This window comes from Lactuca virosa, chromosome 8, assembly GCF_052849685.1.
Source record: "Lactuca virosa cultivar CGN04683 chromosome 8, Lactuca_virosa_CGN04683_v6, whole genome shotgun sequence".
In the NCBI taxonomy this organism is placed as follows: domain Eukaryota; kingdom Viridiplantae; phylum Streptophyta; class Magnoliopsida; order Asterales; family Asteraceae; genus Lactuca; species Lactuca virosa.
In genome coordinates, this window is record NC_136433.1 from 253,976,928 (window position 1) to 254,049,016 (window position 72,089).

At 35.9% G+C, this 72,089-nt stretch overlaps 1 protein-coding gene and 1 long non-coding RNA gene across 5 annotated transcripts; one reads left to right on the forward strand and one right to left on the reverse strand.

Annotated features, from left to right (window-relative positions):
- Window positions 1-40,603: 40,603 nt before the first annotated feature.
- Window positions 40,604-46,478, forward strand: LOC145133098 (protein EMBRYO SAC DEVELOPMENT ARREST 30-like). 3 transcript variants are annotated; one of them, XM_079068033.1, is made up of 12 exons: window positions 40,604-40,781; window positions 41,033-41,188; window positions 42,003-42,253; window positions 42,375-42,459; window positions 42,620-42,690; window positions 42,783-42,871; window positions 43,462-43,705; window positions 43,824-43,936; window positions 44,009-44,099; window positions 44,173-44,301; window positions 44,361-44,902; window positions 45,731-46,478. In XM_079068033.1, exons 3-12 carry the CDS (start codon window positions 42,086-42,088, stop codon window positions 46,122-46,124), a joined length of 1,926 nt encoding a protein of 641 aa, XP_078924159.1. In that variant the 5' UTR covers window positions 40,604-40,781; window positions 41,033-41,188; window positions 42,003-42,085; the 3' UTR covers window positions 46,125-46,478. The 3 variants fall into 3 exon arrangements, with proteins under 3 accessions (XP_078924159.1, XP_078924160.1, XP_078924161.1); XM_079068034.1 differs by lacking the exons at window positions 40,604-40,781; window positions 41,033-41,188 and having other exon boundaries at window positions 42,124-42,253; window positions 42,620-42,694; XM_079068035.1 differs by lacking the exons at window positions 40,604-40,781; window positions 41,033-41,188 and having other exon boundaries at window positions 42,124-42,253; window positions 42,809-42,871.
- A 13,476-nt stretch (window positions 46,479-59,954) lies between these two features.
- On the reverse strand, window positions 59,955-62,096 carry LOC145133106 (uncharacterized). 2 transcript variants are annotated; one of them, XR_013718405.1, is made up of 3 exons: window positions 61,581-62,096; window positions 61,075-61,261; window positions 59,955-60,816 (listed from the first exon to the last, which is right to left on the reverse strand). It is a non-coding gene; the product is annotated as an uncharacterized LOC145133106 (long non-coding RNA). The 2 variants fall into 2 exon arrangements; XR_013718404.1 differs by lacking the exon at window positions 59,955-60,816 and having other exon boundaries at window positions 60,860-61,261.
- Between the last annotated feature and the right edge of the window lie 9,993 nt (window positions 62,097-72,089).

Genomic DNA, 72,089 nt, shown 5'->3' on the forward strand with positions numbered 1-72,089 from the left:
CTGATTGTTTGTTGACTGGTTATATGTATTCTTATTTGTTATGTATATTTCGACATGGTTTATGTGTGGTTGGGTTGAGGCGGACTAGTGTAGACTGAAGGCCAAGAGACGCAGGGTGTCCCGGATAGACTGCAGGCCCGAGAGGCGTACCAGTCAGGCCGCATGCCTGGAGAACGTTCCAAATAGGCTGAAGGATCAGTGAGGCGTACTAGTCATGCTAAAGGTTCTGTGAGCGTACCAGATAGATTGTGGGCCGATGGAGCGTTCCAGTTAAGCTGAAGGCTCTGTATGCATGTTGTCTGTATCATGCTTATGTTACGTGTTAGTACTTTGGGGATCTCACTAAGTGTTGGCTTACAATTTTGGGTTATTTTTCAAGTACTTGGGATGATCGTGAGAAGGCGAAGGTGTGACCGTACACATCCTCATGTTTTTGAGTTATGATTGGGAGGCTATAATTGTAAATAATTTGTGAAATTGGTTGGTTTTAAAAAGTTTAAACTTATCATGATTTTATGGATGTTACAGTTTTGTTTTGTTTTATTTATTTATTTATCATGTTTGATTATAATGGTGGTTTCAGCTTGGTGATGTCGGATATGGTGGTGTTTGCACAAGAATGGAGGCTGGAATAGTGGAGGTCGATTTAAGGCTCATTGGTGGCTCGATGGTGTGATAGTGGCCGTTACAGCCTAATATACACTCAAACACCATAATTGATGATCTGTATAAAGTTGCATGTCTAAGTGATTCAACTCAAGCAAACATTTTCATTGTCCATCGATTACACTTAAAGAAAGCACCGTGGGAGAAGGATTAAATGGTACTTCGTTGTTGTTTACTTTTTCTCCTCAAAATGTGTTGCTTCTTCATATGGATTACACGGTGATTATGTCAATCGGCGTTGCACTAAGTCTATAAACATTACATGCACACAAGTATATAGATGCCTAAATTCGTCAATATTGTGGTGTTCAACTATAAAAACTCCTTAAATATGGCATGGTCTCTCAATATAAAGGCTTTAGTTTGCATGTTAAGCCTAACATTTAATGTTTTTTTGTGTAATTTGTTGTATCTTTATCTGTTGTAGTTTTTTTTTATCTTAATAAATCTTTGGTTGTTCAAAAATAAAAGTTTTATGTTTATATCTAGGGAGTTTAGATAGAAATCAAATTAGACTTTAGAACCCAAAAATTCAGAACATATGTATAAGTATATCATCATGATAATTTACAGAAAATGGTATGAAATTAAAATTTCTTATCCATTTACTTATATGTAAATAATCGTATATGTTATGTGTTCAATTAATGATTGTATGTTAAGTATCATCACTATTTGGTTGAATATTAAAACATAGTTGCATGTTTTGTATAATATATAATAACATTACATAAAGTCGAAAATCCTTAGGGCATATTATAATTTCATATTTGGTCCAAGGGTAAATAAATAAGTCATTTAAAATTTTTAACAAGTTTAAAGTTATATTTAATGACAAAAGGACCAACCATGTAACGTTTAGAAACCACAAGGACCATCGGTGTAGCATTTTCTAAATATATCCTGAAAATGCTAATTTTTAGAAACCACAGGGGAGTCGCGATATATTGTCTTGAGCAAATATGCTGTCACGTCAATTTTTATGTTGGCATGTTATTTTTTTTTTACTACCATCTCGCGCTAGCATCTTTTCCTTAAGACATCTAAATATTACTATTTAACATTACTCTTTACTGATTCAACTACAAGCTAAAATAAATTTCGTATACCCTTAGCAACAAATCGTTTTCGTTATATCAACTTCAACCTATAATATAAGTCAATTGTCATATTAAAACAATTGGTATTATTTGAAGTACCATGGAAGTTATCGAAATCAGGGGATGCCTCGAGAGAGAAAAGGAAGGGAATATGAGCCACAAGTCGGTAGACATGATGTACACGTGTCAAAAAAATATGAGACTAATAGAGGAAAAAAAGGACCGACCGGATAAGCTGTTAACAATTTTCAATGGTACGGTCGGCCGCTACGATAATGACACGTATCTGGTAGACGAACCTGCTTGATGCATGTATGACGTGCAAAAGATTGCTATTATTATTATTATTATTATTTTTTTTTTTTTTTTTTCAAAAACTAAGGTGCTAAGGCGAAAGCTTAAATATGAAGGGTCTCGTATTATTTGGAGAGAATATTACTTATCAAGTAAATTAACTTTTCGATATGTTTACATCTGGGTAACTATTTTTTTTTTATACATCTAGGTAACAAATTTGTTGGAAGTGTTCACATATGACCATTATGACCTGCTATAGCAGGTTAAATCTTAGATGTGAACGTTTTCAACAAGTTCGTTACCTAGATGTGTACAAAAAAATAGTTACCCAAATATGAATAAAACGAAAAGTAAAAATTAAATTACACGAATGGTCCCTGTGGTTTGGGGGAATTTGTGTTTTTGGTTCATAACTTATTTTTTTAACTTGGATGGTCCCTACTGATTATTTTTGTTGCGCGTTTGGTTCCTGTCTTACCTAAAAAGACTATTGTGCCCTTATTAATTTATTTTTTAAGTAATTTTCTTATTTATGTATTTATTTTTTACATATTTAAAAAAATTAATTTTCCTTGGATGATCCGTACTATTTATTTTTTAATTAATTTATTTTTTGAACTCGGATAGTCCCTACTGTTTAATTTTGTTACGAGCTTGGTCTCTGTCTTACCTAAAAAGACTATTATGTCCTTATTAATTTATTTTTTTAATTAATTTTCTTGTTTGTACTTATGCTTTATATATTTAAGAAAATTTAGTAGACCGCACATATCTGTATCTCCTCACCATCCCATCTCTCATCCTTCTCAACTTCTATTTATTTTCCATCTTTAGTGATAGCGACGTCTTCATCATCCCTTATTTTTTCGGTCCTTCAACTCCGTCGAATCAACACCACAACCCACTAAAGATGAAGAGAGTAGGTTATGGTGTTGGTTCGCCAGAGTTGAAGTACATAAACAGTAGGGATCATCCGAGGAAAATTAATTTTTTTAAATATGTAAAAAATAAATACATAAATAAGAAAATTAATTAAAAAATAAATTAATAAGGGCACAATAGTTTTTTTAGGAAATACAGAGACCAAACGCGCAACAAACATAAACAGTAGGGACCATCCAAGTTAAAAAAACTAAGTTAGGGATCAAAAACACAAATTCTCCCAAACCACAGGAACCATTCGTGTAATTTAATTTTTACTTTTTGTTTTGTTCATATTTGGGTAACTATTTTTTTTGTACACATCTAGGTAACGAACTTGTTGAAAGTGTTCACATCTAGGATTTAACCTGCTATAGCAGGTCATAATGGTCATATGTGAACACTTTCAACAAGTTTGTTACCTAGATGTGTACAAAAAAAAGATAGTTACCCAGATGTGAACATACCAAAAAGTTAATTACTTTAATAAGTCATATTCCCTTATTTGTATAGAAATATTTGTAGTTGTAAGATTTTTAAAATTATAAATTATAAAACATAAAATAAGATCAAACAGAAAAGGTTGAAAGTTTCTAAAACTCATATTTTCGATCATTTTTTAAATTAAAAACTTTCTATTTAAAATAAAACTTTAAACATATCTTTTATATTAAAGACTCTATTTAATATAAAACATTTAAGCTCGTGTTTTCGATCAAATCCTTTACTTTAATTCAGATTTTTTTATTAAAATAAAAAATCATAGAACTCTCAAAAACTTGCTGCAGAAGTCGGAACATAAATCTAATAAGGCATCAACCAATACATGAATAAAATCTGAAAATCAGTTATATACGTTTGGTTCTTTGTTCATATTTTTTGAAGCATTAATTTGGTTTGATCTTCAAGTCATTGGTTTGTAAGATGTTGGCTTTTTGTATTTTAAATTTAACTCAACGCTATTTTAAGCTTATCTTAACAAATTATAATTAAATAGATATACAATTTACAATTTGGTTATGTGGTCCAATTCGTTTACATCTTGTGCACACCTTTTGATCATAATCAAGAAAATTTACATGTTGATGGAGTAGGTCGGACCAAAAATTTGTTTTTGTCCACATAATTTTGGTGGGTATGTCGGTGTTTTAAATATTTTTTTTGCTTAGAACCAAGATAACTTTTTTTAATTATTTAATTAAAAATATTTGCTTTTATACGTATTATCTATAATAACTTTTTTTAACGATCATGTGATGCCCTTAATTGGTGCAAGTTTGGAATCAATATCCAGTTATAAATTCGTGTCGATTGCTCTCATCTAGTTTTGATAATGACAAATTGAAAATTTGGTTTACATCTATTACTAACAATTTTGTATTTTGTAGGGAATCTATTCCGTAAGATATTGATTTTTAAGAAAAGCTCAAAGAGATAAGGTATCGAGAAGACGGGAACCATGTCACAAATCCTTTTTATTTTTTATTTTTTTTTATCTTACTTTGTATATTATTTGAATTGAATGTTATCCTAAGATCGAAGCTTGTGGGATTCGATCATGAAATCCACTCTAACTTTTTTCTTACTTACATTGTGTTAGGGTCAGATTTTCGTTTCGACTCCAACTTGTTAATTTATTAATAGTTATAATATTGTGTGTGATATCCAAATATCTTTCTAGTAAAAGAGATTAGTCTGGTACTAAGGTGTTTATCCAACCACAAGAGGTGACTTCTAATGGATCACTCCAACATGTAAAATGAAAAGTGTAGTATTAATTTGTGTTTGTAGAAATTAACCCCCTTAGGGTTTTGCATTATCATTCATCAATATATATAATACAAAGAGTAACATATTTACATAAAGGACCCCTAAACTATATAATTGTATAGACTTGTACTGAATATATAAATAATACAATTAACACTCCCCCTCAGTTTGAGCGGGAGGTTCTCGAATGCTTAAACTGTATCGAAAATCCGAAAATAATTGTGTAGATAGTCCTTTAGTAAAGATATCTGCAAACTGATGAGCCAAGGGAACATGCAACACAAACACCTGACCAATGGCAACACGTTCCCTAACAAAATGCAAATCTATTTCCACATGTTTGGTTCTTTGGTGCTGAACCGGGTTAGAAGCTAAGTACATGGCACTCACATTATCACAAAAAACAACTGTAAACCGAGATAAAGGGCAAGAAAGTTCAAGAAGGAGATTTCGGAGCCAAGCAGTTTCGCCAACTACATTGGCTACCCCCGATACTTAGCTTCGGCACTAGACCGAGAGACGACGTGTTGGCGTATGGAGGACCATGAAATGAGATTATCATCAAGATAAACACAAAACCCAAAAGTAGACCGGCGTGTCAAGGGACAACCAGCCCAATCAGCATCAGAATAGGAGACCAAACGATCAACATGAGATGGACGTATGAACATACCATGATGAAGAGTGCCCTGAAGATAACGTAGAATTCTCTTAAGAGCTAAGAAGTATGGTTCACGAGGATCATGCATGAAGAGACATACATATTGAACCGCATAAGCAATATCTGGACGAGTAAAGGTCAAATATTGTGAAGCCCCAACAAGACTACGATAGAGGGCAGGGTCAGAAACCGGTTTTCTGGAAGAAGAAAGCTTCGGTTGTGTCTGTAGGAGTGCTACATGGATTGCAGGAAGTCATATCAGCACAAGATAGAATTTCCTTAGCAAACGCAGTTTGAGAAAGAAGCAAACTGTCTGTGGAACGAGTAGCAGTGATGCAGAGAAAGAAGGATAAAGGACCTAAGTCAGTCATCGCAAACTCAGAGGAGAGACGAGAAATGACTCTCTTGATAAGAGATGTGCTGGAAGCGGTGAGGATGATATCATCGACGTAGAGAAGGAGATAGATAGTCTCAGTGTCACTATGAAATGTGAAAAGAGAACTATCTGAACGACTACTAGTAAATCCTAGGGAAGATATGTATGCAGCAAATCGATGATACCAGGCATGCGGGGCCTATCTGAAACCACATAAGGCTTTGCGGAGACGACAAACGTAATCAGGGTATTGAGGATGAACATAGCCAGGAGGTTGTTTCATGTAAACCTCTTCATTTAATTCCCCATGAAGAAAGGCATTTTTGATATCAAGCTGATAAATGGGCCAATGACGAGAGACTGCAATATTGAGAACGGTGCGGATGGTGGCTGATTTTATAACTGGACTAAAGGTGTCATCGAAATTCAGACAAGGTTGTTGCGAAAACTTGAAAATCTGCATTCAGGGGCTCCTACTCGTCGAGTGCAAGAACCTACTCGACGAGTAGGATGAATTATCACATGGCCTCGTCGAGTCCCCCCATGGACTCGGCGAGTTCATGCTGCAGAGTCTAGATTTTTGAGCTTTTTCAACAAGTTTGCATCAAGTATCAAGAAAACAAGCCTAGGCTCTGATACCACTGTTGGGTTTTGAGCATTCTAACACTCCTATGGTGTACATGCAACCCTAGAAACCTTGGATCTATGTTTTCTCTAAATACATGCAAATTTGATTTTCCAAGGTTTACTTCCTATCTAGAATGTTATGGGGAACTTGTAATACAAAACTCAAGTAGAATAACATACCTTTTAGTAGCTTGGATTCCTTGATGACTTTGTGAGCCTAGTACCCTAAATGTGATGCCTCAAATGCTTCACACAACACCACAATTCTTGGAATAACCTTGAGAGAAGTTCACTATACTCAAAAATCGGCTAGCCCTCTTACTTGCTTGTAGTAGTGCCAATTTTGCTAGTCTAGGGGTCTTTATATAGTTGTGGCACAAGTAGGATAACACCATGTAAACCCTAATTGTCATGGCTTTCCATATTCCATGATCCATGGGTTTGTAACCTCCATGGAATATCCATGGAGCACCTTATGGGTTTTAACCCAATCCATACAAACCATGGATCATTAGCCCACTATACAAGAATAGATTATTTACACAATCAACCTCATATATTTAATTAGTCTCCTTTTGATCACTTAATTAATTCCAGATTAATTCTTTGATCAATACTAATTAAATAATATTATTAATATATTAGTACTTGTAATATATTAATAAACCTTAAGTGTCCTTTCTCTCATTTTGTTCTATCCAAGTATTGCAATGCCATGCAACCCAAATGGACCATGCCGGGTCGGGTCAAGTACATACCAAATATAGTTATGGACTTAGACACTATATCCAACAGTCTCCCACTTGGATAAGTCTAATAACTATAATTGCAGATATGACTTCAGAATCCGACTAGCAATCGTAGCTCTTTCAAAGTCTCTTGGAACTAAGATGATGATGATGATACGCCATTTAAGATAAGTGATCATATAATCCTCTACTCTCAAGATATCAGTCGGAAAAATACATGGGACAATGTCTTACTTATTGTCCAGCAGTTGTTTCTCGATCTCTGATCCGTTTGACATAGAATTAAATTGAACACATCAATTAGGTTCTGACCGGGCCCGGTACATAGGTCAAAACAAAATCATCGAGGGGCCCAGATATCGCTTCTAATCCTAGAAGGAACAGATAAACTTCGAATCATATGCTTGTACTGACTACTTATTGAATTATGCACAAAAGCACGTTTTATAACATCGAGTTACCAAAGCGTTTTCGTACAATCAATGTATAACCAACTCATAGCCAACAACTCATATCTCTAGGTTTGAAGATTTTTATGATATTACCGTGTCACGATCACTCGAGATAAATTCCATGAAGTGATACAAGTGAGCGTGGGTTGAGTCCAATACTCAGAACTTATGAGCACTCATGAATGTTGCAGCAACCATTGCTATGTCTAATACACCTTAGACAATCTACACACCCAATTCACGACAGTCTTAATTCAATACCTACTTCCAAAGTATGACTGACTGTGGAGAGTTTGAATAATATAATTATCCTGGAAGTCAAAACATGCAAAATTGAAACAATAGTAAACGATTAACATAAGATAGTAACACTTTATTCATAAATAAACAACAACTTTTATTTAATCATCAAATGTCAATTACATTTTACAAGTTTCAAAAACTATCTAATTATTAAAACTAATATCATCCTTCAGCCCGATGCGCCTTGCATGCTGTAAATGCTTAACCCTACTCAGTCCCTTCGTGAGGGGATCTGCTGGGTTCTCATCTTATGATACCCTCTTAGCCACGAGGAGTCCTTCTTCTATTGATGTCTAATGAAATGGTATTTTCTGTCAATGTGTATGGATCTCCCGTGATCCCTTGGTTCCTTAGCTAAGGCAACCGCACTTTCGTTGTCACAGAAAATTTCCATTGGCTCTTTTATAGCTGGTACAACTCCAAGGTCTCCAATGAAGTTCTTTAGCCATACCCCCTCCTTTGTTGCCTCGTTTGCTGCTATATACTCTGATTCGCAAGTTGAATTAGCTACCGTCTCCTGCTTGGAACTTTTCCAAGTAATTGCTCCTCCATTTAGGATAAAGACCCAGCCTGACTGAGAGCGGAAATTATCCCTATCAGTCTGAAAGCTAGCATCGCTATATCCTACCACTCTCAAGTCATCACTGCCACCAAGGGTAAGGACCCAGTCCTTAGTCCTTCGCAGATACTTGAGAATGTTCTTTACCGCGGTCCAGTGAGCCTTGCCAGGGTTCCCTTGATATCTACTGACCATGCTCAAAGCAAAGGCCACTTCAGGGCGAGTACAGGTCATAGCATACATGATTGAGCCCACAGCGGAAGCATATGGTACATGACTCATCTCAGCTATCTCAGCCTTTGTACTCGGACTCTGAGTCTTACTTAGTTTGGCGTTACTCTGGATCGGTAATTCCCCTTTCTTGGAATCCTGCATACTGAACCTTTTCAGTACCTTATCCAAGTAAGTACTCTAACTAAGTCCAATTAGTCTCTTACTCCTGTCTCTCAATATCCTTATCCCTAGGATATAGGCAGCTTCCCCAAGGTCCTTCATAGCGAAACACTTCCCAAGCCAGGACTTAACCTCCTGCAAGGTTGGGATGTCATTTCCTATAAGTAGTATGTCATCCACATACTACACCAAAAAGCTAACTATACTCCCACTAGCCCTAACATATACACAGGACTCATCCTCACTCCTCGAAAAACCAAACTCTTTGACTTTCTCATCGAAGCAAAGATTCCATCTGCGAGGTTCTTGTTTCAATCCATAGATGGATTTCTCAAGCTTACATACCTTATTAGGGCACTCTGTATTGACAAAACCCTATGGCTGACTCATGTAAACATCCTCAGCCAACTTTCCATTAAGGAAAGCGGTTTTGACATCTATTTGCCATATTTCATAGTCATGAAATGCAGCAATGGCTAACATAACCCTAATAGACTTAATCTTTGCTACTGGTGAAAAGGTCTCATCATAATCAACTCCCGGAGTTTGAGAATAGCCCTTTGCAACCAGTCGCGCCTTATAAGTGTGTACATTACCGTCCATGTCGGTCTTCTTCTTGAAGATCCATTTGCACCCGACTGTCTTACGACCTGGTACATTGTCAACCAAGTTCCAAACTTGATTGTCATACATGGACTGTATCTCGTTGTCCATAGCCTCTTTCCATTTAGCAGCCTCAAGGCCTGCCATGGCTTCCGTGTAGCTGTTAGGTTCATCCAGACTTACCAGTGTACTATCACTGATAAGCGTATCACCTTCCGCAGTAATATGAAAACCATAGTAATGCTCAGGTGCATTCCTAACTCTCGTGGAACTCCTCAGAGGTATGGGCTCTTCTATCGGATCAACAGGAGTTTCCTCTTCAGGTTGGTCGCTAGTGTTTGAGGTTCCTTCATCGCTTGACTCTTGAAGCTCTTCAAAGTCAATTTGCCTCCCACTGTCTCCTTGGCTTATGAACTCTCTCTCACGAAAGACTCCTCTTCTAGCTACAAAGACCACATTCTCACTAGGTCTGTAGAAGAGATAACCAAAGGATCTTTGTGGATAGCCGATGAAAATACACCTCTCACTTTGAGGTTCGAGCTTATCATGAGACTCACGCCTCGCAACCCCAAATCTTGATGTGGTCCAAATTGGGAACTTTCCCAGTCCACATCTCATGAGGTGTTTTGGCAACCTTTTTAGTAGGGACTAGATTCAGGATATGGGCGGCAGTCTCTAAGGCATACCCCCAAAATGACATTGGTAACGAAGCTCGACTCATCATGGAACAAACCATGTCCAACAAGGTTCGATTGCGCCTCTCAGCCACACCATTCAGCTGTGGTGTCCTAGGAGGTGTTAATTGTGAGACAATCCCACATTCCTTAAGATAGTCAAGGAACTCGATACTAAGATACTCTCCTCCCCGATTGGATCAGAGCATCTTGATGTTCCTGGCCAGTTGATTCTCCACTTCCTGCTTAAACTCTTTCAATTTCTCAAAGGTTTCTGACGTATGCTTGATTAAATAGATATGTCCATATCTACTATAATCATCAGTAAAAGTCACATAATACCGATTAGCATCCATTGTGGCAGTTTTGAAGGGTCCACACACATCAGTGTGTATGAGGTCCAACAAACCCTCACCCCTCTCACAAGAACCAGTGAAGGGTGACTTTGTCATTTTTCCAAGTAAACAAGATTCACAACTATCATCCGACTTTAGGTCAAATGATTCCAAAACTCCGGCCTTTTGGAGTTGTCCCATGCGCTTCTTGTTAACATGTCCAAGACGACAATGCCACAAGTATGCTTTGTCTAAGCTATTTGAAGAATCAATACACAACACATTATTTCCTAGATTATCTACAACATTCACAGCTTCATATACACCATCACAAGGTAATGCTTTAAAGTAAAATACATCATTGTAATAAACATTAATAGCACCATTATCATTATCAAATGAAAAGGAAAAACCTTGTTTGTACAAGCCATGAAAGGAAATAATATTTCTCGCCATTTCAGACGAGTAATAACATTTATTCAAATCTAACATTAACCCATTATTAAGCAATAAAGAATAAACTCCTATCTTGGTAACAGGTGATGCTTTCCTATTCCCCATGATTAAGTTTATCTTCCCGTGCTCCACTTTCTCATTTCTTCTTAGGCCCTGCAAATCAGTACAAATGTGAATACCACAACCTGTATCAAGCACCCAAGAGTTAGTATGTAATGAGTTTTTAGACAATATAGTGTAAATACCTGCATGGGTGGGTTTAACTTTCCCATCCTTTACATCCTGCAAGTATTTGGGGCAGCTTCGCTTCCAGTGCCCCTTCTCCTGGCAGTAGAAGCATTGTGCTTCCTTTGGGTTTGAAGAAGGAGGAATGGAACCTTTCTTGGTTCCACTTGAAGAGGAGCCATCAAGAGACTTTCCCTTGGTACCCTTCGAAGGGGTCTTTCTCTTCTTCCCCTTTCCCTGCCCAATTGCCAAGACAGGAGCAGTAGTAGGAGTAGGAATAATAGCTGATTCACTTTTAAGTCCACTTTCAGCGGTCCTTAAAAGTCCTTGAAGCTTACTTAGTGTGACTTCCTCCTTGTTCATATGATAAGTCATACAAAACTGATCATAACTTGGAGGTAAGGAATGGAGAATGATGTCAATCGCCATGTCCTCAGGAAAGTCGACATTAAGCTTCAGTAATCGGTCCACGAACCTTTGCATTTTCTGCAAGTGATCGATGAGGGGTTCTCCCTCTTTCATCCTAGCTGTTATCATGGAGGAAATGATTTCATACCTCTCCCGACGAGCACTCTGATGGTACCTATCCATCAGATCCTGGTGCATCTCAAAAGGGTAGAAATCTTCATAGGATTTCTGGAGTTCTTCTGTCATTGTGGCCAACATGATGCACGACACCTTAGTGGCATCTTTCTCGTGGGTAGTGTACTCAGCAATCTCCTCAGGAGTAGCAGTTGACTCATCGATAACCTTTAGCTCCTTATCGAGGACATACTCTTTGCCCTCATAGCGAGTAATCATTCTGATGTTCCTAATCCATTCATTGAAATTGGAACCATCAAAAGTGACTTTCCCACACAAGTTCATTAGGGAAAAGGAGCCTGTTGGGTTTGAGCTAGTAACAGTGTTGGAAGACATCTGAAAAAGAAGAAAGACAAGTTTTATTAGATAAAGAGTCCTTAATAAGTCACTCAGATGAAGTATTAAGGCTAGGACCCAACAAACTATTTATAGTTAGAAGAGGGATGCCGTAATCCAAGCTATAAAATATTTGAAGGTAGGTAAATGACGATTTACCAATTTCCACCACGAAAACGAAATAGATTATTAAGTTTTATTGGATTTGAAATTCCTAGTTCTTTTGAGATACATTGAACTTTCAATGGCATGTTTGAATCTCGATTGTGCCCTCTAAGGTTTGTGACTGGGATGCCGAGGATCACAAACAAGGTGTGAATAACCATGCAAATTGACTTGGTACCCTTAACGTTTATCACCTAGTCGATGTGCCGGTTAACCACACGCGCTCCACCGATCTATGATAAAATTAAGTTACCCTTTGCGACTCTTACTAGTCCTTGTTAGTGTGTCGGTTAACCACACGCGCTCCACTAACGACTTGGTAAGATACAAAGTGTAATTTCATGGGTTAGCACCTATTTCACATTTTCCTAAAGTAACTAAGATTGGGAATTATTAAAGTGTAGTTACTTTATAATTTCATTATACTTTTAATGAGGATTTAAAGTCCTTGTCCTACCCGTTCGGATAATGACCCTCCACCAGTCAAGGAAGCGGTGGGTGAGAGTGGACACCCATTAAGCTGCCATTTTATAGGCAACGACCTTATACCCCCTTATAGACCGGCTTCGTGAATGGGGCCTACTAACGGTAAGACTGACTTATTCTTATACATATCTATATATTTAAACTTTTAATATAATAATAGTATAAGGGTTGAATTTTAAACTTTTAAAATTCTAAGGTTCAATTTGGAAATTAAAGTATTAGGGTGTAAGACTTTACAAATTTCAAAACTTGAGGGCAAGTATTGAAACTATTCAAGACCTTTCATTTCATAACTTATGAGTTTAATGGTTCATTAAAATGAAGACTCTTCATTTTATGTAACCTCTTATTCTTTAATGACACTTTTAAAGAAGTGACTTTTGGTTATCCATAACTTGAGGACAAGTTATGGATTCCACCATTAGCCATTAAGATCAAGAATCACACTTACAAGTAAGTTACACATAATTCCTATGATAATCTAAAACTTATAAGAACATGAACATTCATATCAAATTTTCAAGAATCATATTAACACATATAAAACATGGAATTTTGATATTAGCCATTGTAAATGGATTAGCATAAGCATTACACCAGCTAAAACAAGTTTTAAAACACCAAAACAGTTTAGGGTAATGTTTCTAGTCCATTTCCAGTAGCAAAACTCAAAAATCTGCATTCAGGGGCTCCTACTCGTCGAGTGCAAGAACCTACTCGACGAGTAGGATGAATTATCACATGGACTCGTCGAGTCCTCCCATGGACTCGACGAGTTCATGCTGCAGAGTCCAGATTTTTGAGCTTTTTCAACAAGTTTGCATCAAGTATCAAGAAAACAAGCCTAGGCTCTGATACCACTGTTGGGTTTTGAGCATTCTAACACTCCTATGGTGTACATGCAACCCTAGAAACCTTGGATCTATGTTTTCTCTAAATACATGCAAATTTGATTTTCCAATGTTTACTTCCTATCTAGAATGTTATGGGGAACTTGTAATACAAAACTCAAGTAGAATAACATACCTTTTAGTAGCTTGGATTCCTTGATGACTTTGTGAGCCTAGCACCCCAAATGTGATGCCTCAAATGCTTCACACAATACCATAATTCTTGGAATAACCTTGAGAGAAGTTCACTATACTCAAAAATCAGCTAGCCCTCTTACTTGCTTGTAGTAGTGCCAATTTTGCTAGTCTAGGGGTCTTAAGTAGTTGTGGCACAAGTAGGATAACACCATGTAAACCCTAATTGTCATGGCTTTCCATATTCCATGATCAATGGGTTTGTAACCTCCATGGACTATCCATGGAGCACCTTATGGGTTTTAACCCAATCCATAGAAACCATGGATCATTAGCCCACTATACAAGAATAGATTATTTACACAATCAACCCCATATATTTAAATAGTCTCCTTTTGATCACTTAACTAATTCCAGATTAATTCTTTGATCAATACTAATTAAATAATATTATTAATATATTAGTACTTATAATATATTAATAAACCTTAAGTGTCCTTTCTCTCATTTTGTTTTATCCAAGTATTACAATGTCATGCAACCCAAATGGACCATGCCGGGTCGGGTCAAGTACATACCAAATATAGTTATGGACTTAGACATTATATCCAACACCATCGACAACCAACGATGTTGGCATTTGGAGGACGAGGAACAAGATCCCATGTGTGATTGTCAGTGAGACCTGACATTTCCGCATCCATAGAAAGCTTCCAATACGGATCACTCATAGCCTGAGCAGTGGATCGAGGAATAGGTGAGAAGTCTGAGGTGGCGGAGAGGTTAAAAATGGTACGTTGTTTGAGGGAACCTGTCCTAGAGCGGGTGGTCATGGGATGACCAGTGGGGGGAAGAGGAGGGGAAGGAGAAGGAAAAGGAGAAGGAGTAGGAGCAACCACTTGTTCAGTAGGAAAAGAAACCGAAGGACATGAGAGAGTAGGTAAGGGATCATCAGCAGGAGTAAACTGATAGTAATCAGTCTCGGAAGGTTCGGGATGAAAATCACGATAAGGGAAGTGATCTTCATCAAATATGATGTGACGTGAGATGATGACACGTTGCATAATGAGATCGAGACATTTATATCCTTTATGATCTGGAGCAGGACCAAGATAAACGCAAGCAGTGGATCTAGGTGAGAGTTTATGGGAAGAAATGGAAGATATGTTGGGGTAACATAGGCAACCGAAGAAACGAAGGTGGTCATATTTCGGAAAAAAAAAACCGAATAGAACTTCGAAGGGTGTCTTAAGGGAGAGAGTGGTAGTCGAGAGAAGATTGACAGTATGAACAGCTGTAAGAAGTGCTTCGGTCCAAAACTTGGGAGCTAGAGAGGCTTGGAAAAGAAATGTGTGAACTATATTGTTAATAGTGCGAATGGAGCGTTCAGCTTTTCCATTTTGTTGTGACGTGTAGGGACATGAGAAATGAATGGTAACACCATTAGATTGAAGATACGTAAGGAGAAGGTGATTATTGAACTCACGCCCATTGTCACACTGAAAATTGGATGTCAGTTTTAAATTGATTTTTGACATAGATTTGAAAGTTGCAAACAATAGAATACACCTCAGATTTAGCACGAAGAGGAAAAACCCACAAAAAATGTGAAAAATCATCAAGAAATACGATATAGTATTTAAAACCACTCAAGCTAGTAATAGGAGATGTCCATAAGTCAGAATGAAAAAGTTCAAACACACGAGTAGTTTTAGAACTAGAAGAAGAGAAAGATAAACGACAATGTTTTCCAAGTTAACAAGCATGACAAAGTGGAGCTTTATTACTACTAGTAAAAATAAATCGGCGAGACTTCAAAAATTGTAGGATAGAGGATCCGGGATGTCCTAGACGTCGATGTCAAGTGGGAAGAGAGACGGACGTGAGAGCTCTATCTGTAGGAGACGAAATAGAAGAAGGAGTGCATGGGTACAAATCACCAACACTATCGCATCGTTGAAGAAGAGCACCGGAATCAAGATCCTTTACAGAAAATCCAAAAGGGTCAAAAGAAACAGAAACCCAATTATCAGTAGTAAAGTGACGAACATAAACTAAATTTTTAATCATTTGATTTGATACAAGAACATTTTGAAGAGAGAATTTATTATGAGAATAAGGGAGAAAAGTTTGGCCGATATGAGATACCGGAATAATAACACCATTACCAACCATTATGGACTTAGAAGTACACGGTGTAAGGGAGAGCATGTTACCTTGATTAAAATTCATGTGCGAGCTAGCTCCTGTGTCCATGTAATATTGATTGTCCGGAGGAGGTTGAATTGACATGGCTTGAAACACTGATGCAAGAATCGTGGGTTGTTGAGAATTTTGTTGGATCGATCCTTGAGTTGAAAATGGGCTGATTGGCTGCTGATGGATCCCAACAAAATTGGGCCTGAACTGGTGCTGAATGGGTTGCCCATAAAGTGCAGCATGTTGCTGGATCGGCGAGAAGGGCTGTTGGGGCACATGGAATTGGGTCGGTTGGGCCTGTTGGACTGTATGTGCTGGAGCAGCTGGGTAATTAGCGTGACCATCTATAGCCGAAGAAGGTGGCCCATCAGGTGTAGTATTATGCGCCAAAAGTAATGGGTAGTGACCAATGGCATTTTGTTGACCATAAAAATAATATGGATGCTGATTGGGAGCATGTAAAGTTGGATAGGACCCATAATTCCTGTAAATTGAGAGTTCTGACTTGTATTTGTACCTGCAACATGGTTAGTAGTAATAGCAAAACTAGAATTTCCCCATCCTTTGGAAGCATTCCGATTATTATTACGATTCTTATTCCATTTATTTTTTGATTTCCCGGGTTGTGTTGACACAGAATAAAGAGCTGTAGTAGTTGTGGAGTTTAAATCAAGCATCATGTCATTGTGTTCTTCACGGTTCTCATGTAGTAGCAACATGTTTTTGGCTTCCATAAATGATGTAAATGGTTTAGTGTTGGTTTCAACATCAACAATACTTTGATAGGAGGACGGGAGACCACGTAGAATTTGCATCACAAGTTCTACTTCAGATATTTCAGCATCAACATCATGAAGAGCATCAGCAAGATGCTTGAGATTGTGACAGTACTCATGGATGGAGGATGCACCTTTTTTGTGTTACGAAACTGCTCTTGAAGTTGAAGCATTCGAGGCATCTTGTTATTGAGAAAATACTCCTATAAGTTATCCCACATGTCTTTGGCAGTGCATGTATCGGTGGTGATGACTAGTAAGACAGATGGTCACAAGTGGAGTAAAACCATGATTTAACTCGAGAGTCAACAGATGCCCAATCTTCATCATCTTCTCCTGTTGGTTTTGATTTTCCAGTTATATGACCAAGAACTTTAGCACCCATACAAATGTCCTTAAATATGCGACACCACAACTTGTATTTGGAACCATCTGAGGTGAGTTTGGAACTAAACTGATTACAGACATTTGTGACAACATAGACCAACTATTGTGAAGTGGGAGTAGTAGTGCTAGACGATGCAGAGGTGGTCATAGTGAAGGGAAATTGAAAGAACAAATAGAAAAAGAACGTACGAATAAAGAGAATACTAACAGTAGGTTGAAGAAATTTAGCAAAACTAAAACACTAACCCACAAGAAGAGAATGCAGCGAATTGATTGGAGGATCGACAAGAATAGATAGCAGGGGCAGAAGATAGGATGAGCAACAATAGTATCGATCAAGGAAGATGCCAGGTTGGTCAATCAGTGCTTGAGAAGCAGTACCAGCAGGAAAAATAATTTCGACCCTTATGTTTCATGCGCCGTATATCTCTAGGCTTGATACCATGTTTGTAGAAATTAACCCCCTTAGGACCCCTAAACTATATAATTGTATAGACCTTGTAACGCCCCGTTTATTTAAATAAATTAATAAATGTAAGTCCCGGACTAATTTGTGAAGAATTTTGATGATTGGGGGTTGTTTAGTAAGTTACAGAGTTGTTTTGAGAAGAATTATAGAAGCAAGGGTATGTTTGGTAATTATTAGAATAAAATTGAGAAGATTTTATGGGCCAGGGGCTAAAGTGTAAGTTTGGGCTTGATTTGAACGGAATTTAAGAGGGCAGGGTCGAATTGGTAAATTATGGACTAAGTTCGAAAATAAATCTGGAAGTGAGGGGCCGTTTGTGTCATTATGGAGTGTAATTTATGTGAACCGGGTATTTAACCTTCAGGTTCCGTTCAACCCTAACCCTAGAGTTATTTCCTTCAGCCGCCATGCGAGACTTCTCATCTGCCACCCTCCTTTTCTTCGTCCGTTTTCCGATCATACAAGTCCGGCGCCGCCACCCTTATTCCTCCATACAACCGCTGCCTCCGTAAGACCATGGCGAACCACCGAGACCGGTCGAACGAAGCAACAATGGTTAGAGTTTGGAGAAGATGTCGTTGTTGTGGAACCGTAAACCACCAGAAGCGCCGCTCCTTCGCCGTCTAAGCGTCACAAAAGCCCCACTATCGGAGAAGTCGTGTACACTGAAGAACCGCCGAGACCGAGGAATACCGGTTACGTTCGTCGCTGTGCGATTCGTGAGCAACAGGAAGCTCTTGTGGCTGAGGTGGGGAATGTTCGGTCTTCAGATCGTGGTTGCGTCCCGATTCCGAGCAAAGAAGTGTCAGGGAGTGTTGCTGCTTGTCGGGGAACCGGAAAGAAGCCGCCGCCGCCACCGAGAGGTGGTTGCTGCCAACCCAAAAACTATTCTGACGCCGCCTTGAGCCACCATGTGGGTGGCTGGATTGTAGTATGCAATCTGAAGTATAGGAGTGTGTGTTTTGTCTAGCCGGAAAGTCGGGAATAGCCACCGCAACCACGAGCCACCGCCGGCCACCACTAGGGTGGCTGTGTGTGTGTGTTAGAATAGTTAGGGTGTATGTTTATTTGTGGATTAAAAGCTTGTAATTGTAATTAGCAAAAGATGTAATGAAAAGAACCATAACCACCACCGTAAGGTGGTGGTCGCCGTCGTGAGCCGCCATTGACCACCACTACCCGAGGTGGTAGTGGGTGGTGCCCCACTAGCAAAACCTTAATGGACCTAGCAAAACCCTAATGGGCTTAAAGATTAATTTTGGGCCTAATTGGGCTATTATTGGGTTAAAAACCCTAATTAGGGTTCTAGAAAATCCTAATTTTGGATAATTGGGTTTGGACTTATCGGGACCCGCATTTTGGACCATTGGAGTGAAGATACGACTCAAGCCCGATTTCATCGTATGTTTGGACTTAATGGATTAAGTCCTTAATGGATTAATTCCTTAATGGGTTAAGTAGGAACACTTAACCCTAATCGTCATTTTATGTGAAAAACCCTAATTGGGTTTTTGGGTTCTTATTGGGAACATATTATGGACTAACGAAATTATTGGGCCTTAGGATAAGACTCGTTAGAGGGACTTGGGCCCAATTTGAAAATTTGGGCCATAAGTGGACAATATTTGGGCCTTGAGGATTATTAGCTATCGGGCCATCAGAATGCCAATTGTTTGGACTAGAATAATTGGTTGGACCTTAAATAAGTCCATGTAGAGGTTTGGACCCAATTTGGAAAATTAGGCCATATGTTGGGCTTTGGCCCATTACTTGGCTTATGGGCCTTTGGAGTGTGATTTAGATCTTGGGCTTAGAACTCAATTATTAATTGGGTATTGTTTGATGTTGACAGTTCGGGAATCTGTCAACGAGCAGCTGGAGTTTTATTCGCGGGACTTCAGCAGTGTCAGGTGAGTCTTCTCACCATACCCATGGGTCTAAGGCACCAAGGCAGGCCCATTATGTGATTATGTTATATGTGTTGGCCATTATGTGATTTGATATGATATGTGATTTGTTATGATATGTGATTGTGTGTTTTTGCATGGAAGACCTGGGGGGAGCCAGTGGCATTGGATATAAGACCATGTGGGGTAGCCCATGGCATTCCTATGTAAAGACCATGTGGGGGAGCCCATGGCATTGGATGTAAGACCATGTGGGGTAGCCCATGGCAGTCCTAGGTAAAGACCATGTGGGGTAGCCCATGACATTCTTACAGGTTTTATGTATGCATGGCCTATGTGGTATGTGTATAGCTTTAATTAGCTAATTTTATGATAGTTGGTATACTTGTTATGTGAGGTGTGATATGTATATATACGTGATATGCGGTAGAGATAGCCTTTGTGGCTGATGGTAGAGACAACCTTTATAGCTGATGGTAGAGATAGCCTTGTGGCTGATGGTAGAGGTAGCCCTTGTGGCTAACGGTAGAGATAGCCTTTACAGCTAATACGATATGTGTTATGTGGATTGTGTGTGTGGGGTATGCTCTGGGGGACTCACTAAGCTTCGTGCTTACGGTTTACAATTTTGGTTTCAGGTACCATCGATTTGGAAAGTAGGGCTCGGATTGATCGCAATGCACACACCTATGATTCTGCAATGAATGATTTTGGGACGAACTCTGATAAATGTTTTACTTAATGAGGATTTGACATGTTTGGAATAAATGGTATTAATGTTTTAGCTATATTAAAAATGAAATTTTTACCCCTGATTTTTGGGACGTTACAAGTTGGTATCAGAGCCTTGGTTTGAGGGATTCGTACATATTTTCGGGTATGTCTGAACTTAAACTGAGGATCTGTAAAGTTTTCAAAAAGAAAAATGTTTTCAAGGAAGGAACTTTCTAAAATAAGAAAAAGGTGTGGTACATGCAATCAGCCGAGCTCAAGTAAGTTTCCCCAGAATACCCACATTTGTTACGTGTTATGATTGGATTATGAATCTTTGAATCGCATGCTAGTTAGGGCTAGGAGAGATGCCTTTATATGTCATATGAGCTGGTAGACTTGCATCCTAGTGTTGAGTAGTCAACGATAGATTTGGCCTGATATGTGGTGCTTATAGCCTTGGGAATATTTGATGCCATACTGGAATGAGAATGATTATTGGTATTAGTAACTGCTACGTGTATGCTTTTAAAATTGTATATGGTTAGGATCTTATAGCCTTAGAATAATTGATTTGGCCTTATTTCCTGTTCCTTGTCTGGTTGTGGTCCTAGGGTAGAGTCTATTATTCGACAGTCTATTAGATCCTATTTTGTGTATAATATGCACGCATAAGGCAACCGACAACGAGGATGGATGGATGTGGATAACACGAGTTGTGATATGTGGGCTGAATGTTCCATCTTAGTTCTTTGGATCGGAGTACGATTGCACGAATGTTGCTCGCTTTGTGCTTTGTGGAACTCTTGAGTGATGGGAGTCAGCCACTAAGTGGATATGACGATATCCAGGAGGTGGATGGCTGGCATCATGGGGAGTTCTTCAGAAGCTGATGGCAGGGTGAGGTTGGGAACCTAGGAAAGCCTAGGATGTGCTCCAGTGAGTTAGTAGGGCGGTTCAGTGAGGTTGGGAACCTAGGGGAGCCTAGGAGGTACTGCGGTGGATATTGTGTTGTTGTTTAGCGAATATTTGGTGCATCGGCAGGGTAGGTGACTTAGAGGATTCGGGAGGATTGCTGAGGAAAGTATGGATAGGTGTTGAAGGTAGTATTGGCCCGTACTACTGAAAGCACAGGATCCATACTCGAATTAGTGAGAGTCTTGGAAAATCTAAGAAGCTGATAGGAAGGGGTATTCTTGGTTATGCTCTGATAGTGGGGATAGCTGCTTTGCAAGATGAGGATGAGCACACATGAGGAAGGACCAGGGTTTGGTCCCGGCTCCGGTGGTGAGCCAGGTAGCGGAAGGACTGTCAGGATTTTAAGTTCGCCTTGGATCTCTTGTATCAGGCGGAAAGGATTAATTGTGCGATCTATTGCACTTTTGGGATTAGAGACTATGTCTTGGGGATGGTTAGTAGCCCGGTTTAGAGCAGGGGTTGCTCCAACTATTGTAGTCCAGCCGTTAACGATTGAGCTGGTGAGTGAGCCAGGGTGCGAGACCCTGAATGATATGATATATAGAGCTTGAGAGCAGGAATTGATTTGGAGCACATTGGGAAGAGGGGATCAGATCATGTGCATACATTGGAGGGTCCTAAAAAGGGACCCAAGAGTTCGAGTCGGCTTTTGAGAGGCCAGCAGGGCCGGATTCATTATAGTTCTTGCGGGAAACTGCACGAGGGAGTTTTCGTTTCGAGGGTTTTAGTAAGTGTATCTCTGGGTTTGTTACCCTGCTTGTGTTTGGATTATACCTTCAAACATTGTTATATGCCATTTGTATACCGTGAGTTACGGGGTGGTTAGTGAGGGTTGTTTCCCTCTTTTCTGGTTTGGAGCGTTCAATGTTATCTGGGTCTATGGTCGAGATCGGTTCAGGGACATGATGCTGAAGGTCTACGGACAGGATTGGTGACTTAGCCATTATGCTCAGGTCGACTTTTGGTAGCGCCAGGGAAGTGCTCTACTGTTGAGACTTGGGTCTGTACATCGGTTAATTGGACTTCAATATATAAGTGTGACATCATTTCAAGGTGTCTGAGATTATTAGTCTCGCTGGGATTCGGGAGGTGTTTGTATAATCTCTAGGAGTTGTGTGGTCTTTGGGGTTTGGGCCGGTAATAGAACACTCACACGGACCAGAAACAGGTTGTCAGCAGTTGGTTAGTAAAGAGTAAGAAGGATCGGGAATCCTTCAAATCTCATGCATTGCGAAGACTTAGTTGAATCTAAGTGGGGGAGAATCGCGCAGGTATTCAGGACAGGGACAGGTATGATACCGGGATGGGTTTCTCATCCTCATCGAGGGAAAAAGGGCGGCCCAAGTGGCTATTTGGTTTGAGGGTTGTGCGGGTTTGGAGTTCGGTAAAACTCCCCAGCGTGTGAACCGCGTCTTCTTGGGGGCTTGATAGCAGAATTTGGGGAAGCAGGTTGGGGCTCCAGTCATGAATCGAGTTCAGTCCGGGTGATTGGTCGAGTGTGTGATTGACTTTGCGTGCGTTTTGAATCGATAGATTAGGGGTAAGGTATTGGACTACGGTTGTGTTGGGGTGAAAGTGTTGTAAGACTACGGGGGAGCCGTAGCATTCGCTAATGGTTAGTCAGGATGAAAGTGTTGTAAGACTACGGGGGAGCCATAGCATTCACTAATGGTCAGTTGGTATGAAAGTGTTGTAAGACTACGGGGGAGCCGTAGCATTCACTCATGGTCAGTAGGGTGAAAGTGTTGTAAGACTACGGGGGAGCCGTAGCATTCACTAGCGATCAGGTAGTATGGAAAGTGTTGTAAGACTACGGGGGTAGCCGTAGCATTCACTAGCGATCAGGTGGTATGGGAAGTGTTGTAAGTCTGCGGGTGTATCCGTAGCATTCACCAGGTTAGCAGATAGTACTAGAGTGATGCAAGTCTGTGGGTGTAGTCGCAACATTCACTGGGTTGGTAGGTAGCATGAGCGCGTTGTTAGGACGTGGAAGGGCCAGTAGTAACCACCAGTTCGGGTGTAGCAGTGAGGACATGAAAATCCACAGATGGGTTTATGGGTTTCCCGGAGGGATTAGACCTGGTTAAGCCAATGATAAGACCGTAGGAACGTCACTACAGTTATGAGACCAAGGAAGCAATGGACTGCTTAAGGTTGCTTGTGATGTAAGGCTACCATTGGTCATGTAGCAATCGCTTTTAGCTGTGGATTTGGTAACGACTGGATCTGACGTTTTGACCCGATCAGTTAGGTCAAAAGGTTATTAGGGCCTCAGTGGCCTGATAACTAGTGGCAACTAGTTCCAGAGAAGGATTTCATTCGGAAGTTATGTGAGGCGACTAAGTGGGAGTCCTTTTAGCTCGGCGACCGGGCCGAAACCCGGTATTTCAGATGACTGACGAACGAATTGAGACCAGGAAGGCCTCGATAGGTTTTGGGAAGCAGCCATGTTCCAGCGTGCTGTTTCAGGCAATTCAGTGTTTCAGGCAGATCAGTGCTTCGGATAGTTGCAGTGTTGCAAGCTGTAACGACATTGTGGGATTTCATGTATGGTTAGAGTCACGGATAGCTTGAGTTATGCTAACTCACTCACAACGGGATTATCTGAGCCTGGGTCAAGTATAAGTGATTAGCAGGGATAATTAGGTCTGTGGTTCTGTTTCTAGTGGGAACCTCAGGCTATCAGGAGTTGAGTAGTCAGTGGAGAGGCAAGTGGACTGGATTCAGCTATAATGATTCAGTATGAGTGGTCTGTCACGGATTCAGACCATCTCGAGACAGCAGATTTCCGACGGAGTAGAGGTGATCTTGTTGCGAGGAATTCGTTCACCCGTGGATTTTAGGGCTTTGCGAAGATTGGTCACGGCTACCCTGGGAAGGCTAGGGTGTGCCCAAGATGGTAACCGTGTTACTAGAGTGGTTGGGCGTGTAAGGAATGGTAAGAAATGATTTCGAGGACGAAATCTAATTTAAGTGGGGAAGAGTTGTAACGCCCCGTTTATTTAAAGAAATTAATAAATGCAAGTCCCGGACTAATTTGTGAAGAATTTTGATGGTTGGGGGTTGTTTAGTAAGTTACGGAGTTGTTTTGAGAAGAATTATAGAAGCAAGGGTATGTTTGGTAATTATTGGATTAAAATTGAGAAGATTTTATGGGCCAGGGGCTAAAGTGTAAGTTTTGGGCTTGATTTGAACGGAATTTAAGAGGGCAGGGTCGAATTGGTAAATTATGGACTAAGTTCGAAAATAAATCTGGAAGTGAGGGGCCGTTTGTTTCATTATGGAGTGTAGTTTATGTGAACCGGGTATTTAACCTTCAGGTTCCGTTCAACCCTAACCCTAGCGTTATTTCCTTCAGCCGCCATGCGAGACTTCTCATCTGCCACCCCCCTTTTCTTCGTTCGTTTTTCGATCATACAAGTCCGGCGCCGCCACCCTTATTCCTCCATACAACCGTTGCCTCCGTAAGACCATGGCGAACCACCGAGACCGGTCGAACGAAGCAGTAATGGTTAGAGTTTGGAGAAGCTACCGTCGTTGTGGAACCGTAAACCACCAGAAGCGCCGCTCCTTCGCCGTCTAAGCGTCACACAAGCCCCACTATCGGAGAAGTCGTGTACACTGGAGAACCGCCGAGACCGAGGAATACCGGTTGCGTTCGTCGCTGTGAGATTCGTGAGCAACAGGAAGCTCTTGTGGCTGAGTTGGGGAATGTTCGGTTTTCAGATCGTGGTTGCGTCCCGATTCTGAGCAAAGAAGTGTCGGGGAGTGTTGCTGCTTTTCGGGGAACCGGAAAGAAGCCGCGCCGCCACCGAGAGGTGGTGGCTGCCAACCCAAAAACTATTCTGACGCCGCCTTGAGCCACCAGGTGGGTGGCTGGATTGTAGTATGCAATCTGAAGTATAGCCACCGCCACCACGAGCCACCGCTGGCCACCACTAGGGTGGCTGTGTATGTGTGTTAGAATAGTTAGGGTGTGTGTTTATTTGTGGATTAAAAGCTTGTAATTGTAATTAGGAAAAGATGTAATGAAAAGAACCATAACCACCACCGTAAGGTGGTGGTCGCCGTCGTGAGCCGCCATTGACCACCACTACCCGAGGTGGTAGTGGGTGGTGCCCCACTAGCAAAACCCTAATGGACCTAGCAAAACCCTAATGGGCTTAAAGATTAATTTTGGGCCTAATTGGGCTATTATTGGGTTAAAAACCCTAATTAGGGTTCTAGAAAACCCTAATTTTGGATAATTGGGTTTGGACTTATCGGGACCCGCATTTTGGACCATTGGAGTGAAGATACGACTCAAGCCCGATTTCATCGTATGTTTGGACTTAATGGATTAAGTCCTTAATGGATAATTCCTTAATGGGTTAAGTAGGAACACTTAACCCTAATCGTCATTTTATGTGAAAAACCCTAATTGGGTTTTTGGGTTCTTATTAGGAACATATTATGGACTAAGGAAATTATTGGGCCTTAGGATAAGACACGTTAGAGGGGCTTGGGCCCAATTTGGAAAATTGGGCCATAAGTGGACCATATTTGGGCTTTGAGGATTATTAGTTATTGGGCCATCAGAATGCCGATTATTTGGACTAGAATAATTGGTTGGACCTTAAAATAAGTCCATGTAGAGGTTTGGACCCAATTTGGAAAATTAGGCCATATGTTGGGCTTTGGCCCATTACTTGGCTTATGGGCCTTTGGAGTGTGATTTGGATCTTGGGCTTAGAACTCAATTATTAATTGAGTATTGTTTGATGTTGACAGTTCGGGAATCTGTCAACCAGCAGCTGAAGTTTTATTCGCGGGACTTCAGCAGTGTCAGGTGAGTCTTCTCACCATACCCATGGGTCTAAGGCACCAAGGCCGGCTCATTATGTGATTATGTTATATGTGTTGGCCATTATGTGATTTGATATGATATGTGATTTGTTATGATATGTGATTGTGTGTTTTTGCATGGAAGACCCCGGGGGAGCCCGTGACATTGGATATAAGACCATGTGTCACACCCCCGAACCAGACGATAGAAACGTCCGGGGGCTTGATGTGACTTTCAACATTGTAGTATCATTACAGAGTATATAATTGAAACATAACATCATCATCATCACACATGTAATATAACAACATTCATTGTTTACATCGAGTATTGTATTTGAATATTACATGCCAAAATAGTCAGATTATGATGAAACAAAATATAACACAATATCCATTAGTTTGTTTTTTTGATCCTGCTTCAACGGTTTCCTGGGAATACAAGTTAATTTAAAAAGGTCAACATAAAAATGTTGGTGAGTTCATAAGCATGTTTGTGAAAATGATTTGTATAACTTTGAAACCACCAGAAAATCCTATATTTTCTGAAAACTGTTTAGTATGTTTGTGACAGATCTTGTATTAATGCATGTATGTTATTTTATATTTGACTAAAAGGGTAAAGAGAATGTATAGAGAATGTTCCCAGACAACCCGATGTTGTCCGTAAAAGAGAAGGGTCTTCCGTAAACTTCATAACGTTAATTCCTCTAAGCGAGCCGTCATAACCATACTAAATAATGACAATTTCGCCTGTATTGGCGTTGTTGGACGCCAGTTTTGATTTTGATTATAAGGTTTTCGTCACCCTAGACTGAGTTAGTCTAACTGTAGCGAACAGCTCAGGTGTGGGGTGTCATCCCCGTATAGATCTATACACAAATCCCCGCTCTCCCTCCAAGAGACTCTGGTTATAACTACAGGCTACGATCGTACACTTAATAGGTGTCAACCGATAAAAACTCACTAGATCCTTAATCGAGTTTACGCAAAGAAAAAGGTATAAACTCATTCCAGGCCCAATGATCCATGTAAGTGAACCACTAAGGCATCGCTAAACATGTAAATCATTTCAAGGCCCAAATGGAATGAGATTATATAACATGGGCCCGAAATATATGTGAAAGGACAACTGAGGCCCATTTCACATGTAAGGTATTTACAGGCCCAAATAGCACGCAAAATAGTATCCAAGGTCCGTCGCACATGTTAATGGGTCAATGAGGCCCAATAAACATATAAATAGTATACAGGACCTATCACACATATAAATGGGCCACTAAGGCCCAATAACCTAGAAAATGATCAAATTAATCCGTTTGTTAGTTTATCGTTGGTTTTGGTTCAAGTATTCACTAAAATAGCATAAAAGCCCACGTTTTGTAAAAATGACGTTCTTGGCCCAATAAGCCAAAAGTTTACAATTAAGGCTCAATTTTTGTAAGAATAACACTTTAGTCTCCATTTTGTTCAAAACTTGTGTTGATGACTAGTTTGTGGTAAAAATAACATTTTAAACCCATTTTTGTCAAAAATATTATTTTTGGCTTGATTTTTGTGAATATACATATTTTTTCTGGTTTTGGGCTTTTCCGACCTAGTTTTTGGAAAATTTGTAGAAAATCATCGTAAGTCAAAATTTGGATCCGTAAATTCTGGAAGTTTGGAAATTTTGTCTACTTTGTTCACAATTTTTCTCATAATTTTTGATGGCCTCAAACTAGTGTGAAATTTCTCACCTTCACAGGTTGGTCCGAAATTATTTCAAATATGATAGGTAGTTTTGTAAAATTCGCCAAAAATTGTAGAAAAATCGTATGAAAACGTGAGAGTAGTCATTTTAAAGGTATAAATCTGAAATTTATCCATGTAAAACAGTTTTGAAAAATATTTCCATTAAGAGGGTCAAAACAGTTCGAGATTGGGCTAAAACTTTCCTATCAAAAGCTGATTTTTGAGTATAAGTTATAGATCTTTGAGCACAACACTCATTTTTGCTATTTTAAGTGTATAATTCCCAGATCTACAAGTTTATATGTAATATATGTGATAAAACATACTTTTCTCAAGGTTCTTATGAAGATCCAAGTGATAAACTTCAAGTTCTTAACATATTTTTAGATTAATGAAGAAATCAACACATAATCACCAAATAATTCATGGAAAACACACATAGTCATGCATATACACATAGATCTACACAAAGCAACTTGTATTCTCCCCTAAAATCATATGAAAACCGAAAACAAGGGGTATGAACTCACCTTAGGGTGATGGATCGGTTTTGGTGAAGAAGTGGAAGAAGATTTTTGACCCTAGCAAGCTTTCTTGAGTAGATCTTGAACTTAGATGGTTCTAAGAACATGATCCACAAATACATGGATGTAAGAGGAGATCTTTGAAGAGATCAAGAATTTAAATCATAGATCTAAATAGGAACTTACCCAAGATTGATGATCTTTAGTGAAGATCTTCTTGAAACACCTAGAGATCTCGAAAATTTGGATGGAAGGAAGGAGGATGTCCTTGAGTGTTTGAGAGAGTTTTCTTGAAAGATTTTTGAGAGAATGAGGGTGGTGTGAGGGAGCTTGGCCGAGATTAAATAAGTGAAGAGAGAGGAGAGGATGTTTCCTAGATATTTGGTGGGTATTAGTCTCCTAGGAACATGGTGGGTTTGTGCATGGATATCCCCCATGCACTAATGAGGTGGCAAGTGCACAATTCATCTTGTTTTTTTTTGTTAAAATAATGTTGGGCCGAGATTTTGGGCTTAGAAGGTAGGAATGGAATAGTTTGAGCCCATTAAACTTTAGTTAGGATTTTTGGAGCCTAATCATAAAATTTTCGGCCCATTGGGCCTTTAGGGCATCTCACGACCCAATAGTATAAAAGAATGGGTTCTAAGGTCCATTAAGGTTAATTGGAGTTGTTATGGCCCAATAAGGCCCATTAGGGTTAGAATAAATCATTCTAGGCCCAACTGGTCCAAAATGTTATAGATTTGATGAATTGATGATTTATTGGTCCCTTAGGCCCAATAAGAGAGTCCTAGTCCATAAAGAACTTGAACCGGGATTTCTAAGGTTTCCAATCCCTTAGTTGAACATATGAGATGTATTTGAACGAGAATAGAGCATGATATTCACTTAGATTACAAGCCTTACAATAGATGATGGTTTCATGAGAATAGAATTTCCTAGCAAAAATGCCAGTTGTGACACCATGTGGGGTAGCCCATGACATTCCTAGGTAAAGACCATGTGGGGGAGCCCATGTCATTGGATGTTAGACCATGTGGGGTAGCCCATGGCAGTCCTAGGTAAAAACCATGTGGGGTAGCCCATGACATTCTTACAAGTTTTATGTATGCATGGCCCATGTGGTATGTGTATAGCTTTAATTAGCTAATTTTATGATAGTTGGTATACTTGCTATGTAGAGGTGTGATATGTATGTATGCGTGATATGCGGTAGAGATAACCTTTGTGGCTGATGGTAGAGACAACCTTTATGGCTAATGGTAAAGACAACCTTTATTGCTGATGGTAGAGATAGCCTTGTGGCTGATGGTAGAGATAACCTTTATAGCTAATACGATATGTGTTATGTGGATTGTGTATGTGGGGTATGCTCTGGGGGACTCACTAAGCTTCGTGCTTACGATTTACAGTTTTGGTTTCAGGTACCATCGATTTGGAAAAGGAGGGCTCAGATTGATCGCAATGCACACACCTATGATTCCGCAATGAATGATTTTGGGACGAACTCTGATAAATGTTTTACTTAATGAGGATTTGACATGTTTGGAATAAATGGTATTAATGTTTTAGCTATATTAAAAATGAAATTTTTACCCCTGATTTTTGGGACGTTACATACCTGTACTGAACATATAAATAATACAATTAACAATTTGGATGAACCACAACTACTTCATAAGGGAACATGGGGAGTCACAAGATATAAAGTCGATACAAAATAATCCCCAAACTATAATTATTTTCTCAAGACAATGTTTACAGTCAAATCAACCACAAAAGTATGTTTGTAAACAATAAAGCAAACACCGGTGGTGGTATTTAGTGTTGTTCACTTTAACTTGGCTGTTCTATTTTTCAGTTTACCATTACACCGATCCACTAAAAGAACTCTTTATGGTAGAGAACAAATCATATTACAAAAGTCGTTCTCGTAATAAACTCTCAAATTTTCTGTATCAAGATATAGATCATTCATTTGCAACTACTTACAACCGAACCCTCTTAGATAATAATATTCATCTTCATATTCTAGATAAACTAGATTATGACCCGTGTTTAATGCATGAAACATAAATCCTACCTAATAAATAAGGATCTTTTTGCCATATGTCCTCTCCTCCTTCAATTTGCCACGTGTCTTTTTCTAACAATTTTGAATTACTATATTTTCCACTTGTCATTTTTTGGTGTTTTTTATTTTCATTAAAAATGCCATCTCATTATATTCATCAAAGTGCCAACTGTAAATTCTTGCTGTTTCTAAATATAAGATGTTATTCTGAGCACGTTTACACTCTCCATTTTAAATTCGATCTGATTAGGCTAAAATCAAGCGTTGATTTTTTATGAATGCTTTCCAAAATCATAGGTTTTTCGAAATCGTATGTGTTTTCTACTTTATTATTCGCATGTAGTTTTGTTGGTTGTGGTTTGATCTAATGTTTTTGGGTCTCTCTGTATTCCTCATTTCTACTTCATTTTACTTTGGTCTAATTTCAAAGCCCTAATAATGCTCCTTACTCAAAATCAAGACCAGAGACACAAAAAAACATCCCTATCATGTTTACAAATCGATGACGCTTAAAATCGATTATGCTTTCACTTGAAATCGATTATTTGTTACGTTTTGCATGCCTATTGATTGATATGATGATCTACAATGTGTTGATTAATGCAGGTGATTGTTCCTATAAAGAGGTTTCCGAGATACTAAAATGCACAATTGAGGGATTATCGAGTGAAGAAGGGAATAAGAGGCTTCAAAAATTTACTCCCATTGTATCAACAAACTAATTTGTTGTTTTTTGGTAAGCTGATAATGATTCGTCCCTTCAATTTTGCCCCTTTCCATATATGTAGGCTTTTGATATTAATACGAATCCTTAAATCTCTGTTAATTTCAATTCTTAAATTTGAATTCTGCCTATAAGTTATAGATAAAATCTCAACAAAGAAATCATCAATCGTGTTTCTCTTCTCTGTTTCTCAATTGCCTATAAGTATATTCTCTCCCCATTCATGGCATGTCGTCTCGTCCAATAAATATGCGTAGAAGAAATAGGTTTCCGCCTTCCCAGATTCAGTATTAGGTAGGATTTTGACAACATGAAATTTTCTTGATTAATTTATTTATAATTTCGACAACATGACATTTTCTTGTGTGCTCAGGTTTGTAAGGGAAGGATATTATAAGAATGTGTTCTTCCTAGAGTCTAAAGCGACACAGGTGGGAGTAATCCTAAGGAATGGTCGATTGAGTTGAAGAAAAAGAGTCACAAATACAATTTGCTTCTGTATTACCATTTGCATCATCTCTGTAGGTTTTTCTAATACTATTACATGACAAATTATTGTGTTTATAGGAGCATAATACATCGTTATAAATGGTTGGGAGTTTTAATTGTGGTCCTTATTGGAGATGAAACCACCATGTTTTGAGAGCGTTTTGATTGGATAAATTATTAGCATGAAATTCATTGTTTCTCCTATTAGGTATAATCCAATAATGAACTGGGTTTTTAATTAATTAGGTCGGTAAGTTTTTATTTAAGGTTTATGTTAAGTGTCTTCTTACAATATCTTGTGTTATAATGTGAATTTTTATTTTATCAACCAATCATTTATTCTTTACATTGAGGATTTGATTGTGAGTTTTTATCTTTCCTATGCATTTAGGTTCCAAGACCGAAAATGAGATAATGAAGAGTGACATTCGTGGCAGTGAACTGAAAAAAGATATGATTTGCACACCAACCATTTGTTAATATGTCTCTATGAAATTGAATTGTTTGATTTCAAATTTGTTTTCTCTTGCTTTATTGCTCGTGTATATGCGGTGTAATTTCCATATTCTCACATGACAAGTCAATTAACCTACAATCTATGTTTTTACTGAAGATCAATATTGTAGAAAAAATTTCCTGGATTTTAATTAACTTAGTTTTTATGTGTTTTACACAATTGTTCAGTCTAATCATGGAGCTTATTTGTTAAGTTAACTTTTATGTTTTGTCTTTTGGATTTTGAGTTTTACTCTTGGCCTTTCTCCAAAACGAATTGGATACTGAAGTCAAGAAATCAAGGTAACTGCATAGGGAAAGAAAGAACAAGAGAGAAAATCTAAGGTACTTTAGCTACTGTCTACTACTATCTTTACTTTCATGGCTTAAATGCAATTAATGTATGCTGCTATTTTTTTTTGTTTTTTTAACATGCATAAATGAAATGTTCTTCCTTTGTGTATAACAAGTTCTGATAAAGATAGACTTAAAGGTGCAAAATATCAAAACATAAATTAATTTGCGATTGTTATTCATGTTGAAGGAAATTATGCTATTTGTTGAAGACAAATATTATTCAAGATGCAGATCTCGAATTACGACGATATTATATAAAAAACCAAACAAAGCATTGTGATATGAATGATATTGTCTTTATTATCGTGATTTTTAAAAATCAAGCAAATCACTTAATATAAATTGAATTGCTTATTTATTTATTATTTCTTTTGTATTTTTTTTTTCAAAAGTTTACTTTAAAAACTACTTAATTTTTAACTTAATTTTCAATATCGTTATTTAATATATGTCAATATTATTTTTATTAATATAGATTGAATTACTTATTTATTCGTCATATTATTTGTATTTTATGTAAAAATTAGTACTTTAAATTTTTTTTAAGGTTTACACATTGATATTATTTTTTAATAAACCCGTGTAGTACACGGGTTTGACACCTAGTTAAATACATATCACATTAATAAGTGGCATTATCTTAGATGAAATTTTAATAAAAATGTTAGTTAGATTCATTTTTAAAGTTTTTAAACCAAACTTATTAAATACAAATATTTAATATTTATATTAGAGCAATTTGGTTTTTTGATACAATAATTTTTAACATAAATGAACCACGTGATCTTTGTTTTATCACAACATGATACGACTATTTGGTTAAAACATGTTGTGCAGTAGCTTTATGAATTGATTTTATTCGGTGTACCAACCCCCATGAATGCTCATATTGCTCTTTTCATATTGGCCTTGTAAAACCAAAAGCAACAATAAGTTGTTATATGTACCATCATCGTTAAATTCTGCAAAGAAATTCGATAAACATTACAATTAAAATGCATTTTCATAACCATAAACATCAAATTCAGACATTGTAATTTGGTCAATTTTTAAAATATTTTTTTCTTATAAGAATTAAAATATGATTTTTCAGGCTACACCTAATCACATATACCTATCTTCCGATTAAAGAAATTATTACAAAAAAACTTGTTATGAACAAAAATATAATATTAGCTTCATAATTTGCCAAATGCTAACACTAATAAATAATAATGAACTTTCACAGATCTTGCATTTTGGTCACTGCATCCAACTAACAAATGAAATTCAGTTTAGAGGATTGATTCAAGAAGTGCATCCATGACTTATTGTAGCTGAATTTGGAGAAATGCTAAGACCTACTGGCATATGAGGGAACGATTTATGAGGCTATAGTTGGTTTTTGGAGGGCAATACAAATTCAAAATCGTTAGCACATATCTTTCATACCTGCTTCATTTATCAAATTAAGATCAAACTTGTCAAAATCAAAGTACAAAAAAACCCAGATATGTAACCTATCAATCAAACAACATATTTTTCACAGAAATAAATATCACAAATCTATAATTTACATTTTATATAATATTCTTAAATTATATCTTACATTTTCATCTTTAATGGTCACCAACACCTTTTTCTGTCTTATTATTGTGACACACATCTATATCGAAAAAAAGAAAGAACTATAGATAATGAATGTTAACAGAGTGATCCTTCATTGAAAACGCAACAAAATCCTTCATAAGGCTGCTAGGGTTCTTCTATAGACCGCTAGAAGGTCTTTATAGTGACAACCGGTGTGACATCTATGAGAACGCACCATTTAAAGTAACAGTTTTGATTAATGTAAGTGAAAAGTCATTTAGAATGCTTACTAGTTGTGATTGTTTCCCCTTGGATGTGAACATTAACATTCTTGTAGAGAAAATGGAACTTCAAATGAATCAACAAACATGACAACACAAAAAGAAGCCTAAATTGACATATAACCAAATTTCCAATAAATTTCAAAAATTTAAGGTTTCGCTGAACATTTTTTTCAATTTATCAAAATTTTATTTTATTGCAACCCTATATGACCAATCAAGAATCTAAAGTAAGTGAAAGAAGTAATTGTTCATTTAAAGCCAGTAAAAAAAATACAATATTGTGAAATTGCTTATAATTTACATGTTTGCTTATTGTCCTGGAGGTACCCGACCACTTGAACATGTACTATTATTTGATTAATTAGTGCATAAATTACATTATAGAATATGAAATTTAACAATTGTTCAAATTCATTTACACTTGATTTAACAATAGAAAATGGACAAATTTATAATCATAAAAGTATGCTTAATTCAACAAATTTGTTATCAAAATTAATGGAAAACTGAGCTTCTTGAAGAAACAAATCAAATATACAAAAATGATATAAATAAAAAACAAAGAATGGAACAAAGAACATTTGAAGATCATATCAGAAATGTATGACCAATAAGACCTTTTTTGGCACTTTTCAATATAGCCATGATTAATCTTTTCCCATCTTCAAGATGATAAGTAAAAGTGAGTAGAGAAAACAAATTTGTAATCATAAACTATGCTTAATTCAACAAATTAGTTATCAAAGTTAATGGAAAGTATTTTTTTGTCGAAATAATCAATTATTAAGTATGTAGGATATTACCCTAAGGGATTTAGAGTTTTGCATCATGTTCAAGCTTCAACTAATGCTTATCACTTGCAACTAAAATTCTATGCAATTTAAACTTAATTATAGTAAATCTAATCATTAACATTATAAAAAAAAGGGTAAAGTTAAGAATAAATACATATAGTTATTGAGTTAGATAGTTGGAAATCGAGCAATTGTAATTTAACATGTATAAGACCGATTATTACTTTTAAAAACTGGAAGTATTTATTATATTAATAAGATTTAAATGCAATGTGACTGTTTTACCCTTGGTGAATTTTGGTATCATCGATGTACACTGAGAAAGATATAGAATAATTAAGAAGATATATCATGTTGATTTGCAAACATATAGGATGGTCAGTGCATAAATTACGGATTTAAATTTGAGGATAATTTGAATTTTGAATTTTGAATTTTATTTTAGGGATAGAGGAAATTGGTGGAGGTTTGAACGGAAACATTGATAGACAACGTGTTTGACCAAGGTCAAGATGAAGTAAGCAAATTGATCTAATGGTGGAAAAGGTATAAGTGAAACACAATAAAAAATCTTTATTGCTTTAGATAATGAAATAAAGTTTCTCTTTTAGACATATAGTTCAATATTCTATTTTGTAAATGTAAATGTCTTAGTCTTCGCCTCTCTCTAGCGTCATTGTAATGAGTTTTATTATTTAAATCTGTAAAATTGTAGAATATCATTAATATCTAAAATATAATAATATTTCAACGATAAATGTTTACTAATAAATCTATCAATAAATTCACAAGGAGTTATAAATAATTGTTTTAGAACGGTTAAAAGATTTATAAAAGTTTACAATTTTATAAAAAGTGGTAGTTTTCTAATATTTATTTTGAAGTTGTAATGAATAACATTGTAACAATATTGACAAATTCACATTCAAACGAAATAATAGAGTAAAAAAATGATTAAAATTCTAAATTCATATGAGTTTAAACCCGAAAGACAAATAGATGAATAATTCAACATTTCATAAAACCCAAAACGTATTCAAATGAACAAAATTATAACCCAAAAACGAATAATATGAAACAAAGTCATCAAAAACCAAACCCAAAAACCAAATAGTATGTAAACATAATATGAAATCAATAGTACTTAAATCACCCAACTACTCAAACAAAATCATGAAAATCATATATTATTTTTCTTGCTTTGGAATTAATAGTTTTGGCTTGCCTTCTCCAGAAAGTACGATCTGCCATTGATGTTCATGGTTGTTTGGTTGAGGACACTGTTGCCAGATTATCAACATCGTAAATATCTTCCAGGTTGCATTTTAATTCTTCATGTCCATACTTTTTTAAAGGATGTCCACTTAGTTAATGGACTTGTTGCAATACTTTTATCAAGATTCAAAGCGAGTGTGATGTTATAACCAGTAAACGAAACAACATCCTAAATATAGAAAATAAATTCATATGTCAATCTAAAAGTTAATAATATTTTAAAGTATTTAGAATATTAGATTTAGTTATATCATATTTAAAACCTTCAAATTTAATGTGTCTTGAGATCCGAATTCTACTGATAAAACGTTAAACAAATCGGATTTTGGCACCTACATTTGTAGTACATAGAAATATGTTAGTTGATCAACTGAAATATAAAAAACGAAATTTAATAAGTGTAGTGTTTGTGGTATTCTTCGTAAAAGAATGTTACATGTTCGATGTTAATTTTTTTTTCAATTTAGCAATGAGTGTATTATCAGCAGTGAAGTTTGAGATTGCATAACCATCAACTTTGTTTTTCAAATTATAATGTGAAATTTGAATTTTGAACGCCAACTTTCTATCCAAAAGTACATTCAAAGCAGATAGATAAATCTCTATATTACCCTCCTAAAAAATGAACGTTTATTAAAATAGATAGATAAAAAGTACAAATTAGTTTTGTGTAAATGAAGTTAATATTGATAAACTCATTAAAATTTTGAAGCAACTCTTGTGTGGTATTTTCCAGAAGTTTCTTTGCGTCACGATCAAATAATGTAAGCGACACCACACCGGTAAAGTCTTGTACTCTAATGGTGATTTTGAAACTAAAACCATTGATATAAACAAATTATGTAATATAAAATTAGAAAATTTAACCGAAGATTATAATAATATATATAAAAGAATTATTGAAAATCTTGGAACAATAGATATGTCTTTGTTCATGCAACTTGAAGTGTAACAATAAAAAACTTCTTTATCTTGCTTTTAGTTCGTTCCACCAATTTTGCCATCATGCATTAAAACGACTTTTATGGTTTTCTCTTGAAATTTACTACAAGCCAAATAGTACCATTCCACATAAGTATATATATGCTTAATCGTACCGACAATCAATGTCTTTTTTCTGAGAAATATTGATATAAGTTTAAATTATATAATAAAAAAACTAAAACGAAATATGAGGGTAAAAATAATCCAAAAACTATTTGACATAATGTATATTTCATAAATGAAAGTTAAGTATACAAACCTCAACTACTTGTTGGAGATGAACAATAGTATGAAAATCAAACTCATGAAGAAAATTGTCATTTTCCAAGTAGAGGACGGAGGACGAAGAGTTGCTACAATTAGCATATGTGCTTTCTGACCGGCTCTGGCAAGAAATCTTAACAATAAAGAAGATATTATTTTTGTTGCTTTAAAATAGGAGTAAAACAATAATAATATGCAAACAAATTGGGATCGTATATATAAGGTGTTTTTGAATATTGAAATCGTTATCTTCCAAAAAAATTGGGATCCTAAGATATAATCTTGGAGGTTTTTGGCTATTTATCTGGAAAAAAAGAAAGATATCAGTTATATTGATTCTAAATTTCAAATTAATTGACTTGCTTATTTAATGAATTTTAAAATTAAACCATTATCCTCAAATTGATTCATTTTATGTGGGATATACTAAGAGATAAATATTAATTTTGACTCTCAAATATTTTGCTGATTTAATGAGATTAGATTAGATTTTATAGGTTAATAACTTAAATTATTAATATGCTTATTTAATGAGTTTTTTTTTTTCAAAAAAATAGCTAACCGAGTTTGAATTTTGAAGCCAAAAGCTATAAATAAGGGAGTTAAATTAGGAACAACATTAATTAGAGAAACTGATATCTCGAATATAAATAAAATGATATGTTTCAATTGATAACATAGTTGCTGAATTTAAAAATTTTATAATTACATGTAATTACGTTTGGATTCTATTTGGAGAAGATAATGTCAACGATTTGATCTAATGGTGGAAAACATGAGATTGAAATACAATTACAGACTATGATTGTTTCATTGGTGAATTAAAAGTTTTTCTTTTAATAATATTTAGAGATTAGAGATATGCAAGTGAGAATTTTTTTTTTTGTGACACCCGCCTAGCAACGTTTCATCATTAAAATGAGTAATATACAAAATAGCAAAATGGGGTTGATATATGTCCTCTTAATACTTGATCGATATTCAAAAGAAAAGCATATAACCTTATAGAAAGGATATATCATAAGTATACACGTGCATTAACCACAAAATACACTTATAACAAATGAGTACTTATAATAGCAACAATGTAGCATTTTGAGCTCTTCCAAGTTCCAACATATGATAATAACTACAATCAGAATATGCAAATGGATTCTGGAAGCAGTCAAGTTAAATGTTAGACTAAATGAATCACATAAGTACGATTTATACCTTATAAGCATGTGGTTAACTACTAATAACCCTAAGATGTAGGGGTGAACATTTGGACCGGTGGATCAGACCGGACCGGACCGTTTTTTGGACCCCGGGGCCGGTTCTCGGTTCTAGGAATCCATCAAAACCGGTCCGGTTTTTTCCCGGTCCGGTCCGGTTTTACCGGGTTTAGAACCGGTTGGACCCGATTTTAAAAAAAAATTTGTAATCTGTGAAATTTTTTTTTCAACATTTAATTTACAATTTGTAGATGAATCTAGACTATAATTTTGTTGATTTTTGTATTATATTCAATGAGTTACAGTCTTTCAAAGTTGAGCTATCAAAACTGGAAAAAATTTCAGCTTTTCAGCAACATTTTTAAAATTTTGTAATCTGTGAAAACTTTTAAACAACCATAACTCATTCGTTTTAAGTCGGATTGACACGTGATTTTTTTCCAACGTTTAATTTACAGTTTGTAGATGAATTTAGACTATAATTTTGTTGATTTTGGTATTATATTCAATGAGTTACAGTCTTTTAAAGTTGAGCTATCAAAGCTGAAAATTTTCAGCTTTTCAGCAAGATTTTTAAAATTTTATAATCTGTAAAATTTTTTAAACAACCATAACTCATTCGTTTTAAGTCGGATTGACTTGCGGTTTTTTCCAACATTTAGTTTACAGTTTGTAGATAATTTAGACTATAATTTTGTTGATTTTGGTATTATATTAAGCGAGTTACAATCCTTCAAAGTTGAACTATCAAAGCTGAAATATTTTAACTTTTTAACTATTATTTTAGACTATAATTCTGAATTTTATGTATCTTTGACAGATAAATCATATGAAAAAGATCTTGGTGAACTTGATTTATATGTTAGTTGCTTTTATTTGGAAAATTAATTTTGCAAGTTATAATATTATAACATCAATGTAGATTAGTTATGCATGAAACGGAAACGTAATCATTTTTACAAGTTGTATCGTATCAAACCCAATAACATATTCGTTTTAACGAGTTCTATCAAACCCAAAAACTTATTTTAACGATTTGTATTCTATACAATTAAAGTTGTACCGGTCCAAACGGGTCCAAAAACTAAAAAACCCGGACCCGGACACGGACACGGACACGGACACAGACACGACTCATCCGGTCCGGTCCACGGTCCACAATATTCTTCATAACCGGTCCGGTCCAAATGCTCACCCCTACTAAGAGGGATGTTAATACACAAATCCACAAAATAAAACTAATAAATTAAGAGTTTGAACTTGGTTGAATAATATCCAATATGTTCATCTAGTTTTAAACTTCTTTTTTGTGTTTGAAATCCTATTTTTGAAGATTTTTCTTTTGAAAAAAAAAACAAGTTTGGGAACAAATAATATGACGAATATAAAGAGAAGTAAAAAGTATCAGGTTCTCCAATTGTATGTATAGTTTCATAGTTGAACTAATGAGGGCTGGGAACGTTTGAGCTAGTTCAGAACAATGTTTGAAAAAACATGTGAAAATTTTGATTAAAGGCCTTAAATATTGGGAGCCACTCATCTTGATTTTTGGAATTCGAAATTCCACCAAGTTTCAAAAATGATGATCATTTAATGTGTTTTATTGCATTTAAAAAAAATAAAATAAAATGCTATTTTAGTTTTAATGAGTTTATTTGTACAATTTATCTTTTGGCTCTTTGGTTCATGGGTTTATTTCCAACTATTCAAAATTGTTTGTTCATTTTTAGTTATATTTGTCATTTGCAAAATTTGTCCTGATATAAAAAAGTTTTGTTTGTTTTACATCCTTATCAATTTCGTCAAGTTAGCCCCCTCTGTTTAATCTTTCTTAACAAACTACACCCCAAAACACACGTCTTCTCCATATTTCGAAACTATCACAGTCTTTCTATACGTCGGCACAGTTCCGAAGCACTGTATAAATCCTCCGTCGTCTTTGCCACCGAAAATTTCAGGCACAGTCCATGCGTCTCGCCATATCACAGGTATATCCGCAGAATCGCATTCCATATGTGTTGCTCCCATAATTTCGATTTGAGATCTCCTTCTTGATCCTATACTTCTAATTTCAAACATTCACGAAACAACAATTGAAACATGATAGAATTACTGAATTAGTTCTTATGTTTTTGAAATAAGCATGATCATCGAAAGATATATACAGTTGTTACTCTTCAAATTCATCAATGTTTAAATTATCACTTAACGAACAAGTGATTAACACATCACTTTGTAGTCTTCAGAGGTAAAAACGCGTTTCTCCTTCTGCTACGCGTTCACGCCTATTTTATTCTGCGACAGCCGACATCCTCTCAGCCGCACGCGTGCCTCCTCCCTCCGCCCTCAGCCGCACGCCTGCCTCTTCCCTCCTCCCTCAGCCGCACGCCTCCCTGTAAGTTTCTCGATCTTCTTTACTAAGTAGTTTATATTTTGTGCTGATATAGAATTTGATGTTGTCTGTTTTATTCTTCTTCTACAAAACTTGAGTGACTTGTAAGTTTATGTCGCTGACTTTCTGTAATCTGCAACATGTTTGGCATTTTTCAGTTTGAGTTTTTGTAACTTCTAATATAGATATGTGTTCATTGCATTACTCCTAACAAAGCTATTCTAGAAAGGGGGTTTAATGTATAGAATTCAAGGAACTATGGTAAATATGCACCATAACATGGACAAAGTACATTGTGTTATGTTCTAACAAATCTTTACACAAAGTAAATTGTATTATGTTGCATTGATTGTTAATCAATTCTTGTAATTTGTTATGAAGTTAGTATGTTTGTATTATAAAGTTGTAATATGTTTGGAAATACATGCTTGTAAATACGTTCATGTAATATGTTTGAAGAAAGACAATTACATTCATAAACATTTACATTAGTTTAAAGGGATAATGGCCAATTTATGCAATGCATTTACATGTTAATACCAAATTTATGAACAAAATGTATTTCTTATCAATTTATGCAACTGTATTCCAGTTTTTCACCATCTTTAACCCATTTATACATGTATAAATCGATCCTTATTCACTAACAAATTGCAACCTGTCTGTATAAATTGGTAAGAAATTCACTTCATTTGCTTGATTTGGTAAAAGCATGTTCATTCCATAAACAAGTCATTAGCCCTAGTCTGAAAAACTGATCCCAACCATTTCTACAGTATCAAACTTTTACACATTATGCTTGTTTATGCTTTTTCAGTCATGATTTGGAAGAACTGGATCCATTTCTAGTGCAACTGTAACTAACAACCCAAGCATTCCCAAACTGCATGATAAGTTCTTATGATGTTCAAATCCAAGATAAAATGGGTAGCACTTGGAGGACTAGTTCTATCTTTTCTGTCATTGCTTGTACATATGTTTCTTGCAAACACAAGTGCAGAGCTAGTGCAATACCATGTGATGACAGGGTTTCTTGAGGATCTAAATGTAAATGTCATGGGAAAACAGGTAATAATACCTGTACTTGAGTCTTGACCTGAAGTTCTGTAGGGTAATTCAATGAGGATGAGAAGGGCATTCATGTCTTTTGTACATTGGTCATTCTTTTTGTTCTATTTGGTTGCTGCAGGGTGGTGCATCTAGAAAGTTGTGGAAGAAGGTTAAGCCTTTAGAGGCTTTGCAGCCTTATGCAAACCCTAGGAAGAAATACCCTGGTAACAACTCTTCTATCAAGAAATAGCAACATACTTTTATTTATTTATGTATTATAGCATCCTACTTTCATTGCTGTAATAAGAAGAAATGAAAGTATGATGCTATTTTTTGCACTTAATTCAAATTCTAACTCTACTCATGTCTGAAAATTTGTTTCAGTTCCTGTACACAAGAACAATGGGTTCATACATGCGAAAATCTTCGGTGGGTTTGAGAAGATCAGATCATCAGTATGTAATGTGTTCATTTAAATGTTAACTTTTCTTCAGTAGTTAAATGTTGTCTAATACTGAAGGTTCATACGGGTTTTCCAATTTGCTAGATTTGTGATCTTGTTACCATATCCAGGCTTCTCAATGCTACTCTTGTCATCCCAGAGCTTCAAGAAAGTGTCAATTCCAAAGGCATTGGGTATGTTCACAAGTCCTCTAACAAAACAAAAGGGTAAATCGTAAGTTACAATTTTTGTCCTTTTGGTTAGTTGTTTTTTCCATTTTTAACCTTTTTCATCCCTGATAAGTGTTATTGTTACTATTTCTTTCTCGTAGTGGATGCCTTTTAAAAGGTGTCATCAAGTCCTGGCATGTGTGTTGCACATGAGGGTATTTAAGTCTTTTCACTATTCTCTCTTTGAAACATGTTGCATCCACTGTCTTTGGAAGGGTTTCATTTTTCAGTGATAGAAGGGGGATGAAAAATGAATGCCTTTCAATATCACAATTAGGACAAAGTGACGATAACAAGCGTCAAAGAGAGAGAATAGAAAAGACTAATATACCCTCATGATGACATCTTTTAAAAAATCCGTCCACTTGAGAGACAAAAAGAGTGACAAAATACTTAGGGGTGAAAAAGGTAAAAAATGGAAAAACCGGACCATATCCGTAAAAAGAAACTAAAACAGGGACGGAAAGCGTAACTTACCGAAAGTAATATCAAGCAGCAATCTTTGTATTTTATCTTGTAACCCTTTTTCTGTATGTTATTATTATTCCATTCAGCTCCGAATTTAAAAGCTTCTCATATCTTTACAATGAAGAACACTTGATAAATTCTCTTAAAAATGATGTAATCATTGTAAAAGACCTTCCACCAAAGCTGAAGGAGGCAAGAAAACGTAAAGAATGCCCGATTTTTAAGCCCAAGAGCTCAGCTTCACCCGAGTATTATGTCAAACAAGTGTTGCCAAAGTTAAAGAAGGGGAAAGTTATTGGGTTAGTGATCATAGATGGTAGCTGTCTACAGGTACTAATAATAGCAAGAACACTTTAGTTCCTTTAATAATGTCTCAATGTGTTTGCTGTTTAATTTGATATTAAACAATATTATATCATTAAAGTTGTGGTATCTGTGTTCTTATCAGGCTATCCTCCCACCTAAATTGGCTGAATATCAGAGGCTTAGATGCAGAGTAGCATTTCATGCGCTTAATTTTCGTCCAGAAATTTTGTCATTGGCACATCAGATGGTGAAAAGGTTAAAGTCGTCTTAATATTTTTACTTATTTCCCCTTTTCCCCCTAAACTTTTCAATTTCTTAATTACACAGGTTACGAGCTTCAGGGCAACCTTATCTTGCATATCATCCTGGCCTTGTGAGAGATTCTTTAGCTTATCAAGGTTGTGCTGAGCTTTTCCAGGTTAGTGAATTACATTAGATATACACATATGTATGTATGTATGTATGTATGAGTTTCACCTATCTTTCTATAGGATGTTCATACAGAACTCATTCAGTACCGAAGGGCACAAATGATTAAACAAAAACTTGTTCATGGCGAAACAAGTGTTGATTCATATATTCAGAAAGCAAAGGGCTTGTGTCCACTCATGCCTGAAGAGGTAACATGGATTCTTCTTATTCAAAGTAAATGGAGGGTATTAATGTCTTTTTATTTCAGGTAGGACTTCTTCTACGGGCTATGGGGTACCCACCAATGACACGGATCTACTTAGCAGGTTCGGAAAGATTCGGTGGTCAACGTGTAATGATCCCACTACGTGCCATGTACACAAACTTAGTAGACCGATCAAATCTATGCAATAAATACGAACTAAACAAATTACTAGGCACCGAAACACCACTTCCTTCATCTCCCTTCAACTACACTCCCACCAAAACCACCAACGAGTGGGACCAGGCCGGCCCTCGTCCCCGCCCTCTGCCGCCGCCACCAGGGCGGCCGATTTACCAGCATGAAAAAGAAGGGTGGTATGGTTGGATTGCAGAGAAGGATTCAGAGCCGGATCCTTCGGCGATTGATTTGAGGGAGAAAGCTCGGAGGTTGCTGTGGGATGCGATTGATTATGTTGTGTCGGTTGAAGCGGATGGTTTTTTTCCCGGGTTTAATAATGATGGGACTGGGTGGCCGGATTTTTCGAGCTTGGTTATGGGTCATCGCCTTTATGAGATGGCGTCTTCCCCAACTTATCGACCTGATAGGTAAATATATAATTATACAAAAACCAAAGGGTCATTTACCTCGGTCTAAAAGAGAAATAGGAGTTGTTTCATATGCCTTTTACTAGGTCTGGTAAGAAAGAAATTAGGTCTGCCTCGGTTAGATTCAGACCGTTGGATTCCACAAGTGGTTGGGTCGGATTCAGTCCTGATAAGTCTTACTGGGTCGCAGGTCTCGACTCAATCAACTCAACCAACAACTATCAAATAGTCCGATAATCTTTGTATATACAACAATTAGGTTATGTTTGACGTAACAGCTGAAAAGCTAGCTGTTATATGAAAAACTAGTTGACAACTGAAAAGCTAGCCGATTAAAATTGATCTTTGTTAAAACTAGCTAATAAACTACCTGAAAGATATAAAATGACATTTAAAAGAATATGTTTTCAATAATTAATTAAGAGATATATTTGGAAGTTTTGAAAAAGGCTCTTCAAAAGCTAGTCAAAGTAGTTTTTAAAAAGCTAACTTATAAGTTACTTTTTAGTTTGCCAAACATAACAATTTAAAAAAACTCGAAAAATAAGCTAGATGTGGCGTGTCAAACACAACCTTAAGCTAAACAAAATGTTATTTTAATGTAAAAAAAAGAAACATGCCCTAGCTATATATGAGTGTTTAACATTGAAAAATTACTTAATCGAGAAAAACATGGTTAGGTTTTTCACATTAAGCTCTAAATTTTTACAAATAGAATTACAATACAATACTATAATTGGGTAGAATTTTTGGAGTATAATTATAAAAAAATAAATGGAAGTGAAAGTATGTTGCTATTTGTTGCATATAATGGTATTTTCTCTGCAGGAAATTTCTTGCGAATCTGTTCAACAGCACCAGAGAGAACTTATATATCCCAAGACGAAATTGGACACTTGCTGCGCGTAAACATCTAAACAACAGCCTTGGAGATGAGGGACTAAACCGTCAATTCCATCAATCAAAACCAAGCTCCTTCCTTTCCCACCCAATCCCAGAATGCACTTGTACAATCTTTAAACAATTTGGGAACACCAAGTGTCCTAAATGGCTCAAAGACAGTTTCACAGAATCCAAAACACAAGAGACTAAAATAACAGATGAAAATGAACAACACGATGATGAAACCGAAACCGATGAATGGCAATCGGGTTCAGAAGATGAAAACCAATCAAATGATTCGACATTTGAACAAGATTCTGAAATAGATCCAAACGATTAAAAAGATATACAGGTTATTTTATTATTATTTTTTTTGATTACTTACATGATATTCTTTTGGATAGAGGCGAATAAAAGTCGAATGCAGTTAAAGATGGGTCCCAGTATGCGTTGTCAAATATTACGAACAACACATGGAAATACGTATATGACTATAAGTTTAGGTTCATTGGTTTATTCATTTTTATAGATGATTTGTATATTGATTGAAGGCTTTGAGCTCATAAGAAGTAGAAACAATTGTCTTTGGATGCACCTATGTTTGGTATAATTTTTCTTCATTTATATACCTCCTTTATAAACTTGTTAGGTATTGGTTTGGTATATAGCCCATGAGGGCTACAAAGTTATTCGAGCTAGAACTCACAAAAGAAGCTTGACACACATTAGGAGTCAAGCTTGAGCTTATTTGTAAAAATGGAAATGTAGAAAACCATTTCTTTGTAGTTTTGGCGCGCATAACGAAAGTTATATCTTAAAATACTTTTATTAAGGGAAACTAGCCGTGATTTACTTCTTTTTTAAGAAGAGTAATAATACTTGGTAGATAGGATGACAAGTGGAAGCCTAATGGAACTAGCGATAGCTAGTCATTTACAACATATAAGAATATATATATTACATATTTTTTATTTTCATCTCTTAATGTAATAATAAAAATACTTTGGTTACATAACAGAATACTAAAACAGAACATTGATTTTGCTTGAAATCTTTCATACTAAAATGTAGATCTCTTTTGCTCTTGTTTTGACTTTTGAGGTTTGTCTGTTTCTATAGCTTTTATAGTTCTGCTTGAAAAAACATAGCAAATAAGTTTTAATCGTTATAGATTTCTAGAAATGACTATCAAAATGTGAAAATTCAATCATCAAAAATAAACAACCATAAACAAATATCCAAATTGATTAATTGAAAGGCTTTTACCGGTTAACAACTTCTGGACCGACCAAAGATTTGAACAGTTGGCAATCCATATTGTAAACGTAGTACATCAATTTGAATTTTTTCTGAACAAAATAAAAGACGAAAACAACCAAGGCTGTGGATCCACCATTGAAAGTTAAAATCGATAATCATAATATTACATCCAAAAGGCTAAACAAACCCCAAGTAAACCAAAATAATTTCATGCAATAAAATTCACATAGCTAACAAAGAGCAGCAAAAACTAATGCTTGCTGGAATTCAGAAATTGATTGTATAAGAGTGAAGCAATTACCTAGACTAAAACTTCAACTCCGAAAGACTTGAGATGAATGTGTCATTTAAAAAAAAGTTGGCAAACTCGATAACAAGTTGATTAAGTCATTACGATGCGATTTTAGATTTTAGTCTTTTGACTTGCGTCGTTTGCTTTTCCTGAATTTTTTTGATTCCTGCTCATCAGATTTCTCGTTTGCTCCGTTTACTCTTGCATGACAAGCCATCTAATATGATTTGGGCCAAAAATTGAACACTGTCTAATAGAAAATCTAAAAAAGTGGGCCCTAGATTTCAGTAGGCCCTGTTCATACAGACACACTTTGAACTCCTCTTGGGCCGGCCTCCTGCGTAGTAAAAAAGGAATGATGGGAAAGCTATGGAAGAAGAGATGGCTTCAATAATGAAAACTGACAACTAGAAGACTTACCACATGGTAATAAAGCATTACAATTGCAATGGGGGATTTTAGAGAAAAGGCGATCTAGATGGTAAGATGCTTAAGTATAAAGTTAGACTTGTGTTCAAGGGCTATGCACAACATCTTGTGGATTCCGAGGAAACTTTCACACAGTTGGCTAGTGAAAGATAACCATATCCTCTACATAAAAAGGCAGGTATACATCATTCACTCATTGTTTGTGTGTTTGCAGATGACGTTATCTACACTAGTTCCCTTTGACCTCATTTACGCTATTAAGACTTAGCAATGAGTCCCTTCTTCCAAAATAGCGGACAAGTGTCAAGGGGGAGTCGCCCCTTGCGGGTCCTGGGGCACACATGATTTGTCAAACATAATAGATTATCCAATCACTTTAATCGTGTGAGCTATGTTAAATCTTTGTGTTTTTTTTTCTCATCTTAAATTAGCTTGTGTGTTTGTTTATCGATTCTTATCCCTAACATGGGTATGTTGCATTATTTCTTTGGACTAGAAGGGAGAGAAGCTGAATATGGAATATTTATTAGTTAAACGGAGTACACAAAGGATTTGTCTAAGATAATAGGAATAATAGGAATGATGAATTGTGTCGGTGCTCCAACACCGATGAATGTTAGCAGAAAAATCATTTCTAGAGCACAACGAAGAAAAGGATGAGCCTACAACAAGAAATTAACTCATACAAGAGCGTACATTGCATTCCCAATTCAAGTTGTCTCCAAATTCATACACCAACTATCCAATATTCACTTTGGTGGAGAAAAAAATATCCTAAAGTATGTAACTAGTACAACCAAATTTGGACTATGGTATACATAAACTCGAAGTGTTAAGTTGATTTGGTTCTCAAATAATGATTGAGCTCGTTGTCTTGAGTAAACGTATTCATACTTGGTAGTAGAGCAGTAGCTTGGAGTTTTAAGAAACAAAACTTCAATCGGAGGAAGATATTGTTAGGTAAAATATGAAAGGTTGAAAACATGTGGCTATGCATGTGAAATAAAAGAATCAAATTCAAACTGAAAGTTGGAAAATAAGTGGTGCATTCAACATGTTCAAACTTGAAGTTGGTAGACTTTAAATTGGTTACAACTCTTTCTGTTTTCACATGGCAAACATTCACCTATATATATGCATGTATGTTTTGCATATTTGGTGTGCAAAAACTTGAGAGAACATCAAGTGTAGAGTGTCAAGCCAATTGTAATCTTGTGAGTTTTAATAAAATTCTCTAGTTGCAGCCCGTGGATGTAGGATTTGCACCGAATCCGAACCACGTAAAATCCTTGTGTTCTTCTTGCTTTATTTTCGTGAGTTTGTGTGTGTGTGATAGTGTGTTTCCGCTGCGTGTACCCGGTCCGGTTCCTAACAACTGGTATCAGAGCCTGGTTAGCGAGGTTTTGGAGGGTACGATCGTTTTTTTTAATCACGCACGAGTGTACCTGATTTGTAGCTTGTTTGTCGTAATGGCTGAAGACAAGATTATAATCGAAAAGTTCAACGGTTCTGATTTTAGCTGGTGGAAAATGCAATTAGAAGCATTGCTATGTCAGAAAGACTTGGACATGGTACTCGGAGACAAACCGGAGAAAATGGAAAAAGCTTTTGAAGATGCGTGGAACTCAAAGGACAAGAAAGCCAAGGCGGTTATTACATTGTCGTTGACGAAGAGCGTTGCTTTCAACATCATGAATGAAACCACGGCGCGTGGTATGATGGAGGCTCTGTCAAATATGTATGAGAAACCATCGGCGGCTAACAAGGTGTTCTTGATGAAGGAGTTGTTCACTACAAGGATGAATGAGGAAGGCTCAGTTACGGTTCACATTAACAATCTAAATTCAATTCTGTCCAGATTATCATCTGTGGGAATTAAATTTGATAACGAGACTCAAGCATCACTGCTACTAGCTTCTCTACCTGATAGCTGGTCCGGAACAGTTACTGCTGTTACGAGTTCCGTGGGGACCAGTGGTATGACTTTTGAAGGGGTTAGAGATTTGGTTCTTGGCGAAGATATCAGACGCAAGAATCAAGGTGGATCTTCTTCTTCTGATTTATTAAATGTCGGAAGAGGTAGAGGGAATAGCAGGAGCAGTGAGAGTCGGGGAAAAAGTTCTTCTAGAACTTTGAAGAATGTGAAATGCTGGAACTGCCAAGAGGTGGGACATGTTAAGAGTCAATGTCCAAAGAAAGAATTAAACATTGCTGGTGCTGAGAGTGTGTCTGAGGATGATGCATTGATACTCAGTATGGAAAGTTCTGTAGACTCTTGGGTCATGGATTCAGGGGCTTCGTTTCACGCCATGGACAACGGGGAAACGATGGTGAATCTAAAAGAAGGAGATTTTGGGAAGGTACGGTTGGCAAATGACGAGATGCTTCAGGTAACGGGCATGGGAGATATTGATCTGGTTACTTCATTGGGAACTACATGGAACCTGAAAAATGTCAAGGTGATTCCGGAGCTGAAAAAGAAATTGATTTCTGTTGGTCAGCTGGATAAACAAGGACTGGAAGTAAGGTTTGGAAGTGGTAAATGGAGGGTGGTCAATGGTGATCTGGTGATTGCTCGTGGTATGAAGTGTGGGTCATTATATATGGTTGAGGTACCTGATGAGGGAAGTATGACCGTCCCTGTTAAGCAAGACAAAATCTGGTTCGCTAAATCTACGGCTAAGAGAGTTCATTTTGCAAACATGAATTCTGGAGCCAAAGAGATGTTAGCTGAACGAGTTCAAAAGTCTAAACCATTCAGGGGATTCTGTGACAGTGGGAGCACGAGACGTGTTCCTGGTACAGTTACAAAGAGCCGTTGGGTTTTTGAAGACTAAGACTGAAAAATTCTCTCCTGTTGAATGTTTGCAAAGTTGGGAGAGTATTAGTGGTCCTCGGTGTATCTCTGGATCTGGTGGAGTGTCCAAACCGGTTGAGACAGAGGATGAGTCGGTGGTGGGATTAGCCACGACTGAGTTGGAGCTAGTGGGAGCTTCAACTGGCCCTTCTAGTACTTGAAGATGAGGGGCGGCTGCAATTAGAGAAATGGGACTAAGTTTAGCTTGTTCTTAGGAACTGGAGGCTTGGAAGACTTGGTTGTTTTAAGATTACTGGAGTTGGATGACAGAGACGGACCATGTTGTTCAAACTTTCAAGTGGGAGATTGTTAGGTAAAATATGAAAGGTTGAAAACATGTGGCTATGCATGTGAAATAAAAGAATCAAATTCAAACTGAAAGTTGGAAAATAAGTGGTGCATTCAACATGTTCAAACTTGAAGTTGGTAGACTTTAAATTGGTTACAACTCTTTCTGTTTTCACATGGCAAACATTCACCTATATATATGCATGTATGTTTTGCATATTTGGTGTGCAAAAACTTGAGAGAACATCAAGTGTAGAGTGTCAAGCCAATTGTAATCTTGTGAGTTTTAATAAAATTCTCTAGTTGCAGCCCGTGGATGTAGGATTTGCACCGAATCCGAACCACGTAAAATCCTTGTGTTCTTCTTGCTTTATTTTTGTGAGTTTGTGTGTGTGTGATAGTGTGTTTCCGCTGCGTGTACCCGGTCCGGTTCCTAACAGATATTATAAATTATTATATAAAATATAATTTTTATATTTAAAAAAAATCAACTAAAACAACATTAGTGGCGACAGATTGCGACGATAAGGTCATTTGCGACGACCGGTAACTCCAAAAACCTTGGCCGGAAAAACTCTGGTCCATTTATCGGAATCGTAATAGCAGCACTCCCATTTGCGACAACAGCTCCTTTTAGTGACACACGTAATAGCGACGATTGTAATAGCGAAATTTTTATGAGTATTAGACACACAAAGTAATAGCGACGACACATTAGCGATGACATGTTGTCGCTACCTTAGCGACGATTTTTATAAACAATTGCGATGACTTTTGTCGCGCTAATTGTCTATTTTTTTGTTTTGCCATTGGATGATCAAACCCAAAATCTTCCTCCAATTGACGCAACAAGTATTTGAATACCACTTGTTACAAATATGATATTGGGATATATTGCCGTTTCTTTCTTATGCCAACATACGCTATTAGTGTTATCACTTAAGAACTTCAACAAATGATAAATGATTTCTTGCACACACAAAGTATATACTAAAACAATAAGAAATAATACAATATTTAACATGGTTCACTTGATCGGAATTATGTTCATGGAGAGAGAGAGAGAGAGAGAGAGAGAGAGAGAGAGAGAGAGAGAGAGAGAGAGAGAGAGAGAGAGAGAGAGAGAGAGATTACACTTTTACTTAGCTTAGGGTTACATGAATTCATAAGGGGTCTATTTATACAAGTAAGTTAACCAAAGTTTTGCAATAAGGCCAAGCCCAAAAAACTCTCATCGATACGGCAAATGACGCATTTACATGCCGAATCTCGTATAGAAACTAACCCTCCAAAATTTCCTTCCTCGTCGGCGCTGACCCCGGCCCCATGCTTGGTCTGGCTAGTGGGACCCCATGTTTGGTCTCCCTAGTGGCCATAAGGTCAAAAAGAACATAAACTTCCACAACCAATTACAATGACGAGTCAATTCAAGGATTTGATGCTTCCCAATATAAAATTGAAGGTGTCAAAACACTATCCGTTTCAAGATGTTCGATGGCATGATTCAAACTTTAACCGATGATCGGTATATTCTTACAACGAAGAGAAATCTCATATCCTTAAGTGTCTTCGACGACAAGGGTTACATATTTTCAGGTGGATGGAGTGTTTTGAAGATCACAAAAGGTTCTCGAGTTGTGATTAAAGCCGACTTAAGGATGATTAATGGTCTTTACTATGTTTGAGGTACTACCATTATAGGTTTTTCTAAACCTGTGTTTTCTACGAATCCTCCGCTGGTTCAACCTTACAAACCCAAAATAGTAACCTTCAACAATTCGGTTTTGACAAAACCGGATCCAAATGCCAAATTTGAACTTTGTTCAAATTTTGTTGGTATTTCAAATCAAGTCCTTAGGGACTTTTGAACACTATGTTTTTCATTTTTCTTGATGATTAAAGGTTACGTTGTTGAAGATTGTTTTCGTCCCAAGGTGGAGTTCGTTGAAAATGCTCCAAAAACAAACAATGCATGCACGGGATTTTCTGTTGGCAACACTTTCTGGTAACCATCGCTAAAAGGTGTTGTTATATGTGCTGTCAAATTCCTTGTTCCCTAAGGCTACGTTTTTTTGTTTGAGATTTTTAGTTTTTAGAGTTGTATTAGGAGTCTTATCTAGTCTCCTACATATAGTGTTGGGGAAATATAATAATAGGATGATGGTGGAGAACCAGATTCCTTATGGATCATGTAAGTTCACTTTATGAACTGATATTTCCACCCTATGCCTGGATTACAGGAAATACAACCTAGGATAATTAAAAGGACACTTGTGTATCGAGGCATAGAAACGCAAGCCAAATTGTCAGACGAATTCTGTGTTTGTTGTAGAATAAGAAGAGTTGAGAAGGGTTCTCTACGACTCAAAAGAGGAGTCGTATATATGCATGACCGATTAGAGTTTCTATCTTCTAAATTAGTTAGCAGAATCACAAATTTAATGGCTTAATCATTAGTTTCAAAACTGAAAAGATTTGTCAATCTTCCCATAATCACAAATTAGAATTCGGTTTTTCCATAATGAAACTAATTCAAATTTTCAAAGACCTTTTGGGGCTCTACCCCTTAGAGATCGCTACGGGCGGTTCCCCTTGGACCTGCAAGGGGGCGCGACCCCCTTGACTTCGCCATTATGTTGTATCGGTTTATAATTCGATCTTATATATACATGCACTCCGTATTTACCGAACATATAATATAGTACAAATAATAAGCCCCTTAGTTCATATGTTAGTTTCATTTACCCAAAATGTTTGGTGACACTAAAATCTTATGTTGGATGTTATTTTTATTTTATATCTTTTTCCTGTTTCATATAGAACTATTAGCCAATGTAACTAGGGGTGGCATTAGTACGATATCAATTTTTTTTCATAAAACGTGTACCGTACTAACTATAGTTGGTATAAAAAAATTGCTCCCAGTACCATACCAAGTATAATTGGTACCAACATATTTGGCTAGCAACAAGTTTGATTGATACAAAATGGTAGTGGTATATATCAGCTTATTTAATTTTCCATTCTAAGATTTAAAAATAAGCAAAGACATCAGGTAATTTTGACGTTTAGTAAAAAAATTAGTTGCCTAGTTCTTATAATTTACGAAAGAATTCTATTAAAAGAATGCTAAATTAAAATTTTAATTTTGTGGTTTAACATGGTAATAACTATTGATTAATGCGTCCAAATGACTTACATAATGTTCTTAAAACTTTAAACACTAAACAAAATTAACAACTAGTGTTATAGTCGTCCGGTGGCCGGGTTGACCAATGTAAAAACAATAAATTGATTTTATTTTCTTCTATAGTATCTGTTTTTAGTTGAATGTTACAGAAGAAAGTTATTATGATTAAATTAGAAGCAATTACAAAGTATGCTTTCATGGATATTCGCGTTGGTTTCTTGCAGCAAACTCTTGTGTAAATCCAAAGTACTCATTACAAGTTTGGTAATAGTTATCCAAGGGTATGCTTGCTCCAAACCTGCTAATACTCAGATACTTAAATCATATTATACAAAAAGTTTCCCCTTTGTGAAATGTCTATAATTATCTTCATGTTTCCAAGAAAGATCAACATTCTGAATGGATGTGTCCCTGCAATAAATACCCTTATCATATTGGACAGAGATGTATTGTTCTGTACTAAAATACCTTTTTTTCATGTTTGTTTTTCCATCTATTAAGATACTTCATACAGTCTTATTTAGCCCTAAATGGTTCCAGTTAGGACTAAAAATAATCAAACAAACGAAAGTACCTTTTTATTTTTTGCATTTAGCCGAAAACATGTTAAAGCAAGAAATAACAGCGTACCTTAAAGAATACACACATTCATATGCATATACACACACACACTACACACACTATCAATCATGTTGAATTGGTTTAGGCAAATTCAACAAAGCTGCTTAAGGCCACAAGATATCCTTCCCAAATGAGTTTACTAAAAGTTCAAGTAACTCTACTTCTAACCAAGACAAATAAAGTGTAAGGCTTAATTGGTAACATAAAAGAAAAAGATAATTAATAAAAAAATGAAAGTACATTGTGTGTTTTGTGTACTTTTCTTTAGCCTAAGTAGATACAAGAAGAATTTTGCCTCAAGTACACGACTACAATTTCTAGTCATGATCTGCTATATCTTTAATCACATGCTTAACAGCCTCTAATATGACTTGTAATGGAGGATAAATCTATGTTCCAAGTATCTGTAAGTAGTAAAACAGATTGCAAAATCAAAGGGTAAAATCATCATTATGTGTACAACCATACATACTTAACAACACTACATTTATAAAGTACTTTCTGTGAAAGTAAGATGTATATTATATCAGAGCCGGTCCAAATATATTTTAGGCCCAGGGCGAGAAGAAAAAACCCTCCAAATCATAAATATAAAAAATCGAAAAAAGCATACAATTTACAAAAAAAATCATTAATAATATTATCAAAAATACAAATATAGCGACAACATTTACAAAAACAACTAATATAAAGAAAAAACTACTTCTAGACTTTTTAGAAGAAAAATGATTGATGATAGTATCAAGATATATTTTATTTCAACTATATTTTTCTATACATAATATTGACAAACCATTCAACAATTCTTATGTGATTTATGGTTTTATGTAATTCATGAATAATTTCAGCTTAAAAAAAACTTCTCTCTACAATGCACAAGTAACAAGAATGATTAATAAGATGGTAAATGCAAAAGTCATAAATTTGTAGAAGCTTAATATCAAAGGAAGCTGCAAAATAAAATTAGTAACAAAAGTCATAAATTTATAAAATAAATTAAAAACAATTTTTTTTATAAACAACAATAATGATTCACATGTTACCTTATCAAGGTTAGAAATCTAATAGTTTTAAGATGAACTTTGAAAGAATTAAATCAATTCAGAAACAAACATCAAAAAACTTGGAAAATCATACTTATGATTATACAGTCACGTACAATGATACAAATGTCTTGCTTTATTTTGTGAAAAAAATGGCACCTAAAGCAATAAGTTTCACTATTTTAGGCAGAAACTTTAAAGAATTTGACTTCAAAAATCTGTTAAAGAAACCAAGAATGAGAAATTAGAAGCTTTTAGAAACAAAAATCTTATATGCAAATCGAGAATGAGAAAAAAAATCATAAATAAAATTTAGAAACGTTGATGTTGATGACACCATATCTGATATCTCCAAATCTGATAAGAAACTAGCATTTCATTACAGAAAGGCCAAGGGTAAGCAAAACTAATACTTCAATGGGGGAAGGTCATAAAATCAACAGTTTGACACAAAAGAAGAATGTGATATTGTAAAGATTCGAGAATGATTGTGTGAGAAGCATAGAACGATGACTTGACTACAAGAGCAAGAGAGTAACTAGAGAATTACAACGTAAGACTTAAGGACAATAGAGAAACGATATTGGTGATGTCGAGATTACGTTTGTGAAAAGCAAGAAGGCAAGATTACAAATATGTCTTCTGATGTCGAGATTCACGAGGTGTCGATTAAGGATTTTCATATTCACGAGTAGTCGATTCAGTTCCTGCCTATGTGCGCCCTAATTCCCGTTTTTTGGTTATTCAATCCAAAAAGACAAGTTTTGGTGAATCTATTCCAAGCTATATGTTTACTTGGGCTGATTTAAGGTTGAGCAATTGAGCCCACTTGGGCTGACTAGAGTATATATATATATATATATATATATATATATATATATATATATATATATATATATATATATATATATATATATATATATATATATATATATATATATATATATAAAAGGAAGGATCATTTGAGAAGTCAAAGTTTCCCAAGAACCCGAGGACCAAACCATGGCCGTTAGATCAAAATAATAAAAGGTTAAGATCCTTTGTGGCATTTTTGTAAATACTTGAAAAAAAAAACAACACGGGGGCATGATAATTAAATGATTCAGGGGCATTTTAGTGATGAATTACCCTGATTCAACCCCCACCGTTCTCTCCCTTCGCTCATGTTCTTCCTCATCGTCGTTATCTTTGGTCGCCGTTGATCTGGAAATTGGAATCGATTTCCTTTTTCTCCACCGCAAGCCGCGACAACTGCTCCTCCTTTTCCTTTTTTGGCGTCGATTGAAGCTTCACCAGATCTAGAGTATTGGAGAAGATCGATGATCCTCAGTTCTGGAATATTTTGATTAGAGAAGATGATCCTCAGTTTTGAAATATTTGATTAGAGAAGATGATCCTCAGGGGTAAATCGCGTCCTTCTTCTCCCCTAACAAATCAACCAGAGGTTCTATCGCGTCGGACCTCCCGATTCAGAGGTTCAATCGGCGTCGGCTGCTCAAGTCGTTGACTGATTTCTTCACATGCGTTTCGCTTTCAGTGAGATCAGGTATCGGTTCGCAGTTTCTGAGATGTTTGTGGGACCATAATGATTCCAGAAAGTTGGATTCTTCAAACGTGTCTTCATTTGATTCATTTAGCAAGAAAGTAGTTGGTTATGCCAAATATTTTTTTCATTTATTTATGATATAAAAACTTTAAGAATCTATATTGTTATTTACATAAACAGAAGTTTTAGTTGCAAAGAATTCTGTGTACCTGTTTATGTGGAGAAGTTTTAGTAGTTTTAGCCACTAATGGTGCAGAAGACTCCACCATGTTTGTCATCCTGTTATGTCGCCTGCTATTCCTGATTATACCAGTACCTAAACAGTCAACAGTTACCAAGTAGTATGATTTATAACTTCTCTAATGATGATGAACAAAAATTAGTATAAAACAATTCATAAGTTCTCTTTCAAACCTGATGGAAGATTAGTTACAGACATGTTGTGATTTCTCACTTTTTTTGTCTGTTGTGTTACACTAGGCTGCTACACTGTATCTTTGTCGCTATAGCTGCCATCATATCTACCCTTTGGCCCATCATGGGTAGAAATGTCCATCATAATTCTAATATTAGAATATTAGAATTAAGTGAATTAGTGAACTACTGTTTTTTTCCCTTATATGGTTTTTGTACAGGCGATTGCAGATTTGGCCAAGTCCTTAGAATTTGAGCCTGACTCAGCCGATATATTGCAAGAAAGGGGTATGATAATGCTTGACTTGAAATAGTTAATTTTTTGATAAAGTTTCCATCTGTTTAAAGTTTTTAACATTACTTTCATGGTGCTCATATTGAAACTGATGCAAGTATTGTCAACTTTATGCTGAAGGATTACTATGCTGCCACTGAGGACCTGTCTGCATGTGTAAAGCTTGATAAAGATAACAAATCTGCTTACACATACTTGGTTAGTTAGCCATCAGTGCACAACACAACATTCAGATTTAAAAATCATTACTTTTTACATTTTGCTTTTTGCACTAAAAAAGTAGACTGATAACACGTGATTGATTATACAGGGTATGGCATTGTCATCAGTTGGTGAACACAAAAAGCTGAGGAAGCACACAAGAAAGAAATTCAAATTGATCAAAATTTTCTTGAGGCATGGGGTCATTTAGCTCAGGTTAGTTGGGTGTCACTTACATATTCAAATAAAATGCTCAAGTATCTTAAAAATGTGCTTTGTTTTTGTTTGATAAAATTCTCTGAAAACTTCAACACATTTAACCTACACCACAAGTGATAACAGGTAACAACATCAAGTGAAAGAATTGGAATACAATTTTAATAATCAAATAAGTTTTAGTTTTCTTTATTGTAAATATATGTAACTGATTTTTTTTGTTTCAATACATATAAGGAGATATTTTAGCCTTCTGATTACATGTGATTCACATGAAAATCACATATAAATCACATATGAATTATATGTGATTCACATGTAAATCACTTATGATTCACATGTAAATCACAAGTGAAAATTATTTGAGTTAATGAACTTTATTATCTTCAATGGCACTAGCCTCATACTTTTATTTATTTACTTTACATGGTACGAGAAAGATTATATATTTACATGTGAATTATATGTGATTCACATATAAATCATATGTGATTCACATGTGAATCACATTTGATTCACATGTGATTCACATATAAATCACATGTGATTTACATATGATGTCATATGTAAATGTGATTCATATGTGAATTGCATGTGATTCATATGTTAATCACATGAAAATCACATATGTATTTTTGTGAGTGTTTTCGCATCAATAATTTTTTTTAATTTTCTTGTAGATTTGGAAGAAATTGTGGTGAATATTGAAGAGGTGAAAAATGATAAATTGAAGAAAATAAGGAAATATTGACACGAAGACATGAAAACTTGAAACAAAGAATTAGATAAATAAAACTACAATGTTTTTTTCATGATTACATCAATGATTGTACATTCTTGAAATAAGAAGTTAACCTAAAAAATAATATCTAATTATATTTATTATATTTTAGTAATATGTTGATAGATGTATATTTGTTAAGGGTGAGTTAGAAAACCCCAAGATGGATAATATGAACTTCATGATTAAATAAAGACGTTGTACAATACATGCAAAGACCACGACAATGGAAAATGATGATGAACAGGTGCCCTCTTGTAAACCTATGCACGCAGCAAGAGCTGTAACAGTTGCAAAATGTAATGATGGAAAGCCATCAATGTTCGAACCAAATATTAGCCCAATATCCACCTCACAAGAACCTGTTACAATACACCAAAAAAGTAAAGGTAAAGTTTCACTATATTTTAAAATGCATTTGTACTTTCACCGTTTAAGTAATTTAGTAAGTTAATTGTTTGTGTAAACCATGAGAGTCTCAATGACTATTATTATATTAAATCAATAAATTACTAAACTATCATTATTTCGATTTAGCGACTTAACTATTCTTATTATATCAAATATGAAAAAATAATTGCTAAACATATAAAGAGTTAAAATTTAAGTTTTGTTTCTGCATTATGCCTTTTGATCAACAGATTTTGTCAATAGGTAACTACTTAAACCTTGTGTGTATCTCACCTGATTAATTGTAGAGTAAGCTGCAAGAAAGTCAAGAAAGATACTTGCTTGCCTTATGGATTCCAAATAACTGACCCTCTTCTATTAAGTCAACATATCTATATATTAAAAAAGCTAGATTATCCCATGATAAGATTTTCAGAAAATTGTAATCACAACCTTCTTTCTCCTCTTCATTTGAATACCTAGTTTTGGAATTTCCACATTTTTTGAATTTATATCTTTTTGTTTTTGCTATCTTCATTAGATGAACACTATCTTTCATACTTCATTGTCCTTATTTTACCTCGTTCTAACAGTTAATCCACTCGATACTTTCCATATATTTTAGGCTTAGTAGGGTAATTTGGGAACTAGAAGACCTGTTCTGAATATGCACCCATCATTTTCTAGTAGTCCCATTTACACAAGATGTAAGTGGTTTATAACAGGACTATACATCCTTCCTATTCTTCTCGACAAGGGGGAACTACAATGAAGAAATAGACTAAACATAAGTAGATTAAATGACCTAGCACAAATGCATAATTTGAATTCAATAACAACCATAAGAAGAACTTTGTGTAATTAATGTTTTCTTATTATTAAACTATTGTACTTTCAAAGTATAAGTCTTAAATAAGAGTAGAAAAAACAAAATTAAATTAAATTAAAAAAGTTAGGAAATAGAACTAAAATTTAGATGTTCTAATAACACTACAAATGAAAGTGCATTCTATTTCACTATGTAATTCTTTTGTTTGCTTAACAATTGAGATTCCTAATGGGTATTGAAGCCTCTGAATGCCCACATCCCACTTTTAACACCTTTAGCATTAGTCAAACACCCATTAATTGTAGGAACTGCGTGAAACCCTCCTTGTTTCCTTTGTACAGAAGGGAAAACAACTGGAACTTGTAGAGAACTCATTATGCCTATTACCAAAGGCAAAAGCCAAAGATACCAACAATCAATGAATAGACTAATACAATTAAAAAAGTAATCAACTCTTAGCATATAAACTACATGTAACAACATATACTTGTCATTTTCCCTCTTCATTTGGGAGATCTGACTTTCATTGCTTAATCAGAAAAAACCAAAAATTAACATCAAGATTCAAGACATCCTTGAAGAAACAAAGGACATAGTATGAGCAATTTGGATTATAATTAGTATGATTAGGAGACGACCTTCGTTTTCTAGTGAATAATGTAGATTTTCGAGTTGGAGAGAACATAAGAAGGATGATGTCAACATCACATAATACAGATAACTCATTGGTTTTCTTTAAGATTCCATTCCTTCGTTTAGAAAAACATCACTTTGCGATTACCAATGTTTTCTAATCTCTTGATTTTCAGCTTCACTCTCCCCATACTGCAATAAATGAAAACGTTCAGATAAAAAGATGAGAAATTAAACATATATTTGGTATTATATCGTCAGAATTGTTTATATCGTCAGAATTGTTTATAATGAAATTCTTTCAAGAAAATTATGACCCAATTGATGCCCTATAAATGAACGGAAGCCATGTTGATAAGTATCAGCATAGAGGAAGAAATTGAGAGAAATCAAAGTAAGCATGACAATTCTGATGCAATCAGAACTCGAGCTAGGCAAAAAATGATGTTAAATCCGTGAATAAATTGAAATGATCACAAAACGAAGAGAGAGAAGTAAAGGAAGGGCTTACAGTTCTGCTACGATTGTCGTGAATCAGTGTACAATGGAAGTGGAAGTACTAGATTATTAAGGAATTGAACCAATGAGTGCTTGTAGATGGTGGTAACAGAGGAGCAACGATGGTTGAAGGCCATGATTTCTCCGGTTGCTTTCCAGATGATCGGTTATTTATCTCTCACTCTCCCTCCAAAACCTGTTTGGTATGAATATTGGTGAAATTACCTTCACAAATTAGTCTTATATAAGACTCATAGTACGAAAACTGTAAGAATGTGGGAAGGAGGTTGAGAAGGAGAGTCTCCAATAGGTCGGGATATGGCGGTTTCTAGGTTGACGAAGAAGATGGAGTGGAGAGCATTCAATTTCGTGGGTTGTCGCCATCGGTTGTGGAAGCCAAGAAGAAACGGTAAATAATGAACATGGGGGAGAAGAAGTAGGAATAGGGGAAGGAGCTAAAGACGGAAGGCAGCCTCCTTCCGATTAACATTACGGTTGAGATTGAAAGATGAGAGTTTAAAAAGCTAAGATTTAGTGGACGGTTTTCTACTCACCAACAACAATATTATAAAGAATTGAAATATATATATATATATATATATATATATATATATATATATATATATATATATATATATATATATATATATATATATATATATATATATATATGGAATTAAGTTCATTTGAAATTTTTTTTTAAAGTGAGAACATGAGGACAAATTTCACAATCAATATACATATAATTAATTAAATAAAAAAATTATATGATTTTACATTAATAATGGCATTTTTGGATTAGCTAATCAAATTTAATGACTATTTTAATGGTAACCTCCTATAATTAAGGCAACCTCCTATAACTAAGGTACAGTTAATATCACTCTTAAATAAAACACCAACAACTTAATCACTTCAGACACAGATAACAAACATTCAACAAACATATCCAACATAAATACTAATATATTAAATAGGTTCAAAACACCAGCAACTTAATAACTTCAGACACATATAACAAACATAAATCCCTGCTACATTAAAGCTAGCCCAAATCCTACCATGAGACCAAAAAAAAGACATTTTTCATACATAACGATCATTAAACCTAAACAAAAGACTACCATCCCCATCAGCTTTCAACCAATAGATTCATCAAAGACTACTTTTAGATTCCCTTGAACGATTTTCTTCCTTGTAACCTTGTCCATCTTAACAAACTTGACATACTCCTTTTCAAATTCACACTTCAAAATATTATGATCAGAAAAAAGCAACCTCACAAAATACTTGTACCTTAACTTTTGTAAATACATATCTTGTGTTCTCAAATCCACAACTAGCCCACAATCCCACTTTGATGTTTGATCCCCCATAAAACTCTCCATGTGTCGCATAAGGTAAATTCCACCATCATCTGAGCGGTTATATGCTTGACACTTCATTTTCAACACCACTGCATTCCTTGTCATCAGAGTCTTCACCTTCTTCTTACAGAAGTCATTTAGAAAACGACTGAAAAACCTTTGCTGCGAACAAAACGGTAACGACATTCGTCAATTATATCACACAAATTGTATTGACCATTTACATAATCACATAAACATATAAATATATGAATAATTTTAAATTCATATTTACCAGCACGCGGGGTATGTTCCCATAGATGGACTCAACTGTTCCCACCAATCTGCTTTGATCAATTATCAAAATTGAAAAACTTTTAAGGTTAAAACATATCAGGTAGTAATTCCCATCAACAATGGGGAAGAAAACCTTCAAAATTACTAACAAAATAAATAAATGTACTAAGATTGTTATTGTAAAAAATCTTGAATCCTTGCCTGAAAGACCTTTAGTATCAAGCGCGACAAGTGTCGTGCCTCTAATGGTTCACAAACAAACACTAGCAAACAAGGAAAACTATATATATATATATATATATATATATATATATATATATATATATATATATATATATATATATATATATATAGAGAGAGAGAGAGAGAGAGAGAGAGAAAGAGAGAGAGGAGAAGCCTAAATTTCGTCCAAGGCACTTAGAAAGAAGTCATAGACGAAATTCAACCCTAAGGAGGGTTTATATAGGTGTTAGGAAGGTATTGGATTAGACAGGTATCTCCAAGATAACTCTAATCCCTTTACTTCATCCCTAAGGCATCTAAGGCAGCCTTAGAGCCCAAGGAAACCCTAGGAGCACTCTAGATTTCTTTCCCCCCTCTTTAGGGAGTTTTTAGAATTTCTCAATGCTCAACTATTGAACATTGTCACCTTTAGTCCCTACACATTTAATTAATTCATTTAACCCCAAAATTAATTCTAAATTAATTTCTCATTAAATATTAATTAAACAATATGATTTCTAATTAATATATTATTTCCATAATACATTAATAAAGCATTTATTTTGATTTCTAATTAATTTATTAACCAAGTAATAAATTAATAAATCATTCTTCTCTCTCTAAAAGTTATCCTATTCAATTGCCAGTGTTTGAAGGAAACCCAAAAGGACTGTGCTACCATCCATTCAAGTATATACTAATTATAGTTATGAGCTTAGACACCTAATTCAAAAGCTTTATCCAACCAGGTGTTAATATACATGGAGAATCAAAACTAGAATTCCCATTGTACAATACAACTTCCATTCCCATATACTGCTTATGTGAACCACCCTGCTCCTCAACCTGAACCTTCTCATTGCACATACCAGTTGGATTCAGGATTGTTGGGGACATTCTCTCCATTCTTAGATCTAAATTTGTAGTACCATCGATATTCATTGCAGAATAACCCTTGGACCCACTTAGTAAATCCTTCCCCATCTTCTTGGTCAAATTAGTAAACATTTGGTTCATCTCATCATCTGGTTTTTCTCCTTCCTTTGCATGCACAATCATAATATCAACATCCATTTTATCTTCATGCCCATCCCCTATTAATGCTTTTAGTGTTGTCCCATTAAAAATTTCAACCACCTTCCTAACCACTGCCTTCATCTTATCATCATTCAGATGCATTTCTATACACATCAGACTACTTGCTTCTATAACCTTTTTCTACTCAAGTAACCTTCCTATCATACTTTCAATAATTCCACAACTCTCCTACAATTTAAATCAATGAAATGTTAATTTAACAGTCTACTAATTTATAATACATTACACTACCATTCACTAACATAAAAAAGTCACTTTTACTAGTAAAGTTATTATATAATCTTCTTACCTCAACCGATCTATTTCTTGAATCATCATCTCATCATAAAACACACCTTCGACATTTTCCCTTAAACACAAATTTCCAAATATCCCCTTGCTTACTTCATATTCCTCTAAAATTCTTAGGTGCTCTAAATCAATTTCTGTGATGAATGGGCTATACCTTTGCAGATTTACATCTTCACATATCACTCTGTGTGCACACGCCATCTGCATAATTACATTACGTAAATTATCATTAACATAGAATTTTATGGTTAGCAGTATTTAACACATGAAATTAATATTTCAGATCATACCATTAGAAACGCAAGAGGTCCTGTGAAGTAGCAGTTCTTGTCGTTTGGCCTCCACTTATTCTTGCTTTTTTCTAAACAGTTTACTATGTACTCACACCAGTTAATACTTGACACATCCTTGCATTTAATTAACTTTTCAATAAAACTAATTCTACAAGACCCCATCGTCTCTGTTTCAGCAAAAAGTATTAATGAATAAAGTCAAGAAATCCAACTTAAACATCTCATCCGCATCACTTGTTTTCCTTATATTCTTCAAATAGTTTCCATTATAATAATTTCCCTTCCCATATTTTCGTTTCCAAGCCTCAAGCAATGGATCATTCTTATCACATTCTTCCAGTGTCTTAAAATCCAAACCCTTATTCGAAATTCCAAACATAGCTTCAACCGTCTCGTTTGTTATGGACACTTCACCACTTTTAACCCTCACGGAGCACAAACTAGTTGTGAAGCTATATACAACAAAATATGCTAGCTTACCTAATGTATCAATCTTCATACCCATAAAAGATCAAAAACCCATTTTGCGTACCATTTCTCGTTGATTTTTTGACAAACTTTTAATTGCTAGATACAATGAGTTTGGAGACATACAAGTACTCAACCTCTAAACTTATGTTCCTACCTTCCCTTCTTTACATTTACCCTCATATCCAATTACTTTTTTCCCTTTCACATTAACCTTTTTATCCTTAACAATCTTTTCAACCCTTTTCCTTTTCATTTTGTTATCCTTCTTTTCAGTATCTATATTATTTTTTCTCTCAACAAAATCATCATCACTGTTGTCATTCTCCTTTGCTTTTCCATTGTTAATCTTTTTTGGTAATTTCAGTTTCCGTCCCCCAACAGTTATACCTTGATTCCCTACATTCATCATAGCATTCTTTCCTTCAACTACACGGACACTTGATGAACCTGTACATAGTTATCATTGTTGGATTAGATGTCTAAGCCCATAACTATTTTTGGCATGTACTTGATTTGATTATGAGCATGGTCCTTTTGGGTTGCCTTCACCATAGAAATTTGATAGGATGAATTATGTGAAAGAGGTTAATTGTGATTTATTAACATATTATAAGAATAATATATTAATGAAGAAGTCATATTATTTAATTAGTATTGATCAGAAATTAATTTGGAATTAATTTAGTGATCAAAAGAGATTAATTAAATAAATGGGGATTGATTATGTAAATCAGTAATAGTTGTAATTTGGGCTCATGGACCCCATTGGTATAGGGTGGACGAAATCTCTATGAGAGTCCATACAGATTTCGTCCATGGCTTGTCAAATGGAAGTCCATATGTTGCTTAGGGCCTAAGCAAGGGAATTAGGGTTTCCAAGTTATAAACCCTAAGAGCCTCAACTATAAAAGGAACCCCTAGCTCCTCAAAATCGGCATCTATGATCCCATAAGAAACCCTAGCCGATTTTAGGAGTCCCTAACCTCTCTCTTATAATTCTCCATTGCTACTTGGTGTTTGTGACTCATTAGAGGTGCAACAATTGGGGTACTAAGCTCTTGAAGGTCAAGATCAACTAGCTGCAAGGAAAATGTATTCATCTAACTTGTTTTTAGTTGTAAATTTCAAAATTGTGTATGCTAGTCTTAGGGTTTATGCTTTGGATGATTATTTGCATGTATAACTTGAGAAAAACCTAGATCCAAAGCATTAGGGTTGCATGTACACCATAGGAATGTTGTAGTGCTCAAAACCCAACAGTGGTATCAGAGCCTAGGATAGCTTTTCTGTTATATGATGCAAAAGTAAAGTTTTCAAAGCTGGAAATTTTCGATTTCTGTACCAGGTTCACGACGTGACGAAAGCTTTCACGACGTGAAGTCGGTTCTGACAGCAGAATTTCAAACTTTTTGCCAAAATTAGATTAAGATAATTACCATAAGTTGTTTTAACTGTTAAAAATTCGAATTTCATGATATGGTAATTGATATTCTCATCTAATTGAAGGATAATTGTCAAATTTTAAGATAATTACTAGATTATATGATAAATTAATTATTTGTAAAATTTGATTTGTGTTTATCTTGCCAAAATTAGAAGATTAGATCAAATTATGTGATAAGGATAAATCATGTGATTAGTTTAATTGGTTTTCAAATTTGATCTAAATGTTTTAAAAAGTTTCAAAATTTGCCCTCAAGTTTTGGAATTTAAAATTTGATTAAAAGTTTTAATTTCGAAATATTAAATTCTTAAACCCTAGTAATTTAAAAAGTTTCAAAAATGCACCTCTTGGTTTTGTAATTTGAAATTTAATTAAATAACTTTAATTTTGAAATCTTAAATTTAGAACCTTGATAGTTTGAATAGTTCAAATTACACCCTTATGGTTTTATTAAATTAATTAAGTGTTTAATTAAAAGAGAGAATTAATAAATCCATAACGATATGGTTTAAGTTTAATTAAATTATTAGTCTAATTTATTAATAGATTAAACCACTTAGTATTTTAAATGTGTAAAATACACCCTTATACTATATAAAATTAAAAGTCTAATATATTATATATGTATAAGTAAACAGTCAGTCTTACCGTTAGTATGCCTCATTCACGAAGCTGGTCTATAAGGGGTGTTTAAGGAAGCGGCCTGTAAAATGACCGTCATTGGGTATCCAATCTTACCCACCGCACCCTTGACTAGTAGAGGGTTGTTAGCCGAACGGGTAGGATAGGACACAAACTCTCATTAATAAGTATAATGAAATATAAAGTAACTAAACCTTTTATAAATTCCCAATCTTAGTTACTTTAGGAAAAATGTGAATTTGATGCTAACCCATGAAATTGCACATTGCACCTTGTTGGTCGTTAGTGGAGCGTGTGTGGTTAACCGGCGCACTAATATGGGACTAATGAAGGATGGTCAATGGGTAGCTCGTAGATTATCATGGATCAATGGAGCGTGTGTGGTTAACCAGCACATTGATTAGGTGATAAACGTCTTCGAGAGTACCAAGCTAATTTGCATGGTTATTTACACCTTGTTTGTGATCCTCGGTATCCCAATCACAAACTTGAAGGGCATAATCGAGATTAAACATGCCATTGAAAAGTTTAATGAATCTCAAAAGATCTAGGAGTTTCATTTAAAACCTAATTCGCTTATTTCGTTTTCGTGGTGGAATTGGTAAATCGTCATTTACCTACCGACAAATAGTTTACAATTGGATTACGGCATCCCTCTTCCGAATTGTAAATTATTATGTTGGATCCTAGCCTTAATATTTCATTTGGGTGTTATATTAAGGATTGAATCAACTAACTTGAATTTCTCCCTTTTTGTAGATGTCTAGTTCTGACAACTATGGTCATCCCAAATCTTTTGATAAAGGCTTTCCACATGAAGATGATATTCCACGATTCGATCATGGAAATAGAAATCATACTTCACTTCCTCCACCTCCTCCAATAATTCTCCCTGACCCACGTGTTCGAAAACTTGAAAAGTTCAAGGTCACTTAAGCCCTATTGGCAAGCAAACACAAAGATGGAAAGTCTATATGTGCTCACGTCTTGGAGATGAAGTTGCACATTGATAGGCTTGTTGGATTTGGTGTCTAAGTGTTAGGTGCATTTTGTGCACCTTTTTGCACAACCTTTAGCCCTTTGTATGTATGTTTTTAGCTTAATTGTTCTTTCCTTTTTCTTGCATTTCATCATATTTCATGTTAGTCTCTAGAACAACCTTATTTGCACATTTTCATGTCTTTTTCAGGTAAACCGGAGGTTGGAACGCGCTTTGGGAAGTGTCGGGAAGCATTGGTGAAGATTTCGGGATGATCGGGCGACAAACGAAAAAGTTGGAAAAATCAAGCTTGGATTCGGAGTCAGAGGGGAACACGGGCCGTGTCAGATTTACTCTATGTTCAACACGGGCCATGTTGACCAAAAATGAAAGCTGTTGACCAAGCTGAACACGGTCCGTGCCCTTTTTTCCTTATGCTGAACACGGGCCGTGTTCGGCCCAAGAAAACTAACTTTTGGAAGTTTTTCTATTTTTCATATTACGGAAAATTGGGTCATTTTTGGGGGGACACAACATATCAGAGCACCATTGGAGAGGAGAATTCGAAGGTTTTCGTAAGGGTTTGTCCGTTAATCATTTGGAAACATTAATTCTCGTTTTTGTAAGTTGTAATTACACTTAATTTCATCTTTTAGACTTGTGATCTTGTTCTAGCCATGTGTGGCTAGAACCCTAACTTCTCCAATTTCATGTTTTGACTTTTTGGTTGTGAATCAAATCATATGACCTGATGTTTGTGTTTAATTTTATCTAGTGAAATTGATTTTACTTCAATCGAATGTTTCATTCTAATAATGATTCTTATTGGCCACTTGAATTGGGGTTAGGTCATTCAAGTTATTCATTTTGCAAAATCCGTAATTGTTTTGTGAATTGAACTAAGTAACAAGCATTAAATTGATTTCTTATGAATGAATTTAGTGTAAATCTTTTCACACATTCTTACGCTCCCGAGCTTGTGAGGAGTATTGGGTGTTGTTGGGAACATTCACAATAAGCTTAATGCAATCTTTTAATCTACTTCTAAGAGCTTGTTTAGATTAGGTTAATAAGGTTAGGATTAATCAAAGAGCTTGTTTTGATTGATTAATGTGGTGAATGGAAAGTGTTAGAGCTTGTTAACACTTTCAAGTACCAACTTAGATAGAATGAAACAAATGTCTTGTCATCTTTGATTCACATTGCTAGATTGTCATACATGGAGTTGGAGTCCTTACAAAATCTGAACTTAATTCATTGGTTTAGTTGTTTACTCGCGTTTTAAATTGGTTTGCTACATCATTACACTCAAAACCCCCCCTCTTTACTGTTGGTGACCATAGTACCTTGCGCAAAGAGGTATAGACTAATTATCCCGTGTCTCTGTGGATCGACCCTGCTTGCCTTGTACTACCTTTTAGTGCAATATAGTGGGATTCTTTTGGAGTATATTGTACCCCTTTATTTGTTGGGTCTGACACGCCCTAACAAATTGGCGCCGTTGCCGGGGACACGGTGTTACTAATTGTTTATGCCTAGATCTTTCCGTACAGGTACACCATTGCCAATTGACTCGGAGATAGAGAAGACTGCAAAGAAGCTAAGGAAGCAAGCCAAGCTTCATAAGAAGCAACCGGGTTCTGGGACTTCTTCGTCATCTACTCCCCCGGTCATCAACATTTGGGAGGACATACCCCTCTCAAGTGTATCAGCCTCAGAAACAGAAAGCCCATCACTCTCACCACAACCATCCTCACCCATAAATACCACTCCACCTTCTTCACCTGTTCATAATATCCTAAACACTTCACCTACAGAAACATCACCCACTTCTCAAGCCATGGCAGACATCCCTGGAGGAAATCCACCTCCAAACCCACCACCCGAACAAACCCTCCGCCAATGGTCAAGACAAGAGGTTACTCAACAACCTCTTTGTATCACATATCCAGCTGCCACAAACCTTGAACTAAAATCCGGGCTTATCCACTTACTCCCAACTTTTAGAGGATTGGAGAACGAAGATCCTCACAAGTTCCTCACCGAGTTCCATGTAGTATGTGTAGGTATGAAACCACACAATGTCACGGAGGATCAAATCAAGCTTAGGGCATTCCCCTTTGCGGTGCAAGATGCAGCCAAAGACTGGCTTTATGACCTCCCACCGGGGACGGTGACTACTTGGGTAGACCTTGCACGGTTGTTCTTGGATAAGTATTTTCCCGAAATGAAAGCTTTAGCCCTACGGAGGGAAATTATCGGGATCAAGCAACACAAAAGAGAAGCTTTCCACACATATTGGGAAAGATTTAAGAAGCTATGTGCCCGTTGTCCAAAGCACGGGATTACCGAGTATCAGCTCCTACAGCACTTCATTGAAGGCATGACCCCAATGGAAAGAAGACTTCTCAATGCTTCTAGTGGCGGATATTTACCCGATAAGACTCCAACCGAAATCCGCAACCTAATCAAGAACATGGCTGAAGATTCCAAACATTCAAGCCATGATGAAGAATGGTACACGGATGCACCCCGAGGTGTAAAGGAAGTTCAAACTCCTCAGATTGAAGCTCAATTGTCCGAGCTCACAAAAGTAGTAATGATGCTGGCCAAAGACAAAGGTGTGCAGCCCACACCCCGCCCATGCGGTATTTGCACTCAAGTGGGACATCCAATCGATATGTGCCCACAACTCCAAGAGGAAGATTATGAAGAAGCAAAAGTCATGGGAGGCTATTCCGGGTCAAATCAGAGAGGTTATGAGCAACCACGAGGTGATCAGAGATGGAACAATAATCAGGGTTGGGGAGGAAACCAACAAGGAAACTATCAGTCAAATCAATCACATCAATACCAGCAAAGACCACCATTTCCTCAAAATCAACAAAGACCACCCTTCCAACCACAAAATTACCAGCCAAGGCTGCCACATCACCCTTCTCAACAAGCGGGTTCATCAAGTATGTCCTTAGAGGACATAGTGAAAAGCCTTGCCACAAGCACTCAAAGCTTCCAACAAGAAACCAAGACAAGCATAAAAAGCTTGGAGCAACAAGTGTCACAACTTGCTCAATCCGTAAGTAAGATGGAGTCACAGGGAAAGCTACCATCTCAAACGGAGAAGAACCCGAAACACAATGCGTGTGCCATTACTTTAAGAGGTGGGAAAAGCTATGAAGGTCCAAAGATGCCGGATGAAGAAGAGGAAGAGAAAGAGATAGAGGTGGAAGAAGCTATCAAAGAAGAGGAAAGGAAAAGTACTTCCAAGTCAAAGAAGCCCATAGAGACCGAAGTGAAGGTCACACTAGCTCCATTTCCTTCAAGGTTGGCAAGCACCAAAAGAGAGCGAGAAGATGATGAAATCATGGCCATGTTTCGAAAGGTTGAAATCAATATCCCTCTTTTAGATGCTATTACACAGATTCCTAGATATGCTAAG

What these genes read in the sequence shown, in the direction of transcription:
- LOC145133098 (XM_079068033.1), top strand. Translation starts at nt 42,086, where the DNA reads ATGATGTTCAAATCCAAGATAAAATGGGTAGCACTTGGAGGACTAGTT. An exon ending in CCCTAGGAAGAAATACCCTG is followed by an intron (nt 42,460 to 42,619) that starts GTAACAACTCTT and finishes AATTTGTTTCAG; the next exon opens with TTCCTGTACACAAGAACAAT. An exon ending in GTTGTGCTGAGCTTTTCCAG is followed by an intron (nt 44,100 to 44,172) that starts GTTAGTGAATTA and finishes ATCTTTCTATAG; the next exon opens with GATGTTCATACAGAACTCAT.